This window comes from Urocitellus parryii, chromosome 2 (assembly GCF_045843805.1).
Source record: "Urocitellus parryii isolate mUroPar1 chromosome 2, mUroPar1.hap1, whole genome shotgun sequence".
Lineage (NCBI taxonomy): Eukaryota > Metazoa > Chordata > Mammalia > Rodentia > Sciuridae > Urocitellus > Urocitellus parryii.
The window spans coordinates 169,389,818-169,461,906 of record NC_135532.1 but is presented as its reverse complement, the minus strand read 5'-3'; the positions used below and the strand labels follow the sequence as shown (position 1 = coordinate 169,461,906).

General features: G+C 42.3%; 1 protein-coding gene and 1 pseudogene across 1 annotated transcript; both read left to right on the top strand.

Moving 5' to 3' along the window:
* Nucleotides 1–36,181: 36,181 nt before the first annotated feature.
* Nucleotides 36,182–62,828, top strand: Ildr1 (immunoglobulin like domain containing receptor 1). The gene is made up of 8 exons (XM_077795533.1): nt 36,182–36,276; nt 44,451–44,668; nt 45,910–46,059; nt 50,113–50,232; nt 50,681–50,827; nt 57,355–57,486; nt 57,700–58,517; nt 62,787–62,828. The coding sequence occupies exons 1-8, from the start codon at nt 36,182–36,184 to the stop codon at nt 62,826–62,828; spliced, it is 1,722 nt and encodes a 573-aa protein (XP_077651659.1).
* A 5,259-nt stretch (nt 62,829–68,087) lies between these two features.
* LOC113187443 (serum response factor-binding protein 1-like) lies at nt 68,088–69,577 on the top strand (annotated as a pseudogene).
* Nucleotides 69,578–72,089: the final 2,512 nt, after the last annotated feature.

The window sequence follows — 72,089 nt, the reverse complement described above, 5'->3', positions numbered from 1 at the left end:
TCAATAGACTTAAAGACAAGAACCATATGATCATCTCGATAGATGCAGAAAAAGCATTTGACAAAGTACAGCATCACTTTATGTTCAAAACACTAGAAAATTTAGGGATAACAGGAACTTATCTCAACATTGTAAAAGCTATATATGCTAAACCTCAGGCTAGCATCATCCTAAATGGAGAAAAACTGAAGTCATTCCCTCTAAAATCTGGAACAAGACAGGGATGCCCTCTATCACCACTTCTATTCAATTTAGTTCTTGAAATACTAGCCAGAGCAATTAGACAGACAAAAGAAATTAAAGGCATAAAAATAGGAAAAGAAAAACTTAAATTATCGCTATTTGCGGATGACATGATAATATATTTAACAGACCCAAAAGGGTCTACAAAGAAACTGCTAGAGTTAATAAATGAATTCAGCAAAGTGGCAGGATATAAAATCAACATGCATAAATCAAAGGCATTCCTGTATATCAGCAACAAAACTTCTGAAATGGAAATGAGGAAAACCACTCCATTCACAATATCCTCAAAGAAAATAAAATACTTGGGAATCAACCTAACAAAAGAGGTGAAAGATTTATACAATGAAAACTACAGAACCCTAAAGAGAGAGATAGAAAGATCTTAGAAGATGGAAAAATGTACCCTGTTCATGGATAGGCAGAACTAACATCATCAAAATGGCGATATTACCCAAAGTTCTCTACAGGTTTAATGCAATGCCAATTAAAATCCCAACGGCATTTCTTGTAGAAATAGGTAAAGCAATCATGAAATTCATATGGAAAAACAAAAGACCCCGAATAGCAAAAGCAATTCTAAGCAGGAAGTGTGAATCTGGAGGTATAGCGATACCAGAGTTCAAACTGTACTACAAAGCAATAGTAACAAAAACAGCGTGGTACTGGTACCAAAACAGGCAGGTGGACCAATGGTACAGAATAGAGGACACAGAAACCAATCCACAAAATTACAACTTTCTTATATTTGATAAAGGGGCTAAAAGCATGCAATGGAGGAAGGATAGCATCTTCAACAAATGGTGCTGGGAAAATTGGAAATCCATATGCAACAAAATGAAACTGAATCCCTTTCTCTCGCCATGCACAAAAGTTAACTCAAAATGGATCAAGGAGCTAGATATCAAATCAGAGACTCTGCGTCTGATAGAAGAAAAAGTTGGCTACGATCTACATACTGTGGGGTCGGGCTCCAAATTCCTTAATAGGACGCCCATAGCCCAAGAGTTAATAACAAGAATAAATAAATGGGACTTACTTAAACTAAAAAGTTTTTTCTCAGCAAGAGAAACAATAAGAGAGGTAAATAGAGAGCCTACATCCTGGGAACAAATTTTTACCCTTCACACTTCAGATAGAGCCCTAATTTCCAGAATATACAAAGAACTCAAAAATTTAAACAATAAGATAACAAATAACCCAATCAACAAATGGACCAAGGACCTGAACAGACACTTCACAGAGGAGGACATACAATCAATCAACAATTACATGAAAAAATGCTCACCATCTCTAGCAGTCAGAGAAATGCAAATCAAAACCACCCTAAGATACCATCTCACTCCAGTAAGATTGGCAGCCATTATGAAGTCAAACAACAATAAGTGTTGGCGAGGATGTGGGGAAAAGGGTACACTTGTACACTGCTGGTGGGACTGCAAATTGGTAAGGCCAATTTGGAAAGCAGTATGGAGATTCCTGGGAAATCTGGGAATGGATCCACCATTTGACCCAGCTATCGCCCTTCTTGGACTATTCCCTGAGGACCTTAAAAGAGTGTACTATAGGGATACTGCCACATCAATGTTCATAGCAGCACAATTCACAATAGCTAGACTGTGGAACCAACCTATATGCCCTTCAATAGATGAATGGATAAAAAAAATGTGGCATCTATACATAATGGAGTATTATGCTGCACTAAAAAATGACAAAATCATAGAATTTGCAGGGAAATGGATGGCATTAGAGCAGATTATGCTAAGCAAAGCTAGACAATCCTTGAAAAACAAATGCCAAATGTCTTCTTTGATATAAAGAGAGCAACTAAGAACAGAACAGGGAGGAAGAGCATGAGGAAAAGATTAACATTAAACAAATAAGAGTGGGGGGAGAGAAAGGGAGAGAGAAGGCAAAGCATATGGAAATGGTAGGAGACCCTCAATGTTACACAAAATTACATAGAAGAGGTTGTGAGGGGAAATTATGGGGGAAACAAGGGAGAGAATTGAACAACAGCAGATGAGGTAGAGAGGGAAGATGGGAGGGGAGGGGAGGGGGGATAGTAGGGGATAGGAAAGGCAGCAGAATACAACAGTCACTAATATGCCATTATGTAAAAATGTGAGTGTGTAACCGATGTGATTCTGCAATTTGTATTTGGGGTAAAAATGGGAGTTCATAACCCAATTGAGTCAAATGTATGAAAGATGATATGTCATGAGCTTTGTAATGTTTTGAACAACCAATAAAAATAAAAATTGTTCTTGTCAGGTCTTTGGGTCACAGCAGAAAAAAAGCTGACTAAGACATTGGCTTATATAGTGTCTCGAGGGGGCAAAATTGCGACGTATGCAGTCGAGGAGAGAAATAAAGAATGTCCATGGGCTTCTGCCCCTTTCAATGCTTTGTTCACTCAAATTACTCAATATAATTTCATTCTATAGGTTCTTAATCAAGAAAATGATAATCCTTAATGCTAGGCACTGCAATTGACATCATCAATTCACAGCAAACAATTCTAGATTAATTCTAAGCACTGAAAAACACATTGAATCACTTTAGGCTAATGACAGACATTCCCTCTGCATGTTAAGTTCAAAGGTCTTAAGTCTCAGGCTTTGAGTGCAACAGATGCACACTCACTCAGACCGCAGTAATCAGATCCGGAACCAAGGCAGGCTTTTTCTTGGTGTGGAGTGGACGACCCATTGTGGAGAGGGTCATAGGGAGAACTTGCGGCTCTCACCAAGGTCCAGACCAGGTGATAGAGGATCATGCAGAGGATCAGGAATGATGACAAGTGATGGGATGTCAGGTCCTTGTCAGGCTCTCCAGCTGAGTGCATTTTTGTTTGGGCTGGCTGATCCCTGTTTATCAGCTCTATTATTTATATTAAATTTGGGGGCTTTTGACCTCCCTTTCAATCTTTACCAGTTACCACGGGATTTCTCAGTGACATCATTTACCCTGGGGTCAGAAACATCTGGTCTGGTGGTCTCCACCCTGATCTTCTCGCCTTTCCCTCTTATCAGGTGAGGACAGCCTGCCAGGGCTTCGCTCTGTTTATCAGGGTGAGGGGAAGTAACTTGTCTGAGGCTATACTAGAGGGCTGTGTGTGTGTACCTGGTGAGACTGCAGGTTTCAAACTGGAGTTTTTAAAATGGAGTTGCTTAGGCTCAGGCCTAAGGATATCCTCATATATGGCATCTGGAAGAATCTACCCCAGGTAATGAAATACTAGAACTGTTTTTCCATATGTCAACCTGAGTCTTGCCAGATTTTATCTAAAGTTTTGCCTTGTGACTTCAGTTCTCTTCATTAGTTTTTAGTTTGTCCATGTTTTTCTTGTTGTAAGAATATGAGCAAATCTTTCTAGCTGTCTACATCTCTGAAATGAAACCAGAATTTATATGATTTTCCATATGTAAGTCCTAAAAATCAATAAAAAATAATCAGACACAGAGGTGTCTGGATATAAGATCAATCTTCAAAATCAACTGTATATCTATATAACAAGAACAAACAATATAAAATATTAAATATTAAATGTCACTAAAATAAATAATAAAAAATATCTTTTCATTAATCAACATCATTAAGAGAACAAAAAGGCAAGTTTCAAATTGGGATAGTTTAATATCTCTAACCACAAAAAAATTACTATATCCAGGATGGATGAAAAATTCTTATAAATTTAAATAATAAAACAACAGAAAACTGAATAGACAAGTAAACAAAAGAATTCACCAAAGTCCCAAAAGAGATATCTAAAAGTTCAAAAATCTAACAACTATATGAAAAAACGTTCAACTTCATTAGTCATCAGGGAAATGCAAATTAAACCACAGCGCTAAAATACACCCACCAGAAGAGCTATTATTGAAAAGACTGTTGATTCCAAATGTTTTCAAGTATGTTAAACAACTAAAAATCTCAAACATAACTAGTTTGAGAAAAATGTTTGGCATTTCTAAGGCTGAACATGTGCATACTATATTGGTCACGTATTGCTGCATAATGTATTATCCTAGGACTTAGTGATTGAAAACAATAAACATTTCTTTCACCATTTGCGTATGTCAGAAATGTGACAGCAGTTTAGCTGGGTGGTTTTTGTCTTATGGTCTTATGAGTTTGCAGTCAAGATGTCAGCACTTCTGAATACCTGACTACAGCTAGCAAATTGGCTCTCAGGACGGTGTACCCATGTGACGACTGGCAGGAGGGCTTAGTTTTTCACAACATGGACCTCCCCATATAACTACATGGCAACTAGCTTCCTCCAGAGCATGTAAGAGAGAAGTTATCGTGCTTTTGATGACCCAGTATTGGAAGTAACACTCTGTGACTTCTGCTATTCTATTCATTAGAAGTGAGTCACTAAGCAGTTCACACATGAGGCTCATGGATTTAGCCCCCGACCTCTCCACCCCCACTTTTGAATGGAGGAGGGTTGAGGACCACACACACCATATGACCAAACAACTTCACTCTAAGCTACAGAAGCAAAAATGGGTAGGTGTGTGGCTCCCCAAAGAAGTACAAGAATGTTTGTGGCATCATTATTCATAACAGCCAAGTAGTAGAAACAAACTGAAAGTCTATCAATAACAGTGTAAGGGTGTTCCACTTTACCTTTTGAAATAGCCCTTGTTTCTTATTTTAAAAGGGACGTGTTTTTCTTTTCCTCTTCTTCCTCTCCCCCTCCCTAAACTTGACTTATCTGTTCTCTATAGGAAGGAGAAGTCACCCCAAGAACTAGGAAGTGACTATCTCCCAAATTAACAAAGTGGATTTCAATTCACCATCAGGATGCACCTGGAGCACCCCGGCCCCAGGTCAGAGCACACCTGGAATGTAGCCTTTGAATAGCTCCTTTAAAAGCCCTCTGTTTTCCCTGATGGACAGAATCACAGCCTCCAGTCCTGGAGTCCTCAGTGTTTCTCCTTTGCTAGCAAGGCAAAACAAAACAAAACAAAACAAAACAAAACAAAACAAAAAAGCCCAAACCAATCAACCAAACAAACAAAAAACCAAACCAAACAAAAAAAAACTTTCCTTTTTCTTAAAACCATGTCCTCATTGTTAAATTGTTATGAATTCGTATCAGGGACAAGGACCAAAATTTTTGTAACAATAGCATGATTAAATAAATTGTACTATATTCTTTTATTTTTAAGTTGTTTTATTTGTTTTAATTAGCTATACATGACAATAGAGTGCATTTAAGTACTTGGATATATCATACATCAATGGAGTACAATTTCTTGTTTTTCTGATCATATATGTTGTAGAATCACATGGATCATGCAGTCATATATGTATATAAGGTAATAATGTCTGTTTCGTTCTTCTATCCTTCCTATCCCCATATCCCCTGCCTTCACTCTTCTCCTACCTAATCTAAAGTAAAACTATTCTTCCCTAGCACCACCCCTATATTGTGAATTAGCATCTGCACATCAGAGAAAATATTCAGCCTTTGGTTTTTTAGGACTCACTTATTTCATTTAGCATGATATTCTCCAACTCCATTCATTTACCAGTAAATGCCATAATTTCATTCTTTAAACCTGAGTAATATTCTATTAAATATATATACACCACATTTTCTTTATCCATTCATCTATTGAAGGGCATCTAGGTTGGTTTCATAGCTTAGCTATTGTGATTAAGCTGCTATAAACATTGACGTGGCCGCATCACTGTAGTATGCTGATTTTAAGTCCTTTGGGTACAAATCAAGGAGTGGGATTGCTGGATTAAATGGTGGCTCCATTGTGAGTTTTCTGAGGAATCTCCATATTGCTTTTCATAGTGGTTGTACCAATTTGCAGTCCCACCAGTGATGTATGAGTGTGCCTTTTCCCCCACATCCTTGTCAACATTTATTGTTGCCTATATTCTTGATGATTGCTATTCTGACAGAAGTGAGATGAAATCTTAGGGTAGTTTTGCATTTCTTTAATTGCTAGAGATGTTGAACACTTTTTCATATATTTGTTGATAGATTGTATTTCTTCTTCTGTGACGTGTCTGTTCAGTTCCTTAGCCCATTTATGGATGGGTTATTTGTGTTTTTGTTGTTGTTAAGTTTTTGAGTTCTTTATATATCCTAGAGATTAATGCTTTATCTGAGGCACATGTAGTAAAGATTTTCTTTCAGTCTGTAGGCTCTCGCTTCATGCTATTGATAGTTTCTTTTGCTGAGAAGAAGCTTTTTAGTTTGAAACCATCTCATTTATTGATTCTTGATTTTACTTCTTGTGCTTTAGGGATCTTATTAAGGGAGTTAGATCCTAAGCCAACATGGTGGACGATTTGGGCCTATTTTTCTTCTAGTAGGTGCAAGGTCTCTGATCTAGCGCCTAAGTCTTTGATCCACTTTGAGTTGAGTTTCATGCAGGGTGAGAGATAATTAATTTCATTTTGTTACATGTAGCTTTTCATTTTTCCCAGCACCATTTGTTGAAGAGGCTATCTTTTCTACAGTGAATGTGTTTTAGCACCTTTGTCTAACTATAAGAAAACTGTATTTGTGTAGGTTCAATACTATGCTATTTTTGTTACTATAGCTCTGTAGTATAGTTTTAGGTCTGGTATTGTGATGCCTCCTGCTTCAATTTTCTTGCTAAAGATTGCTTTGCCTATTCTGGGTCTCTTGTTTTTTCAAATGAATTTCATGATTGTTTTTTCTATTTCTATGAAGACTGTCACTGGGATTTTAATGGGAATTGCATTAAATCTGTATAATGCCTTTGGTAGTATGGCCATTTTGACATATTCATTCTGCCTATCCAGGAGCATGGGAGATATTTCCATCTTCCAAGGTTTTCTCCAATTTTTTTCTTTCATGTTCTGTAATTTTCATTTTAGAGGAATTCTGGCTCTTTTATTAGATTGATTCCCAAGCATTTTATTTTTTCAAGGCTATTATGAATGGAGAGGTTTCCTAACTTCTCTTTCAGTGGCTTCATTGCTGATGTATGGGAACAGTGATTTATGGGTATTGATGTTATACCCTGCTAATTTGCTAAATTCATTTATTAGTTCTAGAAGTTTTCTGGTGGAATTTTTTGGATCTTCTAAATATAGAATCATGTCATTGGCAAATAGTGATAGTTTGAGTTCTTCTTTACATATTTGTATCCCTTTAATCTCTTTCTTTTGTCTAATTGCTCTGGCTACAGTTTCAAGGTTGATGTTGAATAAAAGTGGTGAAGGAGGGCATCCTTATCTTATTCCAGTTTTTAGAGGGAATGCTTTCAATTTTTCTCTGTTTAGAATTATGCTGGCCTTGGGTTTAACATATATTGCTTTTATGATGTTGAGATACCTTCCTGCTATTCCTAGTTTTTCTAGTGTTTTGAACATGAAGGGGTGCTGTATTTTGTCAAATACTTTTTCTGCATTTATTGAGATGATCATATGATTCTTGTTTTTAAGTCTACTGATATGATGAATTATGTTTATTGATTTCCATATGTTGAACCAACCCTGTATCCCTGGGAGGAACACCACTTGATCATGATGCACTATCTTTAAGTGTAATATAGTCTAATACAGTGTGATACTATTAAGAAATGAAAATAAACTACAAAAATGTCCCAAAACATGTGAATCTCACTAACATATTATTGAGCAAAAGAGACAAATCCAAAACAGATGTACTAGTTAATTTCTTTTATATAACTGTTTAAAGGAGGCAAAGCCAATCTATGATGTAAGAACTCAAGATGGCAGTTACATTTGAGGAAGAGAAAGGAAGGAATGATGAAGAGGGGTGGCCAGAAGGAGCTTCTGACGTGGAAATACTGGTTTGTTTTTTTTTTGTTGTTGTTGTTTGTTGTTTTTTGTTTTTTGTTTTTCGTTGTTGTTGTTGTTGTTTGTTTTTTGGTACCAGGGATTGAACACAGGGGCACTCGACCACTGAGTCACATTCACATCCCCAACTCCAACCCCCCCTTTTTAAATTTTATTTAGAGACCGCGTCTCAATGAGCTGCTTAGTGCCTCAGTGTTGCTAAGGCTGGCTTTGAACTCACAATCCTCCTGCTTCAACTCCTGAGCTTCTGGGATTACAGGAATGTGCCAATAGTCCCAGCAATCAGCAATATTGTTTTATATCTTGCCAAAGTTTTTGCAAAGGTGTTTGTACATTATGGTTCATTGAGCCAATTATCTCTGATTTTTGTGTATTTCAGAACTACCTTCTACTTCAATTTTAAACTACCTTCTGCTTCAATTTTCAAAAGTCTTTGAAAGATATCAAGGAAAGTAAAAAAAGCACTTTTTGGGAAAAAGAGTGTTGGATTTGGCTTGTAGATAGTCAGTTTATAATATCTGATTTAGACCAGGGGTAGTGTCTTAGTCCATTTGGGCTGCTATAAAATAACTACAATTAGACAAGGTAGCTTATATAAACAACAAAATTTGTTTCTAAAGTTTGGAGGTTAGGAAGTCCAAGATCAAGGGGTTGGCAGATTCGACACCTGTAAGGCCCACTTCCTAGTTCACAGATGGACATCTTCTTGCTGAGTCCTCACAGGACAAAAAGGGCAAGGGAGCTCTCTCTTAAAGGGATGCTAAGCCCATTCATTGTCATTAATTAGTCAACTCCCAAAGACCTCATTTCCAGAGATGATCGCTTTAGGAATTAGGTTTCAATGTGAATTTTTGCAGGGACATAAACATTCACTCTACAGTAGCCTGTAAATATAATCTTTGGCTGCAAAGCATATGGTTATGGTGAGACTTTGGTGGTAGCATCAATCTATTCCTGTAGAATTTAGAACTACAGAATGTTGGTAAAGACCTCTGGATCATTTGATCCAGGGATTTTTTTTAAACCAATGCCCTTGGCAGAATGTCAGAGCTTCTCAGAACATAGTATGAAAACTACCAATCTGTTAGCTACCTGGTGTTATGAATAAAGAAACTCAGATTTAGAGAGGCTGTGTTACTTGTTTGGCATTACATAGCTACTTGGTGGTAATGTCCTGAGATTCACCCTTATCTGGATGTACCAGGAGAATGTTAAGATGTACTAATGGAGAAGCGAGAAAGGAAAGTTACACACCTCAGTGTCACAGGAAAGCAGGGAGCTGAAACGCCAAACCTCAGTTCTTGTGTTAATATGAAAGATAATTTAAAATTAGACACCAAAAGTTATGCAAGAGAACTTATTATTAAAAGTAGAAGTGAGGTGAAAGTAAAGTAAAAGCAGATTGAGGCTCAAGCAGAGAGCACGCTCGAGAGAAAGAGTGGACCATGCTGTCCCCAAATTTATTATTGTTTTATGGTTGACTTGAAAACTGGGGTCCTCCTTCAGCAAGCTTCCCCAGTCAGGTGTTCAAGTCCTCCTTCAGGTCAGACGGTGGAGTTTTTGACTTTAGTTGGTCCTCTCCAGAACTGACATGGTGGCCATCCTATTTAGGGGTGCTTCATCTAAAAGTCAATCCCATGTCAATGTGGGCACTGGGGTCAATCGCTGGTCTGGAGTTACCTTAGTGCACCTGCACTACTAAAGGAGTCTTCCTTCCCAGACAATTGGAGACACTTAAAGCCAGAAATTCTAACTTTGCATGAACCTCAGTGGATCCTATCAAAAATTAGTCCCATTAATCCTTTTCTCTTGATGTGTTTTACAAATAGCTCCCTTGCTTTTGTTTTCTACAGATTAACTGCCACCATTTGATTTCTTAAAATAGTTTGAAGAAGGACCCTTAAGTAATTTAAAGAATACTTTGTGACATTACCATGCCTTTCACTGCTTATTGATAAGCTACTACCTAACATCAGGACCATGAACTTGGGAGTAGAAAGTCTCCCATTCTGCTATAGGTGGTAGCAAATCAAAGTTACCCGAGAGAAGCTGAGATAGAAAATGTGTTGGAAAGTGTTCCATTTAGGGACTGCCCTGGGAAATGCCCTTTTGGTCACAAATGTGTGGGGCATTCTCTCCTTCAACTCACCCTTTAACTAAATTCTCAACTCTGGGTACACATTAGAACCACCTGGGAACTTTTTTAAAAATACCGTTTCCTGGGCCTCTCCGTAAACCATTTGAATCAGACTTTCTAAAATGGCATAGGATATTCTCTTATCAAGCATTGCTGAAATGTGCATGGAATGAGCTCTTCTCATTAGAGAAGCTCAGAGTCTAAATAGCATACTGGGCCTTTGCTTCCTCCCTCTGGGTCTGTCTGAGCTTCTAGAGTTAATTAAAGGAAACCATTGAGATCAACTTATCCATGGTCGGCTTTAGTGAGTGGTGGCATGATCCAAGAGGAGAGCTTCAGATCTACTTCGCACAGCCTCTTACATTTTGGTCAAGAAGAATATACACAGAGATGGAGAGAGGGTGGCAATTGGCAGTGAGGGAAAGGAGAGGATGCATGACTGAATGGTATTGTTTCTGTTTCATCACTGTATTGTTGATTCTCTCTCTCTCTCTCTCCTCTTTTATGAACTTCACATGGTCAAAGGTGGGAGTGGCAACCTCCAGGCTCTCTGCCTTTGTTCTTACAACCTGAGGACTTAGAACACTTTTCTGTGGCTCTATCCGTACTGCATTAGCCTGTGTTCCATTAGTGTAACAAATGCTAGAGAAAAATTAAAAGAGGAAAGGTCCATTTTGACACTCAGTTTTGGAGATTTCCGTCCATGACCATTTTGGCCTCAGTGCTTTGGGCCTTTGGTGGCACAGGACGTCATGGCAGGAGCATGTGGTGGAGCAAATTGCTCACCTCTTGGCAGGGAAGCAAAAGAGAGAAAGAGGAAAGGGCATGGTTCCACTGTCCCCTTCAAGTGCACAACAACTCAGTGACCTCCTACCAGGACCCAGCTCTGAAAGGTTCCACCACCTCCCAATTCAGCCACTCTGGGCATCAATCCTTGAGCCTAGGGATAATTTAATATCCAGACTATAGCACATAGGAATGCAGTCTCCCATTTTCCCCTGATTTCTCTCCTTATAAGAAAATGTTAAGAGAATCAGATTCTTAAGTCTTGCCTAGAAATGCAATAGAAGTATTTTGGGTTCTTGCACTCTATTTGGCAGGGCATGTAGTCTACATCTCTGCTTAGAATGATTGGATCCTAGCAAGTATATCTAAGGTGACCCTTAGAAATACTCTGGTTCTTTTTGCCTTCCTTCTGTCCCGCCAAGGGGGCCTGATACCTTCCTAACCTGGTTCTTCTCCTCTTTGAACAGTAGAATGCTAGAGATGAAAAGGGCTGAAGAGGTTATTTCATCTAGTTCACCATCTTATAGATAAAACCATTCTTAGACAAAAGTGACTTATTCCGAAGTCACACAGTGTGTCAGTGGAAATGTGAGGAGACATTCTATGCTGACTCAATACCCAGTGCTCCCTCTTTTTCACCTATAAGTATTTTAATGATAAAATATGCCAAATATACATGATAGTACACAAAATATTATCATCAGTGCCATGTATTTGATACTACCTAAATTTAATGATTACATTTTAGTGTATTTGTTTTATATATATATATATATATGTTTCATATATGTTAAAATCTTTAACATTTTATTCATAAAAGACATTCAAAGTATTCCCCAACCCATTTCCTTTACTCCCTCCTTCAGAAGTAATGACATTCTGAGATTGGTGAGTCACATTCTCCTGAATGTTCTTTTTTTTTTTTTTTTTTTTTTTTTTTTACTTTAAAAAGGTTTTACTTAAATTGTAATGTTGAGAGTCTTAATGTTACTGAACATGATTCAGTAAATTAAATGAGATATCAAAGGAGAGTTTAAACCAGTCATCATTATATAATGAGTGAGAAACCTGGCACAGAAAGGTAAATGTCCAGCTACAGAGTTTATAGCCATTCAGCTTCAGGAGCTTGTCATGTAAATAAAAATTATAAAAAGACTTGTATGGACCCATTTCCCAGGTCCACCTTTAATGTGTCTTGCAGTGTGGACTGGAAAGTCTACCAATGAAACTGGATTAATTGTCTTGACTGTAATGGTCAGTTATACCTATATATTGATTCTATGGTAAACAGACTGTCTGGAAGTATCTTTTGAGAAAAAGACAGCATTGAAATAATGGATTGTTCCGCATCCGTATGGATGGCAGCTATGGACCAGATGTGAGTAACACCAATTAAGGGCCGGTTCTGTATGAGGGATCTCCTCTTCATCTGTCTCTCTCAGCTTTGTCACTATATTACTGTTTGTCTATCTATGGCCTGTCTCCTTGCTTCCTGAATGCATCCCTACCAGCCCAGTGCTGTGAGCTGGGCCCTCCATGGAGAAGAAACCTGAGTTTGCTGATCCTAGGGTAAATGCTGGTGTGGAGGCCATGGGGGCATTATCTATCAAGGAGACAGAGAGCCCTCTTGGGGACAATGCCATGCACACTCCACATCACCCTGTTTGGGCCTGGAGGATGGCTGGTTAGTTAATGATGGGTAAGATTCCTCAAGGGAGGGACAACCTAAGACAGACACAGTCACAGAGGGGCCATCAGAAGAAAATTTGGGGGCCAAGAGAGGTAAGGCAAAGAACCTCACCCCCCCACACACACTGGTGCAAAGGCCTAATTCTTCTCCCCTTCTGAGAGAGGTCTCCTGTCCCATGGCTGCTTTGCCTCCCACATCCAGCTCAGATCAGAACCCTAGTGACAGAGACCTAACCTAGTCTGTGGGAAGCCATTCTCCACGTGATTGGGTACCTCCTGGATTGGGTGTGAGGCGCTCTGGCTAAACTGTGTCAGAGCTTTCCCCATCCTCTCCAGGTGGGAGAGCCTGTCTGTGTGGGGTTGTGACTGACCACTGACCCTCACCTTGGAATGCTGCCCCCCTCAACCTTCATTGGGTGAAATTTTGCTTAAATTTCTTGTTCCCCAATAAAAGGCCACTCCCTGGCATGCTCTCTCTCTCCTGCTAGCCCTGAGTAAGCCTTGCTGCCCCACCAGGTGGTTCGAGGTGAGAGCCATCTCAGACCTGGTCATAGAAAAAGTTAATTGAGTCTGTGTGTTTTATTTTGATTTCACTAGTTAACTTCTATGCCACAAACCTCTTTAATGAAACTAGCGTACTGGTTGCCTGGTGGACTAGTCAACAGTAACTGCATGCTCACCACAGCAGTAGACAAATGCGGCTACAGAAATGGGCCATGTCTGGATGCTTTTCTCTTTCTTGGTTCCCATTTTTTTTCTTTTTTTTTTTTTATTTTTTTTTTTTATTTTATTTTTTTTTTTTTTTATTGGTCGTTCATAACACTACATGGTTCTTAATACATCATATTACACGGTTTGATTCAAGTGGATTATGAACTCCCGCTTTTACCCCATATACAGATTGCTGTATCACACCAGTTTCCCTTCCATTAATTGACATATTGCCTTTCTAGTGTCTGATGTATTCTGCTGTCTGTCCTATTCTCTACTGTCCCCCCTCCCCTCCCCTCCCCTCCCCTCCCCTTTTCTCTCTCTACCCCTTCTACTGTACATCCTTTCTTCCATTTGTATTATCTTGTCTTACCCCTCCTTTCCTCTTATATGACATTTTGTATAACCCTGAGGATCGCCTTCCATTTCCATGCTATTTCCCTTCTCACTCCCTTTCCCTCCCACCTCTTATCCCTGTTTAATGTAAATCTTCTTCTCAAGCTCTTCGTCCCTACCCTGTCCTTGTTTACTCCCCTTATATCAAAGGAGTCATTTGGTATTTGTTTTTTAAAGATTGACTAGCTTCACTTAGCATAATCTGCTCTAATGCCATCCATTTCCCTCCAAACTCTATGATTTTGTCATTTTTTAATGCAGAATAATACTCCATAGTATATAAATGCCACATTTTTTTTATCCATTCATCTATTGAAGGGCATCTAGGCTGGTTCCACAGTCTTGCTATCGTGAATTGAGCTGCTATGAACATCGATGTAGCAGTGTCCCTGTAGCATGCTCTTGTTAGGTCTTTAGGGAATAGACCGAGAAGGGGAATAGCTGGGTCGAATGGTGGTTCCATTCCCAGCTTTCCAAGAAATCTCCATACTGCTTTCCAAATTGGCTGCACCAATTTGCAGTCCCACCAGCAATGAACAAGAGTGCCCTTTTCCCCGCATCCTCTCCAGCACTTACTGTTGTTTGACTTCCTAATGGCTGCCAGTCTTACTGGAGTGAGATGGTATCTTAGGGTAGTTTTGATTTGCATTTCTCTGACTGCTAGTGATGGTGAGCATTTTTTCATGTACTTGTTGATTGATTGTATGTCCTCCTCTGAGAAGTGTCTGTTCAGGTCCTTGGCCCATTTATTGATTGGGTTATTTGTTATCTTATTGTCTAATTTTTTGAGTTCTTTGTATATTCTGGTAATTAGGGCTCTATCTGAAGTGTGTGGAGTAAAGATTTGTTCCCAGGATGTAGGCTCCCTGTTTATCTCTCTTATTGTTTCTTTTGCTGAGAAAAAACTTTTTAGTTTGAGTAAGTCCCATTTGTTGATTCTGTTTGTTAACTCTAGTGCTATGGGTGTCCTATTGAGGAATTTGGAGCCCGATCCCACAGCGTGCAGATCATAACCAACTTTTTCTTCTATCAGATGCCATGTCTCTGGTTTAATATCAAGCTCCTTGATCCATTTTGAGTTAACTTTTGTGCATGGCGAGAGATAGGGATTCAGATTCATTTTGGTGCAAATGGATTTCCAGTTTTCCCAGCACCATTTGTTGAAGATGCTATCCTTCCTCCATTGCATGCTTTTAGCCCCTTTATCAAAAATAAGATAGTTGTAGTTTTGTGGATTGGTTACTGTGTCCTCTATTCTGTACCATTGGTCCACCCGCCTGTTTTGGTACCAGTACCATGCTGTTTTAGTTACTATTGCTCTGTAGTATAGTTTGAAGTCTGGTATCGCTATACCGCCTGATTCACACTTCCTGCTTAGTATTGTTTTTGCTATTCTGGGTCTTTTATTATTCCATATGAATTTCCTGATTCTTTTATCGATTTCTACAAGATATGCTGTTGGGATTTTGATTGGCATTGCATTGAACTTATATAGGACTTTTGGTAATATCGTCATTTTGATGATGTTGGTTCTGCCTATCCATGAGCAGGGTATATTTTTCCATCTTCTAAGGTCTTCTTCTATGTCTTTCTTTAGGGTTCTGTAATTTTCATTGTATAAATCTTTCACCTCTTTTGTTAGGCTGATTCCCAAGTATTTTATTTTTTGGGGGGATATTGTGAATGGAGTAGTTGTCCTCATTTCCGTTTCAGAGGATTTGTCGCTGATATACAGGAATGCCTTTGATTTATGCGTGTTGATCTTATATCCTGCCACTTTGCTGAATTCATTTATTAGCTCTAATAGCTTCTTTGTAGACCCTTTTGGGTCTGCTAGGTATAGGATCATATCATCTGCAAATAGTGATAATTTAAGTTCTTCTTTTCCTATTTTTATGCCTTTAATTTCTTTCGTCTGCCTAATTGCTCTGGCCAGTGTCTCGAGGACTATGTTGAACAGAAGTGGTGAGAGAGGGCATCCCTGTCTTGTACCAGATCTTAGAGGGAATGCCTTCAATTTTTCTCCATTCAGAATGATGCTGGCCTGTGGCTTATCATAGATTGCTTTTACAATGTTGAGGTATGATCCAGTTATCCCTAATTTTTCCAGAGTTTTGAACATAAAGGGATGCTGTACTTTGTCGAATGCTTTTTCTGCATCTATCGAGATGATCATATGGTTCTTAATTCTAAGTCTATTGATGTGGTGGATAACATTTATTGATTTCCGTATATTGAACCAACCTTGCATACCAGGGATGAATCCTACTTGATCATGGTGTATAATTTTTTTGATATGTATTTGAATCCGATTCGCCAGAATTTTATTGAGGATTTTTGCATCAAGGTTCATTAGAGATATTGGTCTGTAGTTTTCTTTCTTTGAAGTATCTTTGTCTGGTTTCGGAATCAGGGTGATGTTGGCCTCGTAGAATGAATTTGGAAGTTCTCCCTCTTTTTCTATTTCCTGAAATAGCTTGAAAAGTATTGGTGTTAGTTCCTCTTTAAAGGTTTTGTAAAACTCTGCTGTATACCCATCCGGTCCTGGGCTTTTCTTAGTTGGTAGTCTTTTGATGGTTTCTTCTATTTCCTCTATTGTTATTGGTCTGTTTAGGTTGTCTATATCCTCCTGGCTCAATCTGGGCAGATCATAAGACTCAAGGAATTTATCTATGCCTTCACTATCTTCTATTTTATTGGAGTATAAGGATTCAAAGTAATTTCTGATTATCTTCTGTATTTCTGAAGTGTCTGTTGTGATATTGCCTTTTTCATCCCGTATGCTAGTAATTTGGGTTCTCTCTCTTCTTCTCTTCGTTAGTATGGCTAAGGGTCTGTCAATTTTATTTATTTTTTCAAAGAACCAGCTTTTAGTTTTGTCAATTTTTTCAATAGTTTCTTTTGTTTCAATTTCATTAATTTCAGCTCTGATTTTAATTATTTCTTGCCTTCTACTTCTTTTGCTGTTGTTTTGCTCTTCTTTTTCTAGGATTTTGAGATGAAGTATGAGATCATTTATTTGTTGGTTTTTTCTTTTTTTGAGGAATGAACTCCAAGCAATGAATTTTCCTCTTAGAACTGCTTTCAATGTGTCCCATAGATTCCGATATGTTGTGTCTGTGTTTTCATTTAACTCTAGGAATTTTTTAATTTCCTCCTTGATGTCTTCTAATACCCATTGATCACTCAGCAACCTGTTGTTCATTCTCCAGGTGATGCTTGATTTTTCCTTTATTCTTTTATCATTGATTTTCAGTTTCATTCCATTATGATCAGATAAGATGCATGGTATTATCTCTACCCCTTTGTATTGTCTAAGAGTTGCCCTGTGACATAGTATATGGTCTATTTTTGAGAAGGTTCCATGTGCTGCTGAGAAAAACGTGTAGCTACTTGAAGTTGGGTGGTATAGTCTATATATGTCAATTAAGTCTAGGTTGTTAATTGTGTTATTGAGTTCTATAGTTTCCTTATTTAACTTTTGTTTGGAAGATCTATCCAGTGGTGAGAGAGGTGTGTTGAAGTCTCCCATGATTATTGTATGGTGGTCTATTAGACTCTTGAACTTGAGAAGAGTTTGCTTGATGAACACGGCTGCACCATTATTTGGGGCATATATATTTATGATTGTTATGTCTTGTTGGTGTATGGTTCCCTTGAGCAGTATGAAGTGTCCTTCTTTATCCCTTTTGATTGTCTTTGGCTTGAAATCCATTTTATTAGATATGAGTATGGACACTCCTGCTTGTTTCCGCGGTCCATATGAGTGATATGCCTTTTCCCAACCTTTCACCTTCAGTCTATGTATATCTTTTTCTATCAAATGCGTCTCCTGTAGACAGCATATTGTTGGGTCTTGTTTTGTGATCCATTCTACTAGCCTGTGTCTCTTAATTGGTGAGTTTAAGCCATTAACATTTAGGGTTATTATTGAGATGTGGTTTGTTCTTCTATCCATATTTGTTTATTGATGTTACTAAACCTGATTTGTTATCCTCTTTGACTACTTTCCCCCCTTTACTGTCCTACCTCCCATTGTTGGTTATCAATGTTATTTTCCATTTCCTCTTCCTGTAATGTTTTGCCGAGGATTTTTTGAAGATATGGTTTTCTAGCTGCGAATTCTTTTAACTTTTGTTTATCGTGGAAGGTTTTAATTTCATCTTCTAACCTGAAGCTTAATTTCGCCGGATACACGATTCTTGGTTGGAGCCCATTGTCTTTCAGTGTTTGAAATATGTTATTCCAGGATCTTCTAGCTTTCAGAGTCTGTGTTGAGAGATCAGCTGTTATCCTGATTGGTTTACCCCTAAATGTAATCTGCTTTCTTTCTCTTGCAGCTTTTAAAATTCTCTCCTTATTCTGTATGTTGGACATCTTCATTATAATGTGTCTAGGTGTGGATCTCTTATGATTTTGCACATTTGGCGTCCTGTAGGCTTCTAGGATTTGGGATTCTGTCTCAATCTTCAATTCTGGGAAGTTTTCTCGTATTATTTCACTGAATAGACTGTTTATTCCTTTGGCATGGAGCTCTGTGCCTTCCTGTATCCCAATGACTCTTAAATTTGGTCTTTTGATATTGTCCCATAATTCTTGGATGTTCTGCTCATGGTTTCTTAGCAGACTTGCTGAGCTGTCTATGTTCTTTTCCAGCTGAAATACTTTGTCTTCATTGTCTGATGTTCTCTCTTCTAAGTGATCTACTCTGCTGGTAGTATTCTCAATTGAGTTTTTAAGTTGGTTTATTGTTTCCTGCATTTCTAGAATTTCTATTTGTTTGTTTTTTATTACTTCTATCTCCCTGTGAAATTGATCTTTTACTTCCTGGATTTGTTTGTCAATGTGATCTTTCATTGTCTGATTTTGCTGTCTCATGTCTTCCTTGAGACTCCAGATCATCTGAAGCATATATATCCTGAACTCTTTATCTGATATTCCATCTGTTGCAGCTATTACCTCTTCTAAAGTTGAGTTGACCTGCATTGCTTGTGGTCCTTTCTTTCCTTGTCTTTTCATACTGCTCGCGTTTCTTTCTGCTTGGTGCAACTGTTGTGTTTTTGAAATTTACCCCCTATTTATTTATGTTGCTCTTGTATAGTTGGAAAGTCTCCCTTGCAGGGTGGGTAGTGGCTGTGCTCCTCCTCTAATTATGGTGGTCTGTCTATCACGCTGATCGGTCACAGGTCTGCCCCCCCTGCGTGCACAGGAGGCGGCTTTGCTCTGCCCCCACTCCAATTGTGGTAACGTAACTACCACGCCCTGGGGTCGTAGGTCCTGATCTGGATGTGGGTGGCGGCTCTGCTGGGTCCCCACTCCAATTGGTGTGACGAGTCTACCACGCTGGCATACCTCTAGGCCGGTGGGTCACAGTTCTGCACAGCCCCCACTCCCAATGGGAGTACCTGACTACCTCTCCAACGGGTCGCTGGGCCCCCTCCGGACCCGGGCGGCGACCCTGCTCCGCCCCCACTCCAACCAGTGTGACGCAACTGCCTCGGTGTTACGTGTCCACCACTCTGGCAAGCTACCTGGCCTGTCTTGCCAGTGGGCCGCAGGTCTGCCTGCCCGCTCTGCACAGCCCCTACTCCAAATGAGGTTACTTGGCTACCGCTTCGCGGGGTCGCTGGTCCTATTCTAGGCGTGGGCGGCTACTCTCTTCAGACCCAGCTGCGTTTGGGGTGTCATGCTACCACGCCGGCGGGTCACTTGGCCTGCTCTGGGTGCAGGTGGAAGCTCCACTCTGCCCCCACAGCACCCAACAGGACCCTGACTGAGAAGCAGACACCGCTGGTTCCCTAGCCTTGGGTCAAAGCAGCTTCGGTAGCCAGAACTCCGCCTCTCCTATCTCGATACACTCTCCGCTGGGAGCTGGCTCCAGCGAGCGACCCCCACGGGTTCCCTAGCCCCAGGCCAAAACTGTTCCGGGAGTCAGAACCCAGTCGCCCCTAGCTCAGCGCACGCTCCACTTGGAGCTGGCCTCCACCGGCAGTCTCCGCAGTTTCCTCAGACCTGGGCCAGGTTAGCCCCGGGAACCAGAATCCAGCTGCTCAGTGCCTGGTACACGCCTTGCCAGGCATGAGCCTCTAGGAGTATTCTCCACAAGATCCCCAGTCCCGAGCCTGAGCAAGAAATCTGTCTGCTAGACGCAGGCAACTACCAGCCTGAAATCACCTGTTCCGTCGCTGGATGAGCTGAGATCAATAGAACATGGGGATGATTACATCATCTCTCCGAAATGGCGGCTGCTGTCCTCCTCTGTGGTCCGACCGGTGTCTGGAACCCAACTGGACCGCTTCTCTCCTCTGTCTCAAAGCTGGAACTCAGCACTAAGCACTGCCAAAGTCCTAGCGCCAAACCGCTAGAGGCAGTTCACAGACTCAGGCCTGCGGAGCCTGGTCTGGCCGCCTCCGAGCCGGCTGGGGGTGGGGTGGGGTGGTGGGAATGTGGATCCTATCGCTGGACCGCCAGAGGCCGTTCACAGACTCAAGCCTGCGGGGCCCAGTCTGGCCGCCGCCCGTGGCCGGCCGGCGGGGTTGTGTCCCTGGTCCGCTTTGCTCCGAACTGGCTGGGGGTGGGGTGGGGTGTTAGGAGTGTGGATCCTAGCACCAAGCCGCTGGAGTCAGTTCACAGACTTAGGCCTGCGGGGCCCAGTAGGTTCCTATGTTCGCTGCAGTTCAGCGGCGGCCGGCGGGATTGTGTCCCTGATCTGCGATGCACCGAGCCGGCTGGGGGTGGGGTGGTAGGAATGTGGATCCTATCGCTGGACCGCCAGAGGCCGTTCACAGACTCAAGCCTGCGGGGCCCAGTCTGGCCGCCGCCCGTGGCCGGCCGGCGGGGTTGTGTCCCTGGTCCGCTTTGCTCCGAACTGGCTGGGGGTGGGGTGGGGTGTTAGGAGTGTGGATCCTAGCACCAAGCCGCTGGAGTCCGTTCACAGACTTAGGCCTGCGGGGCCCAGTAGGTTCCTATGTTCGCTGCAGTTCAGCGGCGGCCGGCGGGATTGTGTCCCTGATCTGCGATGCACCGAGCCGGCTGGGGGTGGGGTGGTAGGAATGTGGATCCTATCGCTGGACCGCCAGAGGCCGTTCACAGACTCAAGCCTGCGGGGCCCAGTCTGGCCGCCGCCCGTGGCCGGCCGGCGGGGTTGTGTCCCTGGTCCGCTTTGCTCCGAACTGGCTGGGGGTGGGGTGGGGTGTTAGGAGTGTGGATCCTAGCACCAAGCCGCTGGAGTCAGTTCACAGACTTAGGCCTGCGGGGCCCAGTAGGTTCCTATGTTCGCTGCAGTTCAGCGGCGGCCGGCGGGATTGTGTCCCTGATCTGGGATGCACCGAGCCGGCTGGGGGTGGGGTGGTAGGAATGTGGATCCTATCGCTGGACCGCCAGAGGCCGTTCACAGACTCAAGCCTGCGGGGCCCAGTCTGGCCGCCGCCCGTGGCCGGCCGGCGGGGTTGTGTCCCTGGTCCGCTTTGCTCCGAACTGGCTGGGGGTGGGGTGGGGTGTTAGGAGTGTGGATCCTAGCACCAAGCCGCTGGAGTCAGTTCACAGACTTAGGCCTGCGGGGCCCAGTAGGTTCCTATGTTCGCTGCAGTTCAGCGGCGGCCGGCGGGATTGTGTCCCTGATCTGTGATGCACCGAGCCGGCTGGGGGTGGGGTGGTAGGAATGTGGATCCTATCGCTGGACCGCCAGAGGCCGTTCACAGACTCAAGCCTGCGGGGCCCAGTCTGGCCGCCGCCCGTGGCCGGCCGGCGGGGTTGTGTCCCTGGTCCGCTTTGCTCCGAACTGGCTGGGGGTGGGGTGGGGTGTTAGGAGTGTGGATCCTAGCACCAAGCCGCTGGAGTCAGTTCACAGACTTAGGCCTGCGGGGCCCAGTAGGTTCCTATGTTCGCTGCAGTTCAGCGGCGGCCGGCGGGATTGTGTCCCTGATCTGCGATGCACCGAGCCGGCTGGGGGTGGGGTGGTAGGAATGTGGATCCTATCGCTGGACCGCCAGAGGCCGTTCACAGACTCAAGCCTGCGGGGCCCAGTCTGGCCGCCGCCCGTGGCCGGCCGGCGGGGTTGTGTCCCTGGTCCGCTTTGCTCCGAACTGGCTGGGGGTGGGGTGGGGTGTTAGGAGTGTGGATCCTAGCACCAAGCCGCTGGAGTCCGTTCACAGACTTAGGCCTGCGGGGCCCAGTAGGTTCCTATGTTCGCTGCAGTTCAGCGGCGGCCGGCGGGATTGTGTCCCTGATCTGCGATGCACCGAGCCGGCTGGGGGTGGGGTGGTAGGAATGTGGATCCTATCGCTGGACCGCCAGAGGCCGTTCACAGACTCAAGCCTGCGGGGCCCAGTCTGGCCGCCGCCCGTGGCCGGCCGGCGGGGTTGTGTCCCTGGTCCGCTTTGCTCCGAACTGGCTGGGGGTGGGGTGGGGTGTTAGGAGTGTGGATCCTAGCACCAAGCCGCTGGAGTCAGTTCACAGACTTAGGCCTGCGGGGCCCAGTAGGTTCCTATGTTCGCTGCAGTTCAGCGGCGGCCGGCGGGATTGTGTCCCTGATCTGGGATGCACCGAGCCGGCTGGGGGTGGGGTGGTAGGAATGTGGATCCTATCGCTGGACCGCCAGAGGCCGTTCACAGACTCAAGCCTGCGGGGCCCAGTCTGGCCGCCGCCCGTGGCCGGCCGGCGGGGTTGTGTCCCTGGTCCGCTTTGCTCCGAACTGGCTGGGGGTGGGGTGGGGTGTTAGGAGTGTGGATCCTAGCACCAAGCCGCTGGAGTCCGTTCACAGACTTAGGCCTGCGGGGCCCAGTAGGTTCCTATGTTCGCTGCAGTTCAGCGGCGGCCGGCGGGATTGTGTCCCTGATCTGCGATGCACCGAGCCGGCTGGGGGTGGGGTGGTAGGAATGTGGATCCTATCGCTGGACCGCCAGAGGCCGTTCACAGACTCAAGCCTGCGGGGCCCAGTCTGGCCGCCGCCCGTGGCCGGCCGGCGGGGTTGTGTCCCTGGTCCGCTTTGCTCCGAACTGGCTGGGGGTGGGGTGGGGTGTTAGGAGTGTGGATCCTAGCACCAAGCCGCTGGAGTCAGTTCACAGACTTAGGCCTGCGGGGCCCAGTAGGTTCCTATGTTCGCTGCAGTTCAGCGGCGGCCGGCGGGATTGTGTCCCTGATCTGCGATGCACCGAGCCGGCTGGGGGTGGGGTGGTAGGAATGTGGATCCTATCGCTGGACCGCCAGAGGCCGTTCACAGACTCAAGCCTGCGGGGCCCAGTCTGGCCGCCGCCCGTGGCCGGCCGGCGGGGTTGTGTCCCTGGTCCGCTTTGCTCCGAACTGGCTGGGGGTGGGGTGGGGTGTTAGGAGTGTGGATCCTAGCACCAAGCCGCTGGAGTCAGTTCACAGACTTAGGCCTGCGGGGCCCAGTAGGTTCCTATGTTCGCTGCAGTTCAGCGGCGGCCGGCGGGATTGTGTCCCTGATCTGCAATGCACCGAGCCGGCTGGGGGTGGGGTGGTAGGAATGTGGAACCTATCGCTGGACCGCCAGAGGCCGTTCACAGACTCAAGCCTGCGGGGCCCAGTCTGGCCGCCGCCCGTGGCCGGCCGGCGGGGTTGTGTCCCTGGTCCGCTTTGCTCCGGACTGGCTGGGGGTGGGGTGGGGTGTTAGGAGTGTGGATCCTAGCACCGAGCCGCTGGAGTCAGTTCACAGACTTAGGCCTGCGGGGCCCAGTAGGTTCCTATGTTCGCTGCAATTCAGCGGCGGCCGGCGGGATTGTGTCCCTGATCTGCGATGCACCGAGCCGGCTGGGGGTGGGGTGGTAGGAATGTGGATCCTATTGCTGGACCGCCAGAGGCCGTTCACAGACTCAAGCGGTGGCCGGCGGGATTGTGTCCCTGGTCCGCGTTGCGGAGATTCACTCACCTGGGACCAACTGACCCCTCCCACAGACTTACTAGTTATCGGCAGGTCTCCTTTCAGTGGAAAGTTGTTAGAAGTTCCTCAGCATGCCCCATGCAAGTGTATTTATGTGTCTCTCTGATCCCGTTACTGCGGAGGTATAGAAAATGCTGCCTGCTCGCCGGCCGCCATGTTGGATCCCCCTCCTGAATGTTCTTACACACACACACACACATATGCACGCACGCGCGAGCCCATGTATCTTTCATAATACTTCATGATATTGTTTTGTGTCTTAACAGTTGTCTTTTGTAGCTTTTTAATTCATAAAAATATTTTAATATTCATCCACGTTGTCTCTCTTGATAATTCATTTTAACATCTGTGTACTATTTCATTGCATGAATGAACGCCACACTATTTATTTATTATGCCTCCAGTAGAAAGTTGTTTCCAAGTTGTGCACAAATTGCTTTGCAACTAACATTGCTTGCATATGTGTCTGTGTGCACAAGAACATGAGTTTCTGTGCAGTGGATGCCTAGAAGGGAAATCATGAGGTCCTAGGATATGTACGCCTTCTGATGTACAAGCTGTTGTCAAATGGTTCTCCAAAGTGGTTGAACTCATTCACCCTTTTCACACCTTTCCAACACTTGATTGGCTCAAATTTTTACATTTTAATCAGTTTGATGTATGTGAAAATCATGGATTGTTTTAATTTTCATTATCCTGATTGGTGGTCCAAGTTAGTGGTCCAAGTTGAACATCTTTTAATGTTTCACAGTGAATCAAATTACCTCTTAGGTGAATTGCCTGTTCATCTGCCTTGCCTTTGGGCTGTTTCCTACTGAATTTTAAAGAGTTCTTATATATTCTAGGTTTTGCAGGGGATTTTTTTAGCTTTTTAATGCACAATAGATATCTTTTCCTAGTTTGTGGTTTATTTTTTTTCCATTTTGTTTTGTTGCTTTTATTTTACAGAACTTTTTAATTTAATATAGTCCCCTTATACTCTCATGCAATAATTCACTTCTGACTCCAGATATGGCTAATTTCCATCCACAACATAATTCTTTATTTCTCTGAGAACACAGACCCTACAATTTAGCTCAATTCTGACACTGTGTACCTGGATATAGGGGACAGAGTCAGATCCCATAGGTTGAAGTCTCTGTCTTCCAAGACTGTGCTCCCCAATTTCAAATGTCAATTGCAAGTGGAAATGGTCACCTGTGATTCTGATTGTCTGGCTATGTTCCCACAACTCCAGTCCATGGTTCCCACAACTCCTTCCTTGGGTTCAATAATTTGCTGCAATGGTTTATGGAATTCAGGAAAACAGTTTATTTACTAGATTACTAGTTCATTTTAAAGGATACAACTCAGACATAGACAAGTGGAAGAGATGCACAAGGCAAGGTAAAGGAGAAAGGGTTAGGAGCTTCCATGTTTTCTCTGAGCACATCACTCTCCCAGTACCTCCACATGGTCAGCAACCCAGAAACTCTCCAGAGCTCATCCTTTTCAGGTTTTATGGAGGCTTCATTACATAAAGCTACTATTGATTAAATCATTGGCCACTGATGATTGAACTCAAGCTCCAGTTCCTCTCCTCTCTGGAAGCTGGGAAGTGAAGCTTAAAGTTCCAATGCTCTACTCACCTGGTTGGTTCCTGTATGAGTCAGCTTTGCACCACTATAATGAAATACCCAAGATGGGCTACTTACATAGCAAAAAGCGGCTTGTTTTGATTCGTTGTTCTAGAGGTTAAAGTAAAAGATTGGGCAGCCCCATTGGTTTGGGCCTCTTGTGAGGGTGGAACATTCAAAGCAGGAGCCATGTGTGGAAGTGAATACTCACATCATGAGCCATGTGAGTACTCATATCATGAAAGATGAATGGGATGCCACAGCCCCTTTTGACCACACATCTTTAATGACCTAAGGACATCCCACTAGGTCTTACCACTCAAAAATCCAGAGAACCTATCAAATGATATCACCCTGAGGGCAAACCCACACATGGGCATTTGAGGGACACCCATCCAAACCATAGCAGTTCCCTTGGCAACCACCTCCTACCCAGGAGCCTTCTACCTTCAGTCATCTCATTAGCTTACAAGAACACTTAGTACCTCAGAGATTCCAAGTCTTTAGGAGCTATATTCCAGTGGTGGGGGTTGGGGGTATGGGTGGAGAAGACCAAATAGCATTTCTTATTGTGTTGACAGTCTTACGTATGTCTTTTAAAATGAATTACGTTTTAAAATTTCTATTTAAATGTCATTCTTTTCTTCAAAATCCTATATATATTCCACCATATTTATTCTAAAAACCTTGAAATTTTTGTTTTTAACATTTGGAGTATAAGAAGTTTGGAATTTTTGCATGCAGTATGAAGAAATGATACATATTTTACCTTTTAACATACAAAAAAGTTTATGGTTGTCCCACTGGAATATGCCACCTCTGTTACATATGAAGTTTCCATCACTCATAAGGGTGTGTACTTCTTGAATCTCTTTTATGTTTCACTTGTCTGTCTGTCTCCAAGGATGCAAACACCACACTGTTTTCCTTGCTCTAGCTTTCTAGTTTTGAAGTCTGTTAGAGCAAATTCCCCCACTTTCTTCTTCAAAATTGTGTTGACAACTTACCCCCCTATAATTTCTATTCAATTTTAGGAACAGTTTGTAAAAAAATTCTGGGGGAAATTTTCAGATTTTTGTGAGCAATATATAGAATTTATTAATTTTGGAAGAATTATCATCCTTAAAGGTATTGAGTATTCTCTCCAAGAACCTGATCTATCTTTAGATTTATTTAGGTCTTTAAAAACATGTTTTCAGTAACTATTTATGATTTTCTTAAGATATTCTATATATTTCAATAAATTTATTTTTTGTTACTTTTCAGGTTTATTGTTATTGTAAGTGTGTATTTTAAACTCATAATCTTTCAAATGTACCTTGCTGGCATATTCAAATGTCAGTGACATTAATATATTGACCTTATTTCCAGCAACCTCATTTGCTAGTCCTCATATGCAATGCATAGATTCCCTTTGACATGCTGTGTAGATAATAGTCATAATATTGTAAATAAGAACATCTTTATTCTTCAGTTCCAACCTTTTGATTCTTTTTTTTTCTTATTGTGCTAATTATCCAGTAAAATGTTGAATAGGATTGGTAATTACGGAACACACTTGTTTCAAAACTTCTTTCACTAGATTTTACCACTCTCTAACTTTAGCCCAACTTCAAAATGAACTGTTTCCTTATATCCTACTAAGCAAAAATAGGTCTCCCAGCCCTTACTGACCCAGACTTCCCCACACAGTGATGAACTCATTCACCCAAACTCATTCAGCCACTTCCACTTAAGAAAATTGTCCAGCCATCCATAGGACTTTTATTTGGATGATTCACTATTCTCTCTGGTGTAATGTGTCTGAAGTGATTCAAAAACCTGCTCTTCTCTCTGTGTATCTATATTCTTCACATGCAGGGCCATTCATCCAAGGTCAACAGACAGAAACTTATATTCTTCCCCCAATCACCACTAATGATTGGTTTGGGCCCCCAGTATCTTCCACATTAATTATAGTTACAATTCCTTCATTAGTCTCCCACTTTTGGTCTCATTTCCCACCTACCATTTTTCTCACTGCTGCCAAGTTTATCTTTCTACAGTGCACTTATGCCTCACCCAACTTAAAAATGCTTCATTGGCTCCTCATTGTCTATTGTATGAAGCCTTAGTTCTCCAGCTGGTCAGACAGGCCTTTTATTCACCTTAGCTAGATCTCTATCATACTAGTCTAGCAAAACTAAAGCACTTATAGTTCAGCTGTGCTGTTCCTTGGTGCCGTGATTTTTTTTTTTTTTTGCATGCTGATCTCTCTCTTCTTGGATTGCTTACAAAGTAAGACTCATTTTCAAACCCAGATCAGATGCTACTTCCTCTAGGAACTATTAATAAAGAGCTAAACAAATATTTATTGAGTGTTATTTAGTATGTCAGGTACTATACAAATGCAGGGCATATAAAAATACATAAGACACAGTCCAAGTCTGCTAGCATTAGTTAACTATTCTCATTTCTTGCCTTCCATTAGTCTTAAGTGCCTGGTGCATGATTTTAACTTACATGATTCTTCACTTTCTTGTGGGTCTAACAAATAATTTCCATTTTTGCTCAATACACTCAGAAATGAGTGAATATTACATTCTTTAAATACAGAGGCATATGCCCAGTACTCAGAAAACACACAGTATTCAGCAACATTCATGGATTAAGTTTCCACTAAGAAGTATAATAATAAATAATGAGATCACAGCACAGTACTGGTAGTCAGTCCCTGGCTCAGTCAAAATACAGAAGCATGATATAGACAGGGTGGTGATTAAGGGTACCTCAGCTAACAGACTGCCTAAGTTTGTATCTCAGCTCTGCTGCCAATAAACTTAGGAAATTTGGATAAGTTACTAAAACTTTGTGCCTAAGTTTCTTCTTTTTAAAATAAGGACAATGATACCTCACTGCCTAACAGTGTTGTTGAGAAGATTCATACCAAAAAATGGTTGTTTATTATTACTAATTTGTATATGAGAATAGTTATCTCTCTGATAGTGAGCTGATAGTGCTGGTCAAGCAATTTTTTTTTTTTTTACTTCTATGTCTAGCAATGAGACAACTGTCTGTTGTTCTGAGCCAAATAAATACTCTTACTTAATGTTGATTGAACTAATAGCAATGTTGGAAGAATAACTGGCTCAAGAGAGTTTAAGGCTTGGAATTGAGATCTCCTTTATGTAGAGCTGAATGATACAAGTGGAAAAACCTATATTAACATACACTGATAGAGTTGGCCAGCTATGAACACAGATTGAGACACACAGAGGTAAGGGTCAATGGTATGATAGCTAAGCTGGAATCAGACTGTCTCACCTAGAGTCAGTACTCCACCTCTGACTAGCTTTGTGATCTTGGGCAAATTACCTCTTTGTCATCTCCGTTTTCACATCTATAATAACAGCCCTTTCAGCATACAGTTCTATTGTGGGAATTTGATGAGCTAATGCATGCGAAGCTCTAAGCACACTGCATGGCACATGGTGCATAATAACTGTGAAGAACAAAGATGCACATAGTAGACAGAGAACAGATTGAAATAAAATTAACCTAAGTGTTCACCAAGAAAAGCCACAGAGGTATTCAACTGAATAATTCAACTGAGTAATTCCTAAGAGAAAAATAAGGCAATTCTAGTTCTTGATTAAAGTCATTTTGTTTGTTTCTACCTAATTTTCCAACTTATCTCAATTATGTTTGGTTTAGAACACCAGGATTTCACAAAATGTGTTCTATAGAATATCTGCCCTAAAATATCTGTAAGAAAAGGGTTTTGAGTGATGCTGCATGCCATATTCCCTTGGAGATTCAAACATTCAGTAACACTCCAAGGGTTTAGTAAGTCCTGACATTTTGATTCATTTAATTTAATCCAGCTTTTCTCAAATTGATTTGATCTTAAAACACTTTTTAAAGTAAACTCTTAAAAATTCCATGAAATTACCATTCCATGGAACAAACATGGAGAAATAATTGCTTGATGGGTATCAGAGTGGCATTTATATCAAAGCAGGGACTGAAGGGTATGGGAAGTAAGTGGGAGAAGGAGAAGGCTCAACATCACAGACACCCAAACATATACAATGTTCCTGGGTTTATGTGCAGAATCCCCCCCAAGGGGTTAAACCAGCCCCCGCCCCCCATTGCCCTCCTCCTGCTGCTGCTGTGCTGGGATCCTATCCTGGCAGATCTAAAGTCTCTTACACATACTTGACCATCTGCTTTTGGCCACACACTTCCTGAATTTACTTCCTATTTTCTGGGAGAAACTACAAGAAAAACATTTAAAGTGAAGAGGCCTATTGTGGGAACCAGAGGCCAGACCCAGGAGTAGGGGTGGGGGAGGAGGGGTGAGTTGAGACTTTCAATCAGATCCAGGACAAGCACGTCCCTCTGAATGGAGCGGAGATGAAAGACACCAGCAGCACCAGTAAAGAGGACCCTTCACAGCAGAGCAGGGCAGGAAATGTGCTTAGGAGAAGTAATAGTGATTTCTAAAGTAGTGACCAGAGAGGAGCCTCCTGAAACTCTGTTTAACATATTTTTATAATTCTATTCTTAAAAAAAAAAAAGGTTATGGGAGTGGTTGTGTTTGTTACAAAGGGGGAGCAGAGTCAATGAGAAAGCACTGATAAGAGATAGGTATTTAAAATGCTTGCTCTCTACTTACATCAACCAGAGTTATCTGTGATTTTGCAAGTTAATGTTGTTGTTTGGTTGGTTCCCAAAGGCAAGTGTGCCTTTCTCCCCTTTGCCCTTCCTATGGGTCCCTACTAGGAAGAGAGACTGAGATCCTAGGTGGCCTGCGGTAAAGAGACCTAGTTGTCTTTGTTAAGTTCAACAGTCAAAACCTTGACCTTGGGAGAGCAGCCAGAGCCAGGAAGGATGCGGGCGGGGGCGGGGCGGGGGCACATTAGTGATGCCTACCTATGGATGGTGGGAGAGGGCTGTTTTATTCAAGTTTCATTACATTTTTTTCTACTTTTTCTATAATGAGCTTCTGTTAATTTTACAATCGTGGAATATTGTTTATGTCTGTGGTTCACACCTCACTTTCTAAGATCTTTAGTTTCCAGAAAACTTGAATATACATCCCACATAAATTTCATTAGTGTTGGTGTCGCGGGGAGAAAGTTTTCTAAGCATAGAGGAGGGGACGGAAATATAACACAGGAAACACACCCTAGAAAGTTTTATCCACATAATTCTAGAAATCGACAGGGGAGAAATTTGCAAGATGTGAGATTGCCCATGAACGTCTGGAGGAAAATGGCAACGTTCTGCCAGGCGGGCGGGGCGAGTGGCAGGAGAAGTGCTTCGGTGGGAAGGACGGTCACCGGGCAGCCTGCGCCTCCGGAGGTGTGTGGGTGGGGGCGCCAGGTAGGGCAGGTGCCCGAGGTCCTCCGGGAGCCGGGGGCGGAGCAGGAAACCGCTGCCTGGCCAGGTGCAGGGCGGAGCCTCCGGGAGCGCCGCAGGTGCGGATGAGCGGGTGTCACCTGCCGGGTGACCAGAGCCTGCCCTCCCACCGAGCGGCGCCGGGTGAGGGGAAACCCGAGGGGATTCTTTGGAGATGAGCGTCCTGGGCGGCGGCTGATGAAGAAAGACACAGGAGTCCTGAGACCCCTGAGCTGAAAGGGGCCAGAAAGGGGTCAGCATGGGCTCAGAGCTGCCTCCGTCTTGGCTGCTACTCTTCACCTGGCTCCCAGCAGGTGAGCCGTGGAAAAATGGGACCCACTCTGGGCCCAGGGAGACAGGAAGCCATTGCTTGGCCTTGCAGAGCTGGCCGCCGGCAAGGCAGTGGAGGCCTGGGCTGCACTCTGGCGGAGCTCGGACTGGATCGAGTTTCTGCCTGTAGCAACCTGTTGTTTTCCTCTTTTATTAGCCCAGGTCCTTCGAAATCCGGAGCATTTGGACTTTCCCTCCAGATCTATTCTTGATCTTTAAAGCTGAAGCGATAGAAAGAAAAAAAAAAATCACCATTCCTAATTACTTTCCCCGTTCATCTGATACTTGCTTTTTGGTTATAGATATACTAGCGACCATATTGGCCCAGAAGTGCATTTCTTTCATTTCTGAGAAGTTATAGTGTATCATCAGCATATGAAGGAATGTTTGACAGAATCCTGAGTCTATTTTATAGACCCCAACATGTGCCTTTTTGCTAACAGTGTTCAGTGCCACTTTCCTACTTTGTAACCACTCACTTCCTTAACTTTACCCCTGCTTGTTAACTCTCCTTCAGGTGCCCAGCCACCTAAGGTCTCAGCTTCAGCCTCCACACTAACTCCCTCTCTACTTTGGAAAGCATGATTTTGAGTGTCTGGGTATGGCTCTGGAAATAGAATTGAAGCATGCACCAGGTAGGAAAGGGTAGCTGGGTGACAGAATGTGCAGGCTTTTCTGGTCTTTTTCAAATTTAGGTGTAGGTGTGACTTTGCAAACAAGAATTATAAGTTCCCTTGGAAGTTCCACCCTGTTTTATGTCATTTTACCTTTTTCCCCTACCAGTAGCTACCCACTTCTCTTTAAGTTGTCAGTGGAAGTTTAGCTCAGAATTTGCTCACAGACCAATATGAGTATGGTATGTTTTTTGAGGGGAAAGAAAGACATAATATGGCCATGTAGGCAGAATTTCCTTTTTATAGGATTGATAGGACAGAAGCTGTGCTCAGGAATAACCAAATCTCACCCAGACAGGATTCTACAATAACTTAAGCTTAATGCTAAGAATAAAAGCAAGGGAGGATTGCGAGAGGGTAAGAAAAACAGAAAGTTAGTATTGCCAAGGCCCTCTGGCTTACAAGATTTTCTGGAGAATATAGTTCTTATAAATTGTCTGATACTCCCTAGACAAGATATTGGACACCCACAGTGCATAAGAAAATGGGCTAAACCTCACCTAAATTTAAGTACCCCAAATTCCACTAGAGCAGTCACCAGCTTAGACTGTGAATGCAAATTCAGAAAAATCCACAGTTCACAGTCTTTTCTCAGTGCTCTGCATGTTCATCTCAAACTCCACAAATCTGGGGTCTTCAGAAGTTATCTGGGCTCTCTTTTCAGAGAAATAGAGGTCTGCTCTCACCTTCCACTGGGAATCTCATTCTCACAGTTAGGATTTTAGAAACAGCAGTTACCTGGGTCAATAAAACAAGAAAAGAAGTCTTACAGATGAAAATCCCTGTAGGGTATTAACCCAGTCCTTAAATCATCAGCATAATGTTTTAAAAAGCTATCTAACTCTAATGAACAATATTGAACACTGAACATTTTTCAAATACAGTGAATATAACCAAAGAGTATATTCTCAGAGTAAGCAGCTTGCTAAATGGTCAGGGACTTAAAATCTCTGTGCACCTGCCACAAGGTATTAGTAGCTCAGACACTGAAGTAGTACAATTACACAGACTGCTTATTTGCCTGATGTGCCTTAAAAGGAAGCCTGTCTGCATGATATGTTTTAGAAAAAGAGAGTGCCAAAAGAAAGAAAGTCCTAAAATGAACATCTAAGTCCACTTTCATTTCATACATGAGAATTTAAGATTTCAACTTTAACTCCAACACTTTGAAGGGAAATAGCTATTTTAGCAGATATTTTCCCTGAAAAAATATATATATATATGAATGTAAATAAAATTGCACTCATCTATTTAATGTGGTTTTCCATCAGTAATGTTTATGTGACTCTCTAGGCAATTTATGAAATTGTTCAAGGTTCCAGTAAATAGTGATGACAATAGTACATGAAAGGTTTTTGTGATGTGTAATTAAAATGAAATTTTAAGGCACTTTTTCAGTTCCTACACAAAGCAAGAATAATAAATATCAGCCTGGTGATAAAAGTAGACTCGATTTAGGACCAAGTAGGATTTTTTAAATATAATGTTAAAGAAATTAACTCCCCCTTCCCCTGTGGCTAAGAAACTGAACAGAGAGATGACTGTTTTTCAGCTTTTCATCACTGTTACAAAATAACTGAGATGATCAACTTAAAAAATAGGAAAGACTAAGCACAGTGGTGCATGCCTGCCTGTAATCCCAGTGGCTTGGGAGGCTGAGGCAGGAGGATTGCAAGTTCAAAGCCGGCCTCAGCCACTTAGTGAGATCCTAAAGCAAGTGAGACCCTGTCTCTAAATAAAATACAAAAAAAAGGCTGGGAATATGGCTCAGTAGTTAAGCACCACTGGGTTCAATCCCTGGTACCAAAAAAAAAAAAAAAAAAAAAAAAGAAAGTTTCATTTTGGTTCATAGATTTGTAGGTTTCAGTCATGGTTGGCCCCATTGCTTTGGAGCCTGTGACGAGGCAACACACCATGGTAGGAATGCTTGGTGAAAGAAGCTGCTCACCACATGCAGTCAGGAGCAAAGAGAGAAAGAGAAAGAGATCTGGGTCCCAATAACCCCTTCAGGGGCATGCCCCAAGTGACCTAAGACCTCCCACTAGGCCCTACCTCTTAAAAGTTCCATCACCTCCCAATGGCACCAAGCTGGGACAAAGCCTTTAATATCTAGGCCTTTGGTGACACTGCAGATCCAAATTATAGCAATGATTATCAGGTTAGAACTCAGAATCTACCTCATGTTAACTGCGACTTAGGTAAATTAATTAAACTCCCTTTATCTGGAAAACAGATAAATCTCTACTAAGTAGTCCCCTGCAAACCCAATAAGGCCACCTCTTATCAGGTGGATTAAGATCAAGCACAGCATCTATAGCATGGTCATCACTCAAGAAATATTAGGAATGAGTCCATTCCTTCTGTTCTCACCTCTTTCCTTACTTTTAAAGCAAACCTCCCCAAATGTCTCTTGAGATCAAACTGAAAATCAAGCTTCCTTTCTTTCTTTTCATATGTTTTTCACTATTCCCAGCTAAATACAGTTTACAACGGACATATATGCACATAGGCAAGGTTTATAAAAAAGAAACAAAAGGGTCACAAAAGTCTTGTTACCGTGTCAGATAAAATCATAATATCAAATATTTAAATTCATATAAATTAATCCTGACATTAAAACTATTAAACAGAAAAATCCGGTAAGTTCATTTCCAGTAAATATGTATTTTGGAAAATCCTATACTAGAGTGTGTTCATTGTGGTCCATCACCTGTTCTCTTCTGTTTTCAAAGAAGAGTCATCCCAGCTCTCTGATTAGCATTCAGATTCCCACAACTGCAAAGTATAGGCCACTAGTATAATGGTGTCTGGTTTAGGTACTCATTGGTTAGTGTGGCTTGGGGCCCTGATGGAGGTTCTGAGGTCAGGGAGTCTTGTGAAGTTACCACAGTCCTCATACTCTGAGCTACGGAAAAATTAGCTGACAGAGGTGGGTGGGTTTTGTTTTAAATTTTTTTAATTCTTTGAATTTTTTTTCTTTAGAAATACATTTCTATCACTCAAATGATGCCTGGATACCTGCTCCTTAGTGCAAAATACTAAGATAAGGTGAAAGTACCTGTAGCTCTTTTGCATTATTTGCTAATATCTCTGGTTGCCTTCACCCAACCTCAAAGTTTATTCTTGGAATGAAAGTTTATTCCTGTCCCCTACCTCCAAATTCTAAAAGGGTGTGCGTCATTTGTGCTTTTGTGAAAACTTTTTAACATTGTAGAGTGGTGTTACCTTACAGAACCACCAGTTATCAACTTGTAATGTTTTGGGAAATCAGAAAAATGTATCCCTAAGGTATCTTTAGATGCCTTGGAAAGAGAATATCCAGACTAGTAATCTCCCCTGAATGGTGGGGAAGAGGAGTGGATTATTCCACAGACTTCATGAAATCTGATGTGATAGATAGCAGAGCTTCTCTGTGATAGACAAAGAGACTGCCCACTCAGCTTCTCCTTGCCCCCTTGGAGGCTCCTGAAGTACCTCCCCAGAATCCCAGTGCTCTGTGGACACAGGCAGAATTCTCATCCTCTGTCTTCCCCTCTCAGCCAGTTGTACAGATAGGGAAATCTTGTGTCTTGGACTGAGACAGGGGAATGTTTGAGAGCTGGGCGAGAGCTCTGGCACTCTCTAATCCTTTGCTCTTTGCCCTATCTCATACGGTGGAGCAGGTTTGTTTTGTTTGGTTGAATCCTGGTACACAGAAATAGAACCAAGTTTGTCTGACTAAATGCCAATTATTACACCCCTGGCCCCACCCACAGTACAGTGGAGAGAGATGTTGGGTAATTAATGGATTGTCGACCTGGGTTTCTTTTAGCATAATAATTTGTTTCATTATTTGAAGTCCTAGGGAGAAAATAAAATTGCATGTTTTAAGAACTGGGAAGATTCTCACATCTTATCTTTCTGTAGTTCTTATTTCTAGATCTCCTGGTTTGCACATGTTAGAGGACACCAGTGTGATACTTTTCTTCATTTCCCATCTTCAATTAATCCCCCAATTCGGTTGCTCAGTCCCACTATCTGCTGCTGCTTTACTGTTGTAGGCGGCACTACTCTCAGTAGCCTCCGTTGAGCACTTTAACTCTGTCCTCCCCTCTAGGTCTGCTACCTCTCTATCCACTGCCAACTGTCCTCTACTCAGATGATAGGTTAACCTACCTGGATTAATTTTTCCCATCTTCACTTGAATCGTGAACCTCCCTATAGCTTATAAGCTTTTTGTTTGGAATTCAAGGCTCACTATCTTGGGCAGCCTTGTTCCCACTGATATGGGCATGGTTTAGTGTACCCCACGTCCGTCCCTCTAAAACACACAGTTCTTCCTTGCTTTTAGTCTGGCTATTCTACAAATAGTTAAGTTTAACCATTTGTTCTATGAACTTTTAGAGCACTTAAAATTTGTTCCAAACCTATCTTGCATACATTCATTCTTTCATTCAGCCAGTGCTTAATGCAAGCTATGTGCAAGGCATTATGCTGGCAAACAAAAGTAGTCATGGCCCTCACTGCCATGATACTCACTGTCAAGAAGGGATACAGAGAAATGTACAAAGGCAACCGTGAAAGAGGCATATGGTACTACAAGAACGCGTAATGGATGGATTTTGTTCAATCAGGAGGCCCTCCCTGAAGACACAATGCTTGAATTGATAGCTGAGGAATGATCATTCTAAGCCAAAGGAATAGCATGTGCAAGATCACTGGATGGGAGCTCAGTGAGTATGAGAGATGGGAAGAATGCCAGTGTGACTATGGGGAGACAGCTACTGGGAGTGTGGTAGAGACAAAGCCAGAACCGCGGGGAGGACCAGGTATGCTTGTTTTCATGGGCCATAGTAAGAGGTTTAGTGTTTGTCTTAAGAGCAATGGACAAGCTATTGGAGGTAAGAGTTAGGGGATGGAACAGCAGTATGGAATCCATATAGAGAGAATTGGAGGGTGTGCGTGAATGAGGGCAGATAAGGCAGAATGCAGACTGGAGGTTATGGCAGCTTGTACTAGGATGGTTGTGAAGGTGGAAAGAGATTCCAGAAATATTTAGAAGATAAATAAACCCAACGTGATTACAGATTGCATATGAAGAGTGGGGGAGAAAGAGAGATCAAGGATGATTTCTAGTTTTTGATCTTGTCCATTCACTAATAAACATGTAAGAGACCCAGGTTTATATGGAAGGATGATGATTTATGCTTGATTCAGAATATGAAATAATCAAGAAGAAGCACCAGGAGCATTGGGATTCATGTATCTGTGTAGTGTCTTTTTGTACAGAGATAGGATTTAATATTCAAAGCTCTAGTAGTTTCTGAGCCATACTGCAAGACTTATCCACAACAAAATATTTTGTTTATGTGTTTATACTTGTTTATTGTTGACTCTCTCAGTGAATATAATTCCTAAGAGTAGACCAACCTTGTCTCTTTTATTTGCTGTTGTATCCCTATCATCTAGAATAGTGCTTGGCTCAGAATAGGTACTCAAAAATTGATGAATATGTGCATTCTCATGGGGCCCAAATTTGCATGTGCTCTGAGATTAGTATGTGGGGACATGAGTCACTAATCTGGGTGAATGGCTTTGGGAAACCCCGAGTGTCTGCCCTTCAGCCAGATCTTATTCTTTACCCCTAGTAACCAAAGGAATGTCAAATTCAAATCACCTGAGTGGCTTTTTTTTTAACCTAATAGTTTATCAAAATTTTTTTGAAGATTGAAATTTTCCCCTTTTGGAAAGATTGTGGTGAAGCATGGATCTCTTATTCATTGTTCACAACATTTTTTTCCCTAAAATATCTATTAAAATTTAGAAGACTTTGACCCAGCAAGTTCACACTGAGATACATATTCTACTGAAATAAAAGTATGCATGTAAAGATATACTTATATAAAAATATTCATTTCAGCCCAGCATGGTAGCATACCTTGTAATCCCAGTGACTGGGGAGGCTGAGGCAGGAGGATTAGAAATTCAAAGCCAGCCCCAGCAATTTGGTGAGGCTTTAAGCAACTTAGCAAGACCCTGTCTCTGGATAAAAAAATTAAAAAGGGACTTGGGATGTGATTCAGTGGTTAAGTACTCCTGTATTCAATCCCCAGGACCAAAAAAAAAAAATTTATTTCAGCAATTCTTGTCAACATTGTTTGTAATAGTGAAAAATCAGAAGCAACTTAGATTCCCACTATTGGAAAAATGTGTAAATGAATTACACTTCATCCATGGAGTAAATTTTCATATAGTCACTAATAAAAATGAGATCTGAATGTACTAATATAGAATATGCTATTCATTTGAAGAAAAAGTTGCAAACCAATGTGTATAATATGATTAATAGTTTTTAAAAATAATATAGGAAAAAGTGTAGAGGGCTATACACCAAATTATCAACAATAGTACTTCTAGAGAGTAAAATTCATGGCAAGCAAGGAGGAACTTTCTATTTTACCCTTCTCTATTGTTTATTTTATATTAATCAACAGAAAGAAAGATGTGATTCTTTTCTTCCCCCTGCCCCTTCGGTATTAGGGATTGAATCCAGGGGTACTTTACCACTAAGCAATATCCTTAGTTTTTAAAAATTTTTATTTTAAGACAGGGTTTTGCTAAGTTGTTAAGGCTAGCCTTGAACTTGTGATCCTCCTGTCTCAGCATTCCAAGTCACTAGAATTACAGGTATGCACCACTGCATCCAGCTGAAATAGTGTTTCTGTACAAAATGATGGAAATACATTTGCGAACATCCCTTACATTTATGAAGTCTCCTCAAAGGGTCAAATCTCATTTAGAAAACTTATCTAAAAGACAGATGGCACATTAGAAACAGCATAGGCTCTGTGGCCTTAAGTAAGTTAATGTATCATGGGTGATTTTCTTCACCCATGATATTGAGGGGGGAAAAAGCCCACATATCTCCTGTTTTGTTGGAGTTTTTCTTTTGTAAATATTAAATGAGATAAGATAATGTATAACCAAGAACTCAATATCATGTCTACCAAGAAAGTAAGTGCTCAGTGTCCATCACTGTCCTCCTCGGCATAGCCACATGCTTAGCTCCCTGCCCCTCTAGCCTAGCACTGTTCAACCAGACCTTGTCGAACGCACGATACCTGGACAAAATTCCTCCCTCCTATCTCACTGTCCTCACCCCATTTCTCCTGTCTCAATACTCTCTCCCTTCTTGTCCATTATTCATTGCCAATCTCTTTCTAGTATTTACACTGTTATCTAAGGAAATGTAATAAGTATTGAAGGTAAATATACTTGGGGAGATAGCTTGCTCAGACGTAAACTCTGATAGGATTGAACGTTGTACTTTTTGTTAACCTGCTGAATAGAGCTGAGGAAGCTGTGTTTTTGAGAAACACACAGAACCCAGAACTCCCATCTGTGTCTGCATCAGGCTGCAACCATTACCAGGCATGACTATACTCTGTGGCCTTGCCTACTACCCTGTATTAGTTAGCTTTACAAAACTATAACAAAATACCTGAGACATCAACTTGGAAGAAAGGATGATTTTGATTCACAGTTTTAGAGGTTTCTGTGCATGGTTCATGGCCCAGTTGCTGTTGAGCCTAAGATAAGGCAATGCATCATGGCAGAAGCACATGTAGAGTAGAGCAGCTCATTTCATGGAAGCCGGAAAGCAAAGAAAGAGCTGAAGAGACCAGCATTCCACAATTCCCTTTGAGGCCCGATGACTAAAAACTTCCCATTAGGCTCCACCTCTTAAAGGCTCCACCTCCTTCCTAGAGTGTCTAGCTGGGTTGTAAGCCTTTAGCACATGGGCCTTTGGAAGACATTCCAGATATAAACTATAGCACTCCTTCTACCAAGCCAGACCCCTTTGTATGGAACAGAGGAGGAAACACCAATGTAGTCCCCTCAAAGCACTCTTTAATTTAAAATATTTTATTTTGCACCTATATTCCTATACTATGTAGATGATATCATCTATGAACTGGAACATCTTCTTCAATTTGATACAACATAAGAGAGACAGACTGAATTAAAAGATGTACAAAGATAAACCTGTGTTTGGGAATATAGGTATTTAGCTACCAAATACTTGGCTTTTATAGGTCTATTTTGCTTTTACTTTACCCTAAGATGGTAGTGTCCCCTTGGCATAGCACCATGGTCTTGGAAAGTACCTTGTGGCGGGAAACAGAGAATCCCCTTTCCCATCCGTCCTTCCCATAACTCTAACATCTTATTCTAAAGTTTCCTTTTCTACCCTTCAATGACAGGTCTCCCTCTCTTCCTCTTTCACAGATGAGGCAAACCAAATAGGCTCGCTGGTATACAGAGCTACAGAGTTTTTAATATATTAACTCATTTATTGCAATGAAAAGACTATAATGATAGTTTTCATTTGTATAATTTTAATTATTTCAAAATGATTTTTTTTTAACATGCTGGCCTCTAATTTAGTCTCCTAAATTAGACAAGATCAGTACAAATGGTACAAATGAGGTCTGACGTGTATTGAATGTCTACCATGTGCCCGGCTCTTTGCTAAGTGGGGAACATTTATTATCCTTTAACCCTAGGAGGCATGTATTGACATCACATATAATTTTGCATATAATGAGAAGGTGTAGTTTGGAAATAACTTACCAGGCCTTTAGGGTGAGGAGTGAAGGCAGGGTCTGAACAGAGGGAATCAGGCTCCAAACTTAAAATTTTCAAGAGCAAATGATAACAGACAGTTAGGTGGCGATGGATCTGGAAGAAGGAAATGCCCTTAAATGAAGGGAATTTAAGAATTTGGAAAATTTGGGTGCTAAGTTTGAAAGAACAAGGATGCCACCAAGATGTTTATTTTGAAATACCCAAGGGGCTATTTCTCTTTTTGAAGCTGCACATATTTTCAACACAGATTCTGCTTGTTTTTGGTCTCTTCTTTGAAACCCTACCTACTTACTGCTTAGTGTGGATGCCCAGTGTGGTTCGTTGTACAGAAAAGCAAGAGACTAAGGGTAAAGAGAGATGGAAGATTTTGGCCTTTGACATAGGCTTTTGCTACTTACTTTTTCTCCTTCTCAATCTGGAAAATTGATATTTTTAACAGTCCAGTGCCTGACTTCCACCTTGGAAGATTATGCTTGCCTACTTGGGAAAAAATTGAGTTTTATGTGTCATTAGGACTTAAATTAAAATCTTGGTGCTGATATGTATTAGGTTAGGTGTGTGTTGGTGTGTACATGGGGGCTTGGCTAATATCCTCTGAACTTTTGTCCACATAGGTGAGCAGAGCTGATCCTGCTCTAAGGGGGTTTTGAGAGGATTACAGACAAAGAACATATATTATCTGGTGGACAAAAGATGCTGAGGGCCAGCAGTAGCAACTGAGAAGGAAGAAGTTTGCTGGGTTGTTAAGACCTCTTCTCTGGGGACTCTTCCATGTGTGTGGGTATGGGTGTGGCAGGGCAGAGGGTGAAGGTGTGAGATCTGTGCGAGATGATGTGAGGCTGGCATTCCCCTGGAGGGAGGGTGAGTGAGCTCAATATGCTCAGAACACATGGGGACCTCACATATGTTAAGCCTCAAAATTCATATGGGGGGGGGGGTGAAGTTGTAAAGAGAATAAAGAGCACCAGGCAACAGGGCCAGCACTGACGCTGGCAAAGGTGAGTTGGGTTCCCCAGATGTGCCTTGCCCATAATAAGGGCATTCACATAAGGAGATCTAGTGTGTATTTGGTGATCAAGGTGATCGCTCTTGTCCTCATTTCCCTCCCTCAAAGGGATCAGATTCACCAATCTTCAAAGCTTCTGGCGCCAGCCAAATTTTTTTTTTTCTGACCCTCAGCAAGCCTGCCCTCCCCTCTCCCAAATGATCCATCTCTGTACAAGTAATGTTGACTAGAGTCTTTGAATAGACTATATCAAATTACCCTTCCACCAAATAAAGAACGAGTAGGTTATTAATCGCCATGCTAGAGTGGCAATTAATAACCTGGCCCCAACCGCCAATTTGCAAACTTTGAATACTAATTATTCTTCTTTTTGTAAGAAATAGCCAGGCAGAGTGGCAAGAACACTGCTCGGGGACAGAATGTTGCCTCCGACTCCCTTAGAAAAACATAGATGGAGACGATTCACTTAACTTTTCCAAGCCTCAGATGTGTTGCATATGAAGTGAGCACAGCTTGTCTCCTTCCAGGATCATGTTAATGTGTAAATATATCTATATCTATATCTATATCTATATATATATATATATTTTTTTTTGGAAGGTGCTATGTGAATCTAAGGTTTTGTTTTTCTTCAGTCAGTATGTTTTACTGAATAAAACATGCCCTTGTTGACAGTGGCAGTCTCCACTCATTACCAGAATCTTATCTGTAGTGCTTCTATTGTTCAGTGAAATCTGTGATGGCTGAAAGCTGCAAGGTCTATTTCAGGACAATTCTGGAAGAACAAACAAACAGCAAAGGGGTTGGTGAGGGAGGAGCAAGAATAAAAGAATCAGACTGTGAAATAATCCATGATAGACTTAAGGTACGCACAGGGGCCTTCCACTCTGATTGGCCTGAGTTCTAAGAATCCTATGGTTGGTAGAAGTAGTAGCTATTTTCCCCTAAACTCCTGAAGGTTTATTCTGAAAACAATGCTCTTTTCCATTCACAGCTGAATAAGGAAGTCATCTTTCTTCTACTTTGATGCTTTAGAAAAACATACAGAAATCACCTGTGAATTGGAAAAAGGCAGTGGATTGTGATTTAGACTCCCCACCATACCCCAGCCTCCCCCCCCCAAGGCTGCCATCAGCCCCCCTTGTTTATTCCCCCACCTCCCTGGCAGCCAGAGGCACCAGCTTGAGTGGATTCCTCTAGGCTTCCCAAGTAACTGCCCCTTCCTGATGAAAGTCTTTGCTTACTCTTTTTCTTCTTTCCTCAGTGAGTTTCCTTGCCCTTTCCCTATTTGCCTGCATAATCCTAATCCCACCCGAGCCTTAGGGTCCAGTTTAAATCCCTTTATTCTGTGCAGTCTCCCCTGCCGCGCAGCAGAGCCCTCTTCCTCACATCTGTCATGGGAGCAGGGTGGTGGGGAGGGGCATCTTCATCACAGCCCAGTCCTGGGGACCTGACAGGTCATTTCTGAGGACCAGAGCCTGCCCTGAGCCGCATTCCACTGTCCCTTCTGGACATGAGAAAATCAGGTGACAGTACTTCAAAGGATGGTCTCATGAGGGCTGTGGCCAGAGATGAAGCAGGACCCAGAATCACAAGGCTTTCGCTATCAAGACAGGCCCACGACAGGCCCACTGAGCTGCTTTGCAAATGGGGACACTCCACCAAAATGAAGGTGGCTCCCCCTGAGAACTCTCTGGAAGAAAATGCTAGAATCCCCTTCTCCTTGGCTCTCATAAGGGAAAAGAGGGAAGACACTCAGACGCAAACATAGCAGTGTACGTGTAGGTTCTGATCCAGGCATCAAAAGTGAATTAGTTCATTCATTCTTGCCAGGACCTGATGAGGTTAATGCTGGTTAATGATAATCTCTTTCTGGAGATGCTTGGACCCAGAAGTGTTTTAGATTTTTGAGTTTTTCAAATTTTGGAATATTTGCATAGATTTTTACCTGTTGAGCATTCCTAATCTGAAAATATGAAGTCTGATATGGTCTAATCAGAAACTTTTTGGGTATCATATTAGCATTCAAAAAAAGTTTTGGATTTTGGAACATTTCAGATTTTGGATTTTCAGATTAGGGGTGCTCAACCTATAGTATTATCATTATTTCCACTTGGAGCTGAGGAAATAGATGCTTAGACAATAAATAGCTTGTCCCATGTCAATGAAAAAAAAATTGATTTGAACCAAGTTATAACTGAATCCAAAGCCTGTGGGTTGAGTTTTTTTTTTTTTTTAATCTACTCTAGACCAGTTGTTCTCAAGTATGGTCCCTAGAGTAGTAGTATCAACATCTCCTGAAAGTTTATTAGAAATATAAGTCCTTGGGCCTCACCCAAGTTCTATTGAATCAGAAATTCCTGGCACAGGGTCCAGCAATCTGGGATGTCTCCAGTCCTGCTGGTGATACACATTGAAGTTGAGTGCTGCCAATCTATACTAACTCTCCCCCAACAAGAGGTCCCCTGGTAACTCAGCCTAGAAACCATGCTAACATAGGAACATGCCAAGACATGGTTACTGATTGACCCCTGACTGTGCCAAGCCCCACCTGGTACTTCTGTGCCACCTGGCTCCTCCTCCAGGTACGCTTGGAACTTTAAGGATGCCTACAGGTTTGGAGGGTTGTGTGAAGGAATTTTTTAAAAGAAACAATTTCTCCAAGTCTTTCTTAATATGGTTTGTCACCATCTGACCATTTATGTTTGATTTGCTCTGTGATTATGTTGACTGGCTGTCAGATTGTCACTGGTTACTGTGTCCTTGGTCATTTATTCCATCATATATTCAACAAATATTTATGGAGTGCCCTGTAAGTGACAGGCATGGTATGAAGTATTTGTGTTTGAAGAACAAGCTAGAGACAAACCTGCCAGCTGTCCCAGAACCTCCAGGGAGCAGACCACCACCAAGAAGTGGGAAAGGTGCTGCCTGATGTAGGCAAGGTTCTCTAGAGTTCTTAGGTGTTAGACTTCTTTTTTCCTGTCCCTGCCCAGGGTGCTGAGGGTATTCTCCAGCCTCTGTTCTGCCCAGTAAGAAGCCAGGCTCTGCCTATGAGTTCCCAGCCAGCCAGGCAAGAGAACAGGCAGTGAGTTTTGCTCATTTGCATTGCTTTTATTACTGCAAGGATAAAAGTAGATCACCTTCCACATTGTCCCCTGCTCTTGCCTTCAGGGTGCCTGTCCTTGCTGGTGACGGTCCAACACACAGAGCGTTATGTCACTCTGTTTGCCTCTGTTGTCCTCAAATGTGACTATACGACCTCTGCCCAGCTCCAGGATGTGGTGGTGACATGGCGCTTCAAGTCCTTCTGCAAGGACCCCATCTTTGACTACTTCTCTGCCTGTAAGTGTCCTCCCCCTTCTTATTCTCTCCACGTCCCCAGCACCTCTGTGATGTTCTATGTCTGGGATCTAGAAATTATTTAGGATCACAAATCCTCATAGTGAGAAGAAGCCACAAAGATGCAGTCCCTTCATTTCATAGATAAACTGTGCATAGGCTGACAAAATAACTTGTTCTAGGTCACATATAAGTTTATTTAAATTTTTTGTTTCACCTTGTTCTGAAAAGATTTAAGACAGCTCAGACATTAAGCAAAAACAGAGCTAGTCCTGCTTCCTGGTCCACTCTTGGGTCAAGCCAGCCTGCTAAGCTGATGATGCCGACCTATCTCCCATCACCCCAGGGCCTTAGAATGCAGATGAGAAAATTCCAACATCACTCAGAATGCAGGGCCTTAATGGTCATTTGTGAAGCCTCCTGCCCTTCCTCAGCCAGCCCTCCTGGTGAATGGCCATTCCTCAGTGGTGTACACACTTTCAGTGGAGAACAGCTTGCTTCCCCTGGCTGCCCCTTTGCAGTTGCCCTTCTTGGTACTACACAGCCCCTCCTTATGTTCAGCCAAGTCCCACCTCTCAGTAACAGTGGCCTCACTCATCAGCTCTGCTGCCTGGAATCAGAATCCAGAGCCCCATAGTCAACCTGAGACAATGAATCTTTTGTAAATGTTGAGAATAGAAGTAGATGCCCTGTTTGGAGGAAGGAAATGCACTTTCTGAGATGAGGCAGAAGGAGCAGGAGGCATCAGCTTGCCATTTTTAGCCCTGGGGTATTTGAGTAGAACCACAAAATCTGACTGTTTGAGCCACTTACCAAACCAAAGCCACTTATCACCCCCAAAGACTCCTCTCTAAATTGAGGCTATTTCCTGGGGTTACTTTTAAGATGCTTGGGTTAAGTGGGGAGGAAGGGGACTAGCATAGCAGACACTGGCTACCAGCAGATTTAATAGCTCTCAAAGCTCCTAATGGAAGGGCAGGTAGAGGAACACCGGGAACAGAGACTGGGGAAACTCTGTAAATGAGACAAGGGAAGTTGGTCTGGGAGATGAAGGATACAGCCAGGACTTGGAAATAATGACCTGTAAGGGGGCTGGAGGCTCCTTGCTAAAAGTGGGGTTCTGCTATCACCTGTGGTTGAGTAACATCACCTGAGAATTTACTGGGCATCAGAAACTCAGATCCTATACCAGACCTGCAGAATCAGAACTTTCTGTGTGACTTGAGTGTGTCCTCTCTCCTCAGCATACCAAGCAGCTTTATCCCTGGGCCAGGACCCCTCCAATGACTGCAATGATAATCAGAGGGAAGTTCGCATCGTGGCCCAGAGACGGGGACAGAATGAGCCAGTGCTGGGGGTGGATTATCGTCAGCGCAAGATTACCATCCAAAACCGTGAGTGTGGGGGAGGTGCAAAGAAACTGGGGGTGGGGGGAGGAGCAGACTTGGGTCTGGCAGGCTGAGTCAGCGTGGGATTTCCCAGTTACTTCTGCTCCTGGGCTCCTTGTTCACTCTCATTGAGGAAAATGCCAGATTCTTAGAATGTGCTGCATGGACGAAGGTTACTTTCCTGGAACGTGTGGACTAGATGTTCAACAGCCTTGGCTAAAGGTTTGGATGGAATGAGTTTCCTTGCTTTCCTGAGATTCAGGGCTAAAGTGTGGATCCAGTTCTTTTGATCCTTTCCACAAATTATTCTCAGGGTCTTCCCAACCCCCAGGTCTTTGAGTTCCTCTCGGGTCATTCTTGTTGCCCATCCAAAGAAAACAGGGACTTGCAAGTAGGTGGCCACTTCGAGACCACTGTCCTCCAGTGAGAGGGGAAAGAGCACGGGACTCAGATACAAACCCCTAGTGAGAATCTCACTGCTTCTGCTCATTAGCTCAGTGACCAGCAACAGGTCAGTTATTTTCCCTGGCTTCTTCCTTCATCTGAGAGTTGGGCATAATGTAATGGCATTGTCTCCCCACATGGAAGTGAATATCAAATGTGATGTATAGGAGCTGGGTCTACAGCAGTTTTATTCTTTGTGCCCGGTGCGGGGAGCACAGCCAGATACAGGTGTGGCTGCCAATTCTGCACTTGGAAGGCACGTGAACTTGGGCAAGCCCCTTTAAAATTTTTCGCCTCAATTTCTATATAATGGGACTTGCCATAGTATCTATCTCAGAGATTTCTGAGGACTGAGATTTTGTGTAAGAATCATTTAATATACACTGATTGTACAGTGAACATCAGTTATTCATCAGTACATTTTGTATGAATGGGTGCGTTAGCTCCCCATGCTCCTAACTTATGATCCAGAATTGCTGCAATGAGTTATCAGCACGGTATTCAGAGCCAATTTCAATGAGTGTTATGTGCTGTAGTAATTTTTTTCCTGGTTAACAAAAGGGAAAATATACCCCGCAGGCCGCTCGAGATGCCCATAGCTATATCCTGAGGAATCAGTGAATATTCAATGACCACTCAAAGGTAGATCATTTAAAGGTCAGTTTGATCATTGCTTCTAACTTTGTCTATAATTCTGAAATCTTATCCTTTCACATTTAACCTCTGATTTGCTCAAACCAGCCCTTGAGTTCTTGGCTTTAGGGAACCTTTGTCCTTCTTCAGTCTCTAAGTGCATCCTCAAAGATTCAAAGTGGCTTTACTTTCTCCAGAGCCCCAGCAGAATTAGTTCTGATCCAACCCCAAGTTTAAATTCTCTTTCATTAGCAACCTCCCTTTATAGTTTCCAAAGGACACAAGTCCCCTTGGATGATCATCCTTACTCTTTTGTCATGTTCTAAGTCAGAGCAGTACCTTCTGCACCTCCACTTCCTCACGCTGCCTCTTCCTCATTCCTACAGGAAAGCAGTCTTTCCCCTGGGTTTTATTTCTGCATCTGGGTTCATTGAGACTTCCTGGAGCCTTTGCTTTCTGATTCTTTCATGGCTGTGTTTGTATCACTTGAGATGCCCTTGTCAAATCAGTTCTTGGGTCATCTAAAATATTAACCTATCTGAATGCCCTTATTATACTGACATCCCTTTAAAAAATCTCTTTATCACTCCAATAAAACGATGGAGCAGATTTACAATACTTATCAAGCTTAAGGGGGGCTTTCTCTTAAAGCACTTTCACTGTTCTTCCAAGTCTAGGGTGAGCTTGTTTATGGGAAAGGCAGTGGGTTTGGAAAATTGTGGGTAGGAAAAACATCACAGGCACTGACGTAAAAGAGAAGGAAACAGAAGTCAAAGTTTGCTCCAGTGTTGCATGACCTTGTGTTTTTGTTTCATTTCCTCAATAAATATCTCTTGACAAACAGACAATAAAGAATTGCAGATATGACCACTAACTAAGCAACAGCAAATCTACAATGCTAAGTTCTTTGAGACTAGCCAATGTCCTTTTGATGGAGGGTAACAGCAGGTACTGCCATCATTCAGGAATGTGGAGCTGCTCTGCTACCTCTGACTGGCTTTTAAACTCTTCCAGGACAGAGAAGTCCTTGTTCCTCTTCAGATCTCCCACAGTGCCTGACGTGGTGTTGGGCCCAGGAAAGGTCTTTAGTGAATATTTGTCCAATTTGCTGAACTTCAACGTGTATGTTAATATTTATTGTCACAGGGGGGGCAGAGTATTCAGTGCTCATGAGAACTTCAATTCTTTTCTTGGGTAATTGACTCTTAAAATATTGGCATTTCATTCATACTGCTTCAAATTCATCTCATAATCAGTCCCTTCAAGATCCAGAGATACTTGCTCATCTCTAATGAGGGGTCCAGGCCAGAGAGTTTTTTATCTGGTTTGGAGAGGCCAGTAGAACGGTGTTTGGGAGCACTAGATTTGAGGGCAGAGAGACATGGGTTTGAACCCATCTCTGCTAAGCACCTTCTGCACATTATTTGGCCAACTCCCTGACCTATTTATGTTTCATTTTCTCATCTTAAAATGCAGTGAAATTCCTATACATCAGGTAGGATTACATTGAAAGCAAGCAAAAGCCCAAAACATTAGTGACTTAAGGAATGAAGAAGTTTGTTTCTCTCTGATGTACAAAATCAGAAGTATATAGCCCAGGCCTAATGTGGCCTTGTTCCATTAAGTCCTCAGGGACACAAGTTCCTTCCAGCTCAGCAAGAAGGTCATCTTCTTCCTCCTAGCCCAAGATGGAGCTGTAACATTTGTTCTTCAGATGTATTAGTTCATTTATCTATTGCTATAACAAAATGCTAAAGCTGGGTAATTTATAAGAAAATAGTTTTATTTATTTAACTCCTCATTTTGGAGGCTGAAAGTTCAGGATCAAGATCGATGGTTCTGTCAGTTTGGCCTTGGCAAGGGCTGCCTTGGCTGGATGGAGGATGACCTCATGGTAGGGAGTGTGTGTTAGAGGCAGAGATCACATGGTGAAATAGGAAACCAGAAAGCCAAGGGAGCCAGGCTTGCTCTTTTATAACAGTCCACTGTCTTGGGAACTAACTGAGGTCCTACAAAAATGACTTTAATCTCCTCCCAGATTAACATTGCGATAAGCTCACCTCTCATAGGTTCCACTATCTTCCAACATCGCTACACAGAGGACCATGCTTCCAACACAGGAAACTTGGGGGACACCCTCAAACCCTATCCAAACCATAGCACCAGATAACAGAGTAGAGAGGAAAAGATAAATGGGAAAAGGGGGGGGGAAAGTGTTCTCAAGCTGTTTGAAGCCATTATGTGACACTTCTGATTGCATTTTATTGGCCATAACTGAATCACTTCTGCAAGTCCATCTGTAAGAAAGAATGGAAAACACTTACCTTATTTTGGATACCCCCTATTTTGTGCTGCTATATCAGAACACCTGAAACTGTTTAATTTATAATAAGTAGAAATGTATTGGTTTACAGTTCTAAAGGCTGAGAAATCTGGTGATGGTCTTATTGCTGTATCATCACACAGCAGAAGGTGAGAGTATGAGAGGGTCCCAGACTTACCCCTTTGTAATCCCACCCTTGAGGGTGGAGCCCTCATGGATCAGTCACTTTTTAAAGGCCCTACCTCTTAATACTGTTTTACAAGGCAATTGAGTTGTGGCATGAGTTCTGAAGGGCCAGACACTCAAATCACAGCAGCTGCACATATGGCCAAAAATTCAGTTCTATGAAGGGAAGCATATATGCTGGGAGTCAAGGTGTAATTTCTGCCTCACCCACTTACAGGGTCTCAGTGGGAATTGAGTGAGGCCATGTATGCAGAATCCTTGTGATGTGCCTCGTGGTAGGCTCAGGGGTAATAAACTCCACCATTATTATACTGTTTGGAGAAGGAGGAAGGAGGAAGGTCTCAGAGGAAGGAACTGATACCCATTTACCAGGGCTCCTGAGGATGTGGAAGGATAATGCTGGGGTCTTGAAGCTACCGTGGGTCTGAAACCAGTGCCTGTCTACTGGCACTTTCTCCTTCTTTCCCATGTAGGAGCTGATCTTGTGATTAACGAAGTGATGTGGTGGGATCATGGAGTGTATTATTGCACCATTGAGGCCCCAGGGGACACATCAGGAGACCCTGATAAGGAGGTGAAGCTCATCGTCCTTCGTAAGTACTGCTAGAATTTTCTGCTTGACTAACCCACCACTGTGACACTTTTACACAGGGGAAAACAACAACAACAACAAAAACAGAAATGAACCTGTTATTGTCATTGGATTATGAACCTCTGAAGTTCCCTTATCAAAGCTAAACCTAGGGACTGGGGCTGTAGCTCAGTGGCAAAGCACTTGCCTAGCATATGGGAGGCACTGGTTCAATCCTCAGCACCATATAAAGAATAAATTAATAAGCAAAGATATTGTGTGTCCATCTACAACTAAAAAATATTTTTAAAAATTAATTTTAAAAAACCCAGCTAAACCTATGTTTCCAGCATAGTGCTCAACTTTACCATGTGGGTCAAGAGCTGTGTTTGCTTAGACCTCTAGAGTGTTAGAACAGGTGGCATTCTGCTGAATATCCAGTACACTGCTGCTCGTCTTCTCCCCTGCAGACTGGCTGACAGTGATCTTCATCATTCTGGGAGCACTGGTCCTCTTCATGCTGATTGGAGTGTGCTGGTGCCAGTGCTGTCCTCAGTATTGCTGCTGCTACATCCGTTGTCCCTGCTGTCCTACCCGTTGCTGCTGTCCTGAAGAAGGTGAGAGGGGACAGACCAGCAGTGAGATGGGGGTGGGATGCTCAGCACTCCAAGTAGATGGGCTTCCCATGCCAAGGTCAAGGCCCTGGGATCTTCCTGTTCCCCTCTCTGCATTCTCCCATCACAGGCCCAGAGGACATGAGCCTCAGCCTTGTAAATGATGCTTAGGGAAGCTGTAGAGCCTTGCAGAAGGTGGCTGATAAGAGGATTTCTGCCTGTCCACCTCTTACTCTGCCTAAAGCCCCTTTCATATATCTCTGTGTACTGGTGGCATTTCCTCAGTGTCCCTGACTATCCTGTGCTACAGGCTTTGCTCCCAGCACTGACCTTGCTTGGGCATGAGGAATCTAGAGCCAGCGGTGTGAGAGAAGGCTACCTGTAAAGGAAAAAACAAAAACCACTTAGCACACTTCTGATGCCGGATGTGGAACGTGGTTCCTTCCCCCCATACCACGCAGTTCTCCAGCAGACACCAATTTAACTCCCTTCTGACTCTGTCTCCCTGGAGGTAGCAAATATCCCCAGGTTAAGAGTTCAGTTCTACAACTGCTCCCCAGGTCTGATGGCACTTGCAAGTAATAGGATGTCACCTATTCTTCTGACCAGCTGACTATAAATAGGGATTTCCCCCACCCACCTCCTTGGGTTCTATTCATTTGCTAGAGTGGCTTGCATAACCCAGGGAAATACTTCATTTACATTTACCCATTTATTACAAAGCATATTTAATGAACAGCCAAAGAAAATGAACAACGAAAGAAAGAGACACATAGCGAAAGGATTGTGGAAGGGGACATGGAGCTTCCTTACTGTTTCCAGGTGCACCAAGTGTATTCTAAACAATTCAGTTTACCCAGCAGCTTCCTGGATCCAGTCCTTGGGGGTTTTTAATGGAGGCTTTATTATAGATGCTTGATTGGTTAAATCACTGGCCACTGGTGATCAACTCGACATTCAGCTCTTCTCCCCTCCCAGGAGGTTGGGAGTTGGGTAGAGCTGAAAGTTCAACCCTCTGATCATGCATTGGTCTGAAGCTATCAAGAGGCCCCTGGCCACCAGTTATCTCTCTGACATACAGAAACTCACTACTCTGGAAGTTCCAAGGATTTTCGGAGCTTATGTCAGAAACCAGAGGCAGAGTTCAAATATATATTTCTTATTCTATTATAGTTTCATGGTGCTCCTTCAAGATGATTGAAATAATAGGAGAAAGGTCTTAAGAGCAGTGATTCTCAAACAAGCTCTCATTAGAATGGAGTGGAGGTTTCTTCACAGTGAACTGCTGGCCCCACCCCCAGAGTTTCTGACCCAGTGGATCTGGAGTAAGGCTCAAGAATTTGTATTTCTCAAAAGTTCCCGGGTGATATAAGGCTGCTGATCTGGGAGTCATATCTTTCCCTCCATGTGTTAGGGGCAGGGAAGAGGGAGCAAAATATCTTGTTCTTACTTTGGTCTTTCTTAGGACTAAAATTTGATTCTTTAAAACAACTACAACATGCCCTCAAAATTTTGGCAGCCGAATACTTGGTAAAGGTGAAAGAATAAAAAATTATAATGTGAAAATCTTTTCTTAGTGAATGAAAGGAGTAGAATCAACTGCTTTAAATGAAAAGAATTATTTGAAAATAATGTTTCCTGTTCCTGATCATGTAAGTAAAGTACCACATTGTGGAGTATTTGGGAAATTCAAGAAAATGTAGACTAATCTGAGCACCCAGAGATAGGCACTTTTATTATTTTAGTTCATTTGAAAGTAAAGGCTTTAAAGGCAAATACAGAATTGCCCAGTAAGATAGAAACAAAACCTAACCTGCAAGGTCAAAAAGGTCATGGGTCATTGTTTCAGGCCTGTGCTCCAAAGTTACTGTCTTACAGGAAAAGAGAACTAACTTTTGTTGGGCGACTATAATGCATATGTCCTTTGTATATATTTCCTCCCCACAACCCTAGAAGCCAGATGTCATCACTGTTTAACAGATGAGGGGACTGAAAGTCAGAGAATTCTCACAGCTAGCAAGTGGCAGTGGCAGTGCAGTGTTCAATCCATGTGAGTGTCTGTGTGTCCCACAACAGGGGCTGCCTCTGCCTCTGTGGGTATGTCACCCTGGGACGGGCTGAGACAACATGAACTCCTTAAAGAGGAGCTTCAGGGAGAGAGCCCATGGAGAAGTCACAGTTGCTGCACAGTATTATGTGAGATGGGAGGAGAAAAGCTCTCTCAGGTTGCCTTCCTAGAATCCCTAAGCCTGTGGGGCATTAAAAACGAGCAGAACTAGGGACAAACCGAGCACAGATGATAAATGCATCCAACCAGTGAACTGATTAAACAGAGGTTCCGGCAGAGAATAGTTTCTCTAAGTGGTTGGAGTTCATTGAAAAGGACTGGTCAAAGGAAGAAATGCAGGCCACAAATAAAGATCCCTGGGCTTGAGGGGATGAGGTCACTTCCAGAGTACGTCACTAGGGCACACTATCCTGAGAACTTTGATGACAAGAGTAGAATTGCGTGGAGGGGAAGGAATTGTTCACGAAGGCTCTCTGATGGGGGAAGCGGGTATAGACTAAGGTCACTCTAAGCATGTTTGTAAGTAAAGAACCAAGACCAACAGCAAGGAAGGGAGAGATCACTGAGGGTGATGGCGCTAGGGTAGCAGGGGTGGGGGTGGGGAGTGGTGGCAGGCCTATAGGGAAAGAACTCGCCTTAGAAAGGGAAGGAGGGAGGCATCCTGACCTCTGAAGAGGCAGAGGAAGTCATTAAATGTCCAGGCTGACTCGGGTATGAGGGAGGAAGCTGACCCAGCTCGTGTCAGCCTGTCTTGATTTCCCCAAGTCAAAGCACTACACACAGAAGGGACTTCGGGAAGGATGCCCGTGTCCTGGAACTTCTCTAACCACAGTCTGGCTTCCCAAAATGTGAGCCACCTTCCTGTGAGAGGTAACAGTAGAGAGGAGAACAATGAAAGTGACACCCAATTTTAATAGCCTATGATTATCCACTGAGCATGGTAAACAACCCTCAGTAGGACTCACAGATGAAAGTTCTTGAAATTGAGTCATTTATTTATTTTTTTTCCATGAGAACTGGAGAAACAGCTTCTCAGTCCCTAGGACGGTTACTAGCCCTGTTCCACAGAGAACCTCCAGGCACACCCCAGTGCAGGGCTAGTTCCTTGTCCTCAACAGCCATGATGTCACCAGCTGAAAGTTCATGGGGGGAGGGGAAGCCCTGAGCAGTGGGGGATGTTGAGGGTGCTGCTGGAGAGGAGGGAATGCCTGCGTGGTAGACAGATAACCTAGGAAAACCCAGTTGGGAGGAAGGCCATCTGAGGCAGTGGCCCGATTGGGTACAAGGAGCATGGCTGGTGGTTCCCCAAGGCTAAAATGACAAGAGTTCAGGGGGCCTAGGGATTCCAGGAAGCTCTTGAGAATGTCGCTGAGAAGACTGTCTGGTCAAAGTAGGGGAGACTGGTAGTTTGGAAAAAAAAAAGGACTGAGTCCCCATGATTTAAAGGAGACAAAGAAAGGGGATGGTAAGGACTGGTAACCAGTTTACGGGGAAAGTGAAGTTAGGGGTCTCAAGGGCACGAGTTTACATGGTAATGCATACTGAGGACACCTGCTGGAGGGGAGGGAACGTGCTGGTCTCTGTAGGAGGGTGAGGTGTTGAGTGTCACTTCTGCTACACAGGGGATGTCTTAAAGAATGTGCCCTGAGCCTGGTGTGGTGGGTGGTTCAGGCTGTCATTCCAGCTACATGGGAGACTGAGGCAGGAGGACTGCAAGTTCAAGGCCAGCCTGGGCAATTTAGCAACAAGACTCTGTCTTAAAATAAAAAAGGACTGGGGATGTAGCTCAATGGCAGAATGCCCTGGGTTTAATCCCCAGTACTGAGAACTGATATTTTTAAAAGAAAGGAAGAAGGAAAAAAAGGGAAAAGAGTACAACTTAGCTTTTCCTCAGAGATAAAGATTAATATGCCTTTGGTGGTTTAGTCTCCTGTGAGTTCTATGGCAAAAGAAGCAGTTTATCGCCAGGTGTGGAGGCGCACACCTGTAATCCCAGCAGCTCAGGAGGCTGAGGCAGGAGAATCATGAGTCCAAAGCCAGCCTCAGAAAAAGCAAGGCGCTAAGCAACTCAGAGAGACCCTGTCTCTAAATAAAATACAAAACAGGGCTGGGGATGTGGTTCAGGGGTCGAGTGCTCCTGAGTTCAATCCCCAGCACCTCCCCCTCAAAAGAAGCAGTTTATTATAACAATTTATTATAACAATGAGAGCCCCTGTCTATTGACCATCTGTCTTCTGTGTTATGCATTTGATGTGTATTGCCTCATTTAACCTCAACAACCTTGTGAACGATTATCACCTCCAGCTCACAGATGAAGAGAATGAGCACAAAGACTGGAAACTCACTCAAAGTCCCACAGTTAGTACATGCTCAGAGGCAAATTGAAGTCCATGGGACCCTCAAAGCCTATATTTAAGGAAACCTATCCCTGAGGGTCCTTCTCTCTAAGTGTAGTTGAGGCTCCTCAGCAGTCACCTCTAAGGTGACTCCCAGCGTGTGTTTGTTGAAAACACATGCTTTCTTGCCTTCTGTTAGACTAACTGAAGGAAAGTCTCCAGGAGTGGGACCCAAGGAAGTTGCCAAATGCGGGAACATCTGAAAGAAGCCAGGATTCAGTTAAAGCAGTGGCGGTAGGCAGGGCTGTTCCCAAGGGAATCAATCAGATGTCCTCAGGCCTTAGGGGCAGAAGCTAGTTGAACTACGTCTTTAAAGTTGTGGAGTTGAGTTAGAGAGTTGTAAACTGAAGAGGTTCTCCTGGGGAAGGTTTATTGGTTTCATCATAGAAAATAAAAGAGCCTCGGGACACTGTGGTGCAGCAATAAATAGGCTTGAGCATCCGAGAGTCACAGGTTCACACCCTGATTCTGCTGGTCACTGTGGGACCTTGGACTGGGAAGGCCTCCTCTCCCAGCCCAACTTCCTTGTCTGAGTCCCACATTAAGAGATTTCTCAGAGGATTAGCTAGTTTATGTAAAATGGCCAGGTGTGGTGAGCAAAAAGCATTGTGCTTGTCCATGGTGGCCAGTAGAGGGAGCCAGGGGGAAGGCACCTGTTAGCAAGAGGCAAAGTGCTTACTTGGTGGACTTCTCCTCTGCCAGGGTGGAGGGCTGTCAGTTGGCGTAAAGGCGTGGCAGCTGAATGAGCTACTTTAAGTTTGCATCCTATTTCCTTCAGGCTGGGCGGTGACTCACCACCAGGGCTGGAGCTGCAGACACTTGTGGGGGCTCTGCTGCCACCACTTCCTGTTGTGTTGGAAGTTTGCTTCTCACTGGAGCCTCCAGGTGGCCCTCCAGGTGGCCCCTTGGCCACTGGCCTCAGCAGACCTCCTACTCTGTGTAGCGGGGTCTAGAGTGCCTGCCTTCTGATCCCTCCTGCTGTTCTGTGAGGAAGGCTCAGGCAGAGCTGTGCTATTCTCCGGGTGGTCCCAAGGTCTGGTGAACTGAGCGGGCGTTGAGAGTACCAGGCTACGGGATCTGTCATGGTTCATAGGCCAAGTATAACATGCAAGTATGTGTTCATGCGTGAATAGGCAGAGACTTTAGGAGTCATGCAGTGCTCAGCTACACTACCTCAAAATAGAAATTTGTGAACAAAACAAACAAATACTTTTATTTTTAACTTGTACTCATTGTAGGTTGTGTGCTTCAGACCAGCTGCATGTGGAGGACTCGGGTGACTTTTCTATGGACCCCTTGTGCTGCTTTTTTACACTCTTTTCTTTGCCCTGAAAAGGAGTGGTATTTCCCTTCCCCCTTCCTAACCCCACTCTATCCCTTAGAGATTTCCCCTAATTAGGGGAAACCCCAATACTTCATTAAGTGAGGAGAAGAGTAGAAAAGAATTGCTGGAATCTACTTCAGTTTTTGCATGCTAGGGCCTTTCTCCCATGGCGCTCACCCATGGCACTCTCTCACCCAGAGCTGGTGTTCCTGCAAGAAACACCTCTGGGCGTCATGCCCTTCCCTTTGCTCCCATCAATGGACAGCCCTAAGCTTGCCTAGCTGGCAGACCTAAGGAGCCCCCAAGCCGTGACTTACAGCTTCCTCTAAGACCTTTGCATCTGTACCTTTTATTTCTGGCCTGTGGCTTCTGGTTTTGCTGCCTGTGATCTGAGATGTGATTGTGAGCTAGTATCTGTGTATATATCTATGCACTTCAGGTGGTCTGGGAGTGGGCAGGATGAGGAAGTATTTTTGAGGCTAGGAAATTGAGTTTGAAGAGTACACTTTCCTGGGGTGCAGAGATTATAGTCTTGTCTACAGGAAATTTATTCCCAGCTCCTTGCCAGAAACATGGGTGACTTGCTATGCCCTTAACTCTTACTCCCATGCAAGATGGTGAGAATGGACATTGGAGGAGAGAAGCTGGCCTCCTGGCAAGACTATTAGGTGGACAGAAGTGAAGTGGTAGGTGTGGGGCCTTCCCTGGCTGAGGGTCTGCATTTTTCCTTCTTCCCCTGCAGCCCTGGCCCGCCACCGCTACATGAAGCAGGCTCAGGTCCTAGGTCCTCAGATGCTGGAAAAACCCCTGTACTGGGGGGCGGACAGGAGCTCCCAGGTTTCATCTTATGCAATGAACCCGCTGCTGCAGCGAGGTAAACCTTGCCAGAGTCTTGGGAGGGGGAGGACAGAGGGTAAGGGTAGGACCATGGGTGCATCTGGGCCTCCATGACCAACATGGGAGGTGTGTATGATTGAGGGTGGGAAGGAGTGGAATCAAGCTAAATAATGTGACTTTTGATATCCTGATTTCAAGGTATTTATTTTGAGCCAGTAGTTCTGCATGTTCTGTCCTTGTTTCCATTCAGATTTGTCCTTACGGTCCAGCCTCCCACAGATGCCAATGACCCAGACCACCACTCACCCTCCTATCACCAATGGTGTCCTGGAATATTTGGAAAAAGAGCTGCGGAACCTCAACCCAGCCCAACCTCTGCCCACTAACCTCAAAGCCAGGTCTGGCCATCCCTGCAGCATGCTGTCCTCCCTGGGTTCCGAGGTTGTGGAACGCAGGATCATTCACCTGCCCCCACTGATCAGAGACCCATCCTCCTTGGGGAGGACCAGCGACTCCTCACACCAGCTGTGGCACACCCCAATTTCCTCCAGACCCTGGGATCTGAGGGAGGGGAGAAGGCAGCACCATTACTCTGATTTCCACCAGGAGCTCCAGGACTGGGGTCCAAAACCCTGGGCACTGGGGAGAAGAGAGCTGGACCACCCAGGGAGTGGAAGGCGCCACCATTCCAGGAGGAATGGGTCACCCACGCCGCCCTGGTCAGACAGGGACAGCCTGAGCGATGGCTTCTCGTCCAGTGAAGCCCACTGGCAGCCCAGCCACCCGCCTCCCAGGAGCCACTGGGAGAGGCCAAGCAGGCGCAGGACCCGGGAGAGTGTCCCTAGACGCGGGAGACGCAGGGCCAGCAGCTGCTCCCCGCCACCGCCCTCTGGACTCAGCTCTTGGAGCTCGGAGGAGGAGAAGGAGAGGCCGCCCCGCAGCTGGGGAACCCGCCACCACCGCTCGCAGTCCCCGAATTGGCTAGAGGAGAAGCCGCCCAGCTACCGCTCGCTGGATGTCACTCCAGGCAAGAATGGCAGGAAAAAAGGGAGTGTGGCGAGGCGCTCGGTGAGCCTGGGGCATCCTGCTGAGGGTTGGGCGTGGGCAGAGGACCCCTCCAGCTGGGACTGGCTGAGGCTGGCACGGGCGCCTCCTGCTGGTGAGCCGCCTGTCAGTGCGGGGTGCAGGGGGAGGCTCCCAGCTTGCAAGGGCTTCTGGGCCCCATCACTCCTGCTCACCTGGTCCTGTGAGGCAGGTACAGTAGGGTCCTCCTGTTTCTCAGGTGAGGAAATGAGGCTGAAATGATTTGCAGCCTGCAGGTGGGGATGCAGGCCTAGGCCTTCGCCCTAAGCCTTTACCTTCCTTTTTTTTTTTTTTTTCTTCAAGGTTTTGCCTCCTGTCACAGCTGCCTGGCTTTGCTTAGAACCCTTATTTTCATACCCCAAATTAGAACATGCAAGGGGCTTGAGGATGTTTGTCGATTCAGCATGCAAAGCCCATGTATATGTGAGGATGAGGCCTCTCATATACCCCTGGAAGGTGTGGTTAAACTGATACACAAATCCTGGTGTCCCAAATATGGCTCAAAACTTTAGGGTATGTGAACAGACAAGGTGTCAGAGGGTCTTCACCCTAAAAAGGGAACATAGGAAGACACAGGCTTTTGGGGTCTCCAAATATAGATCTTCTTTTTAAAAAGATCATTATATGATTAATACACGCAAACAACAATCTCCCTTTAATGCTGCTAATTGTTGCCATCACTCACAACAAACAATTAATGAACTTCTGAGAAACAACTTTCAGGCTACCATGAAAATCTTTTTTTTCTATTCAACAAGATCATTTTCTCTTTTGCTTCTGTTGAACTAGTCAAAGGGAACTGTAGACAACTCTAAGGAAGTTCCCAAAGAGTAAAGGGATATTATCAGAAAAGTGTTGTCTCTTGTGGGCTTTGAAGGATACATCTTTCATTTGGAAATGTTTTTGTTTTTGTTTTTTTAAATCCATCATACATAGTGTGTGCCAAGGAGCAGGCCCACTTTCTAGAGCAAATCTTGGTTAGAGAGCAATTTTTGAGGCAAGAATAAAGACCAATAGTCATTTCGGAAATAATAGAAGTTGTGACATATTCTCCCCAAGTAGCCCATGAGAGACAAAGATCAGCAAGCGTGGAAATAGCTGGGGTATGCAACTGGACATCTTATGCAACACCTCCTTGCATCCACACAGCAATCTGAGTTCAAGCAAGACTACGATTTTCTGACAATTACTCTGCTCTGGGAACTTCTCTCATAATCCTTTGACTAGCATAACAGAAGCAAAAGAGAGTAGTGTTTTCACAGTGATCCTCACCTGCAGATGGCACAGCTATTCTTCCATGTTAGCATTAAGAAAATTAAATCCCGAAAGAAAGTGCAGAATTAGTCAAAGCTGGGACAACTATAGTTACTTTCTTCATATAGTAACTAAATATGTCTTTTCATTTTAACAGAAAAAAAATGTAATTTTTTTTTAAAGTTTTGGCCCAAGATCGGAACTCTACTTTCTCCTAAGTTAAATCTTTAAGTTAAATTATGTGACTTGTAAGTGAGAGAAGTGTTCCAAACACTGGAGTAAATCCTTTCCAAGTCCTATTTCATTTAATCCTCACAACAACCATGTGGGGCTCAGAGAAGTCGAGTAACATGCCCAAAGCCAAAGCGCCAATAAGAGTGAAGCCAAAGTTTAACACCCCTCTGACTCTCAAGCCTGTGCCTTTTTCAGTAACTCATACTGCCTCCTTAGAAAAAGGATCACTTAGAACAGTATGTTATAGGACAGATCCCTCCCCCAAGAGGACTTCTCCTTTGCACACCATGTATGATGGATCGTTTTTTTTTTGTTGTTGTTGTTGTTGTTTTTTAGTCACAATAGAACTCACACTTCCAAATGAAAGGCATACCCTTCAGAGCGCACAAGAGACTAACTTTCTTAAAATATCCCTCTACTCTGGGAACTTCCCTAAAAGCCGTTCACAGTTCCCTTTGACTATCTCAATAAAAGTCAATGAGAAAAAAAGGTTTTGGTCAAATAGAAAAAAGATTGGGAAAGGTTGGGAAGAATGACATTTTCTAGTGACGTTATTTCTTCCTAATTTTCTGGAAGTATCACAGCTTCCTTTATCCTCAAGACGTATACAACAATAATTTTACCACGAGTCAACCAAATTTTCAACCATAAAGTCATTTTTGAGAGGCAAAGTGTTTTTTCCAAGGTCATTTTAAAAAGTTCCATTGTTTGGGGTGTCTTTGAATTTGTTTCCCAAAGAGTTACCACTTGACCACATTCAACATATTCTGACAGTCCCCAGAGGCGGAGAGACAAAGCTGGATTGGTGGATTGATTATTTTGAAGGGCCCAGTGTTTGTGTTATTTATAGCTTGAATTTAGAATGCCTTTAGTGGGGCCAAAAGTCTTCAGGTCAAAGTCTTTCTCTCCCCCTCTTTCCTTGGTGGGTCTGGGTGCTCCCCACAAAGGTTATCTTCCTAGCTTAGCAGCTTGCAGCTAAATTCAGACATTATAGTACTGTTAGGCCACTAGATGGTGATCTTTGATCATGTGTCACCTGAAATTTGCTTATTTATAGAATTAATAGCATGTATCACTATTTTCTTAAGTCAGACTTTAGCTCTTACAGCTTTACCATAACTTCAATAAAACACTGATTAAAAATTCTTTAAGTCTTTATAGAAATAGCAATTAAACTAAATATTTTTGGCTTACATGGAACTTTCTCTTTCAAGAGTAATGTTTAAGAAACAGAAACCTGGCTATTGGACATGTAATCTCATTGTACCTGAAATACATGAGAACTGTTCTCTGCACAGTACCCAGGAGAAGATGGATCTCCTACCCCACTACAGTTAAGATATCACGTCCTCCAAAACTACACTCTCTGAAGTAGAAAAAGCAGAAACTTTAAGCTTTTTACTCTAGAGATTACAGACTGAATGGTCCCTGTGTTCTGGCCTCCTTAAAATTGATGATATTTCTCTTCACTCTTACCCTAATAGAAAGGGTTTCCAAAGAAATTTTGGGGTTGTTCCAAACTTGACTCACACTCATCTGTTCTAATACCAAGAGAAAACTACCATGTTTTTCTCTCTGGGTTAACCTCATATTTTCTGTAAACAATCCCAGCTTTTTTTCTTTTTGTCTTTGACTTTTTGATTTAATAAAATATTACATTAGAATTTTTATAGCTTAAATCTACTTTAAATAAAATATCTACTCCTTCAACTTTCTAGGTCTTCCTTTAACAGGTTCCTTTTGCCCCATTTCATTGTTTTCCTCTCTCAGAGAATATTCATCCCAGAAGATTTTGATTTAAAAGCATGTCCCCTAAAAACTTACTTTCCTAATAAATTGGAAACAGGCTTTTTACAGCAACACGAATGTCATACATATACGATACCTTTGCAATAGTATATTACAGGACAGATCCCTTATCTCCCTATTTCAAATAAGATGAAGACTTACATGCTCACGGATTATAACTACAGATGTTTGAAAATGATCTCTACAATACATAATTAGAGAAATATATTAGAGAAATTTGAGAAACATAAACCATAGTTCCTCCTCTCATTCAACATGTAGAAAAAGCTCCAAGACCAAGTGAAATAACTTTTGAAGAAAAGACACTGAGAGCTGGGGTTGTGGCTCAGTGGCAGAGCGCTGGCCTAGCATGTGTGAGGCACTGGGTTCAATTTTCAGCACCACATATAAAGAAATAAAATAAAGGTCCATTGACAACTAAAAATATATTTAAAAAAAAAAAGAAAAGAAAAGCCACAGAGTTTGGTCAGGAAGAGGTAGTGATTTTTGAAAAGTAACTCCAGAAAAATACTAAGGTATGAAGCTAAACATTTTAGAAAAGGGTGGAAGAAATGATTCAGGAGATACACATAGGAAGAGGAGACTACCTCCAGAATGAGTGGGAGAGAGATATTGATGAATGGAACAGGGTATCTTTCTCTTTTTTTTTTTTTTTAAGTCTACAAGAGACTTGAAAATGTTTGAAAAACAGTAAGCAGGAGGCAGAGTGAATAAGACTCAGAACTTTTCAGAAATAAACATTGTTTGAAGGAGACTATAAAGAAGGAGGAAAACAGAGAAGGTTAACCCTGGGGAAGGAGACTGACTCCATGAAGAGTCAACAGTTTTCTTCAGGTTCAGATCTGCAGTACCAGCAGCCAACACTCACTCGGGTGTGCACAAGCGTACCGTGTATGTTGTTTGCACAGACAGTGGATTACAGCTGACTGGATTGCTTTGTGTTCTTCTCTTCCTCAGGAGAAAGACAGCTCCCATAGTGGAAGGAGTGTGATCATTTAATCCCCAGGCACGGCACCACTTCCGTGGCTCCATCTCTGCTCCTGTGTGTCATCAGTATCACCCAGGTTCCCAGCTGACTTGGGGGCAGGGGACACTGCAAGTCTGCCACCAACAGCTTTGGCTTAGATTCTGAGAATCAAATAGAGGAATTTTAAAAACAAGAGTTTGAGGAATCAATGACTAGTTTTAGCCTTGGTCTATGCTCTCTGCATAATTTGTACCGTCTTTGATCCGTAGCGGACCCTAGCTGGGATGTGAACCCTCAGGAACATAGTAGCCTGAGTCTTCAAGTAGGTTACAGTGCTAAGGACCGGGGCCATTCTCAAACTGAGATCTCAGGAATCTTTAAGAAGAGATTAAAAGTGCTTTAGGAACAGGAAATCCAGAGTATTGGGGGGAAATTCCCATGGAAACTTGTCTCCCTCTATTGTAGATCTTGGATATCTTGGATATTGTAGACCTTCCATGTTTGGAGTCTGGCCTCCTGCTCCCATCTCCACTCCTGAGGACTCCTGAATTTTCACTCCAAAATAGTCCAGAGATTCTATAGCTGTGAGTCCTTTCTCAGGCTGTTTATTGACATGTAGAAAAATCACAAGGAGCAGTTTTGCACAAACCTTATTCCTGTCTCCTTTTCTTGCTCATTCCCCCTCTACATCTAATTTATATTTTCTTATATATTATGTATCCATTAAAATCACTTTAAGTGTTTATTTGTAACCACACAGTCTAAATAAATAAGTAAAGTGTACTGGGCTGAGGATTCTGCCTCCTATAAATATCTGCTTTTATACTTTGGTATCCTTAATTACAGTAGCTCATTCTTCTCCCTGAATCTAATGGAGTCATTGATAACCTCAGGCAAGGGGACCAGTTGGGAGTTCTGCCAAACAACCATGGGAAGCCCTCTCCTTCCCTCCTGGACCAGAGACTCCTTTTCTTCTGAGGTGAGATTCTAAAGTGAGTCTGAGGAGCCAATAAGAGAGGCCCAGGTAAAGAAGGTGACTCAATCAGGGAAGCTGAACTGTTTCCTGAGGCCCAAGGCTCTTCTTCCTTGCCCAGAGACAGTAGGGCTGACTGGTAGAACCAGGAAAAGAAATCTGTCACATCTAGCAACCTGGTCCTAGAAGCTATTTTATGGAACCAAGACTCTCCTCCCTGGCCCAGAGAAAGCCAGGTAGCAAGACTCTCCCACATTCCTACCTCTCCAACAGATATCTGAGACCCTGTCAGGGGGTATTCCTCCTTTCACAGAGCACCAGCAGAGACTAGTGGGGCCCACACAACACCAAATGAACCAACCAAGCCAAAATAACATTACAAGGGCTTTGGAAATTGAACTTCCATTGGACAGTAGGCAAAGACCTGGATGCAAACAAAAACAGAGTGATTCCCTATAAAACAAAATGATAAATAGGACCCAGAGTCACCTAACATAACAGACAAAATGTTCAGAATATACATCAAGAACCAAGAAATCAACTTCATTGAAAATGGAAATCAATGGATGCTGCCACTTGAACAATCAGATGTTGGAATTATCTGATGAGAATTTTAGAAGAAACATAATTACTGTGCAGATCGACTACAAATTCTCTTGAAACAAATAAAAAAAATTAAAAATCTCAAAAAATTAATAAAAAGTGGAAATTATAGAACTGAAGAATACAACAACAAATTCAAAACTTGCTAGGTAGGCTCATCAGTAGAGATGATGGAGGATAGAATCCATGAGCTTGAGGGCTGAGCAAGAGAAACAAAATAGACTGGGTTCTGTGGACAATAACAAATACACAACATTCATGTCACTAGAGTCCCAGAAAATAAAGAGAAAGAGGGTGGGGGTGATTGAACATTTGAAGAAATAATAGCTGAAAACTTCCCAAATTTAATGGAGGTCTCCAACATAGGGATCCAAAAAGCCAGGTCAATCCCAAACAAGACACACCCAAAGAAATCCATGCCAACACATGTCATAATTAAACTTTGAAAAATAAAGTCAAAACTTCATTTAAACAGCCAAAAAGAAATAGTGTACTACATGCAGAGGAACACTAAAGGATTTTTCAACTGAACCACAAAAAAGGAAATGTTCAAATACTTCTTAAGTGCTGGATGAAAAAACGTTCGTCAACCTACAATTCTATTTCTGATGAAACTACCTTTCATGGGTGAAGGAAAGATAAAAACATTCACAGATGAGTGAAAAACAAAAGATTTTGTGACTAGGAGACCTATCCTTAAAATGCTGTTGAATAGGAGTTCTTCCAACAGGAAACGGTAAAAGAAGAAAACTTGGAAGAAGAAATAACAAAAAGAGCAGAAATATGGGTTCATACAATCTCTTTTAGGAGTTTGATGATTGAAACAAACTTCAATGTTGTCTGATATTCAAAACAATGATATTTAAGGATGAGAAAGTCAAAGGGACTTAAATGGAATTGAGCTTCCATATTTCATTTAAAATAGCAAATGTTGATACTTACACAATTTTAAAAATAATGTGTAACACCCAGGGAAACCAGTGTGACTTTTTGTGTGAAGAAGCAAACCCAAAACTACTATAAATAAGTCAAAATGGAATCTTAAAGAATATTTTCAAGTAAACTGCAAAAAGATAAGAAAGAGAAAAAGATTAATGAGAACCAGTGAAAACAGAAAATAAATAATAGAATAGCAGATTAAAATGCTAGCATAACAATGATTACCTTGGATGCAAATGTTCTAAATATACCAATCAAAAGATGAAGATAGGGAGAGTGAATTAAAAATAACCTACATGTATTAATCTCCTACTACATATGAGAAACTCCAAATTCAAACACAGGTAAACTGAAAATAAAAAGTAAAAAAAGATATACCATGTACACACTAATCAGAAAAAGAAAGAGAACAGTAGTAGCAATAACAAAGATTTCAAAGCAAAGAAAATTACCAGAGACAAAATGGGATATTATATAACAATAAAAGGATCAATCCACCCAGGAAGCACAACATACTAAAAGCTAAGCCACAGATAAAGCTAAAACTGATAAAACTGAAGTGAAAATTAGAATAACCTACAAATACCATTCAAAACTTCAACACCACCCCCACTCCCATCCCCAGTAACTGATAGAGTTATGAGGCAGAAAATCACAAAAACATGGGAAATCTAAACAGTGCAGTCAATCAAGAGGATCTAATTAACATATCAAATATACAACCCACATCAACAGAATACATTTTTCTCATTTGCCCATTGAACACTGACCAAATATACATAAACAAACAAAGTATACTCTAAAACAAAACTTGATGGCCAGGCATGGTGGCATATACCTGTAATCCCAGTGACTAGTGAGGCTGAGGCAGGAGAATCACAAGTTCCTGGCCAGCCTGGGCACTAAAAGGGTTGGGGTTACAGCTCAGTGATAGAGGACTTGGATTACAGGTGTGTGCCACCTTCTCCAGCTTAGTAAACTTCTAAAGGGGAATTAACACCTACTTTACACACTGTCCTCCAAGAAATGGAAGAGGAGGTAAAATTTCTCCTCATTCAGTACAAAACCAAAGAAGGACATTACATGAAAAGAAAACCACAAACATCTATCCTAAATTTAGAAACAAATTCTTAAATAGAATATTAGCAAACCTTTTGGCACATAAGAATAATTATATGCCAAGAACAATTGGGATTTATTCCAGGTTAGTGAGGTTTAAGGATTTGCATCTAAATCTTGGAGAGATGTTTGTTTATAGTTATCTGCTTTTGAGAAATAGGGATCTAATTTCATTCTTCTTTTCACCACTGTATGTTCCTGGCACCCTTGTCAAGAATCAGATGACTGTTGCTGTGTGGGTTTGTCTCTGTGTCCTTTGGCTATTCCATTGGTCTACATATCTGTTTTAATGCCAGTACTATTATTTTGTTTTGTTTTTTACTATGGATCTGTAATATAATTTGTGCCTCCAGCTTTGCTCTTTTTGCTCAGGATCACTTTGGCTATTCTAAGTCTTATTCTTCGATACCAATTTTAGGATTTTTCTTTTTCTAGTTCTGTGAAGTATGTCATTGCTATTTTGATGTCTCTTGCATTGAATTTGTAGACTGCTTTCAGTAATATGCTCATTCTAATTATATTAATTCTGCTTATCCATGAACATGATATGTCTTTTCATCTGCTAGCATCTTTTTCAATTTCTTTTTTAAATGTCTTATAATTTCCTTGTAAAAGTCTTTCTCTTCCTTAGTTAGATTTTTTCCCTAAGTGTTTTTTTAACTATTGTGATTGTTTTCCTAATTTCTTTCTGAGCAGAAAAATCAAATTTTTTTAAGATGGAAAGATTTGAATAAAAATTTCACCAAAGAATATATGAAAGTTCCTAATTGGTACATAAAAAATGATCCATGTCATTAGTCATTAGGAAAATGCAAATTAAAACCAGAATTAAATGCCATTGCACTGCCACTAGAATTGTGTGCTAGTTTTCTATGTGTTAGTTTGCCTCTAGACTGGTGTTTTCCATGACAAAATGCATAGATGGGTGTCTTAAACAAAAGTAATTTATTTCTCACAGTTCTGAAGACTGTAAATCCAAGATCAAAATTACAGCAGGTTTAGGTTTTTCTGAGGTTTTTCTCCTTGGCACGTAGATGGCTGCCTTCTCTGTATGTCCTAATCTCTTTATATAAGGACATCAATTGGATTGGATTAGGACCCCCCATAAACAGATTGACTTTGAGGTAATTGCCTCTTTAAAGCTTTATCTCCAAAAACAGTCACATTCTGTTGTACTGGTGGTAGGACTTCAACGTATGAATGGGGGTAGGGCACAACTCAGTCATCCCGTGGATACTCATACATAGGATTCTGTCTACAATAGAAAGGAACACTTTACCAATGCATACTATGAAATGGATGAGTCTCAAAAACATTATGCTAAAGGAAAAGAAACCAGATGCAAAGACCTCATATTGCATGATTCAATTTTATATGAAATATCCAGAAAAGACAAACCTATAGAGACAGAAAGTATATTAGTGGTTGCCTGGAACTGGGTTGAGCAGAGATGATGGCTGGGATGATGTGAATGTTCTAAAGTTGGGTTGTGGTGGTAAGACAGAGTTCACACACAGGGAGCTGGGGATTCTCCACCTGGACCTACCACGTTGCAGCCAGGATCTCTGAACCTCAACAATGAGACCTTTTGGAAGTCAATGGTACCCTACAGATATCAGAGAACAGAGAGCAGACTGGAATTGTGTGGCCTGCAGACATGGAGATGGTTGTGAAGATGAGAAAAGAAGTGAAGAGAAACCAAGTTTTGGTCATTATGAAAACTTGTCAGACTGAAGTCCAAAAAGGGCACTAAAAATATGCTATTAAAAAACCAAAGATGGATGGGCTGGGGATGTGGCTCAAGCGGTGGCGGGCTCGCCTGGCATGCACGGTGCGCTGGGTTCCATCCTCAACACCACATAAAAATAAAATAGAGATATTATGACCACCTAAAACTAAAAAATACATATTAAAAAAAAACAAAGATGGATACAGTGGTTACTTGAAGAAATTGTCATGAGGGAATTAAAACTTAATACAGTAACTAAATCTACTCTTGATGATGATATTGACTTTGAAAAAATCTGAAAAAAGAAGACTTATCAACTATTAGTGTAGGATGACTTTTCCTCACTGAGTTTCAGTAGCATCACTGAAAAGGATTTTGAAGCCAGATTCTACTCCACTGATAGAGCAATTGCCAGGTTAGCAGTACACTCTCTTTTGAAGAAAAAAAAATAGATGTGCTAAAAGCTTCTGCCCAAGCCTTTAAAGATGCAAGACAAAATGCTACTAAAGTTGACTTTTCAAAAAATACTTCAGAAGAAAATCATTTTAAAGATACCTTATGTTCAAATGATGATACAAGGAAATTACAGCATGAAGAAACTATCACCAGTGATCAAAAAGTGAAAGAAGCCAAAAATACTGGCCAAGAAACCAATAAATAATTCAAAAGAAAAAAATAACCAAGGTGGAACATGGATCCAAAACAGTGAACATTACAGATTCTCTGTCAAAGCCTTTGGGAAAGGATTCTGTAGTTCTTTGAGAACCTGAGCGGACACCTGCTGAAACAAATATAAAAACACTAAGTGAAACAAAAAAGAAGAAGAAGAAGAAGAAGAAGAAGAAGAAGAAGAAGAAGAAGAAGAAGAAGAAGAAGAAGAAGAGGAGGAGGAGGAGGAGGAGGAGGAGGAGGAGGAGGAGGAGGAGGAGGAGGAGGAGGAGGAGGAGGAGGAGGAGGAGGAGGAGGAGGAGGAGGAGGAAAGAAAGGGTCTGGTAGCTCAGTTAGCAGTAACAGTGATAATTAAGAACAAATATATGAAGAGAAAAAGGAGTATTTTGATGCAGCACAGAAGAAAGCTTCTACAAACAGTCTTCCAGTCCGAGGATAGTGACAGTGGTGAGGACTTCCTCATTGGGAAAGCCAGGTGGACACCAAGGAAGGAAAGTAGTTTCCATTCTTCAGCTAAGGAACAAAAGCCCCTCCAACAAGTGTTACCCAAGGAAGATACACATGAAGCCCATTGGAATATAAGAAGTGACAAAAATACACCGAGTACAGAAGCCAGAAAGTTAGAATCAGTGTTTCTCCACTCTTTATCTGGATCTAAAATCTCTAGAAGGGATTATAGACAACAAGCTCCAGAGAACAAAACCCCAGATTTTCTGGAAAACAAACCTCAGATTGAGAATCAGTTTTAAAAGAGGTGTAAAGAACAGCCATCTAAGAGGATATACAATCAACAAATACATGAAAAAATGCTCACCATCTCTAGCAATCTGAGAAATGCAAATTAAAACTACTCTAAGATACCATCTCACTCCAGTAAGAATGGCAGCCATTATGAAGTCAAACAACAACAAGTGCTGTCGAGGATGTGGGGGAAAGGGTACACTGGTTCACTGTTGGTGGGACTGCAAATTGGTGCAGCCAATTTGGAAAGCAGTATGGAGATTCCTTGGAAAACTGGGAATGGAACAACCATTTGACCCAGCTATTCCTCTTCTTGGACTATACTCAAAAGACCTAAAAACAGCATACTACAGGGACACAGCCACATCAATGTTTATAGCAGCACAATTCACAATAGCTAGACTGTGGAGCCAACCTAGAAGTCCTTCAAAGGATGAATGGATAAAAAAAAAATGTGGCATTTATACACAATGGAATATTACTCAGCACTAAAAAATAACAAAATCATGGCATTTGCAGGGAAATGGATGACATTAGAGCAGATTATGCTAAGTGAAGTTAGCCAATCCCCCCAAAACAAATGCCGAATGTCTTCTCTGATATAAGGGAGGTGACTCAAAATGGGGTAGGGAGGAAGAGCATGAGAAGAAAATTACCTCTAGATAGGAAGAGAGGTGGGAAGGAAAGGAAGGGAGAAGGGGAATTGCATGGAAGAGGGAAGGAGACCCCCTTCATTATACAGAATTCAGGTATGAAGATGTGAGGGGAAGAAAAAGAATTGTGTCACATTAGATTGGGTAGAGAGAAGTGATGGGAGGGGAGGGGAGGGGAAGGGGGGAATGGAAGGACAGCAGAATAAAATAGACATTATTATTGCTGTGGGTATCTACGTGATTGCATGACCAATGTAATTCTGCAGCCTGTACACTCAGAAAAATGAGAAATTATATCCCATCTGATTCAAATGTATGAAGTGTCAAGATCATTGTACTGTCATGTGTAACTAATTAAACAAAAAGAACAGCCATCTAAAATTGGTGTGTTTCGGAGGGGGGGGGAATTACATTTGATAAATTAGAGCTTCCTTTTGGACAAGGATTTCCATCTAAAGTTATTTTCCTGTTCCCCCCGTCCCTGTGGGATATTCTTTTTTAACTAGATTTTTATTGTCCCTAATATCTGAATGTTATTGATATAAATTATAGAAGGTTAAGTGAGAGTTTAAGTTGTGTTTATAAGTGTCTTTCAGAATCAAGTACATACTTAAATTCATTTTTTGTAGTCCTCCTTGGATTATTTCTTCCATAAAAATTTGGGAATTATAGCAATCTTAGGATTTCTCATTTGCTCATATCATTTCACTGGTCCAACTTTTTTTATTTGTTATGAAAATAAATGTCCAGGTGTATTTAAAATATCAATAGAAAAATTTGAGGAACTCGTTTAAAAATAGATTACCTTTGTTAGAAGTTATTCTTTTTTTCTTGTCTCTCTTTTTTAAAATTTGCTCTAATTAGTTATACATAACAATAGAATACACTTTGACATATCTGATATAAATGGAGTTTAATTTCTTATCCTTCTGGTTGTACATGATGTAGAATCACACCAGTCACGTAATATGTACATAGGGTAATAATGTCTGATTCATTCTACTATCCTTCCTCCTCCCATAAGAAGTTATTCTTTTGAGCAAAACAAAAACAGTTGCTTTAATATGGTTGTACAGAAAATAAATTACATAAATAAATATTGATTTTTATTATAGTCCTAAAAGAGTTTGACTGTGGTGATGGTGAGCAGCTTTGTAAATTTATAAAGTTATTAATCCATACATTCATAACAGATGAATATCCTGTATATTATACCTCAATAAAAACTTTAAATATAGTTAGATGAACATCATTCCAAGTATGTTTTCCTCTGCATGTATAAAATGTAAACAATAGATATCCTTTTAAAGTGTACTTACATGAATGCTGTTTTTAGATTTAAAAAAAAAACTGGCTTGACTTTAACAGAAGAAAAGGAAATTGAAGTGAAACTGGAGGAATTTTTAAACTTCAAATCTTTCATTTTGAGGTATATTACTTCTTAAAGGAACTCTCCCAGATTATGAAATAAAAACAAAGGAAAAATTTGAGCAACCCTAGTCATTGTGCTTTAAAACCTCAGGGTTCAAATGGACTTCCTGGTATAAAATCATAAATGTTACCACTCATACTTCCTTTAATATTACAACCCCTTGCCTCCCATCTTAGTTTTATTTGTAAAGTTAAACAAAACTCCTAGTTTATGTTTATTTTAGAAAATCTTAAAAATATCATTTTTATTCAAGGTTTTTTTCCAACTTCTGCAGGAAAAAAAGAATTCTGCTGGTCATCTTTAAAAAAATCAAAAGCTATTCTGGTCTTTTACAAGTCTGTAGAAACAAAGTTACTCTTTTTGGGGGAGGAATTTCCCAGAGAACAGAGGTCATAGACCTCATTACAAGTTTAGGGACATCAAAATATGAACTGG

Bases quoted from the DNA above. Each gene is read 5' to 3' on its own strand.
- Ildr1 (XM_077795533.1), top strand. From the start codon at position 36,182: ATGGCCCTCACTGCCATGATACTCACTGTCAAGAAGGGATACAGAGAA. The intron at 36,277-44,450 runs GTAATGGATGGA...TATTACTGCAAG, and splicing joins ATATGGTACTACAAGAACGC to GATAAAAGTAGATCACCTTC. The intron at 44,669-45,909 runs GTAAGTGTCCTC...CTCTCTCCTCAG, and splicing joins CTTTGACTACTTCTCTGCCT to CATACCAAGCAGCTTTATCC.